At 45.3% G+C, this 72,089-nt stretch overlaps 1 protein-coding gene across 1 annotated transcript; it reads left to right on the top strand.

Moving 5' to 3' along the window:
* The first annotated feature begins 62,087 nt into the window (after positions 1-62,087).
* Positions 62,088-64,484, top strand: LOC123121777 (cyclin-D4-1). Its single transcript, XM_044541823.1, has 6 exons — positions 62,088-62,581; positions 62,691-62,777; positions 62,884-62,982; positions 63,094-63,295; positions 63,407-63,519; positions 63,757-64,484. The coding sequence occupies exons 1-6, from the start codon at positions 62,267-62,269 to the stop codon at positions 64,027-64,029; spliced, it is 1,089 nt and encodes a 362-aa protein (XP_044397758.1). The 5' UTR covers positions 62,088-62,266; the 3' UTR covers positions 64,030-64,484.
* The last annotated feature ends 7,605 nt before the right edge of the window (positions 64,485-72,089 follow it).

Here is a 72,089-nt window from a genome sequence, read left to right as displayed (position 1 = left end):
TTTCAGATTGGTTTATTTTTTTCGGTTTTATTACTTAGTGAACGTTCACCGACCCGTTCGTTTTAATGAACGTGTTCGTCGGATTGTCGCTGTTAACGAACGTTCGTTCGTTTAACTGTTCGTCAGTTTTCTTTTTCGTCGGATTTTCCGCGATTATTTTAGATCGTGAATTCCGATCAGAACTTCGTTTTCGTTTAACTTTTCGCTCGTTTATCGGAATCAGGCGACTCAAGCGCCTGGAGTTTCGTCTCGAAATTCTCTTTCCGTTTAACCCACTCAAACAAGTTTTTGCTACTGTAAAATTTGACCTAGATCCAGATTAGTAAACGAAGCTTGTTTCTTTCGCCGTTTGATTTTCGTTGCTTCGTTCGATTTGATTCTTTTTGCAAACCGGAGTTCTTAAGTTGAACTTTCTAGTTGGATCTTTTATTGTAGTTTTACTTGTGCATTAGATGAGTACTTATTGTTTGCTTGTTTGTTTGCGATAGAGTACCCGGAGTGCGCCGCTTGCTACTTCGAATCTCTAGGTTACGCGGATCATCAGCAAGGCAAGTAACACTTTGATCATACTCTTCCATACCCAGTTTTTATTGCATTAGATCAATCCTCAAACATTGCATGATTAGGATCTAATTAAATTGTGGGTATTGGGAAGTATTTGAGGTAGTACCTATTACCTGTTTTATTATCAAACCCTTGGGAGTTACTTCTACGTTTGCTTATATTGCTATGCTATGCTTGTAGACGTGGATTGGGTTTGAGAGATATTCATGACAGATGTGAGATTGTTAACTAATGGTTTACTTAAGGTGGCAACTAAAACTCACATCTGGGTGGATTGAGGCACCTGGAGAACCCAGTGCTGCCTGTATTTTTGGATATCCCGGAGTACCCGTGTGATCATCCTATGGACCGCCACCCAGGCTCAAAGGGATCATGAGATTATTCATGCTAGAAACTTCCGTGTGCAGCCACAAGCTATTATGGGCTCTAGCATAGTTGATTAAGTTGTGTGAGCTCTTGAAGAGGTAGACTAGCAGATGTAGGGGATGTAGGTGGTACGGTCTACCCAGAGTAGAGAGTTTACGCTTCTGAAAGACTGTGTCTCGGTCATCCGTTTCTCAAACATCATGCAGTGCGAGAATCAAGCGGAGGCGATCGAGTCTTGTGGGGAAAAGTGCACAAACCTCTGCAGAGTGTACAAACTAATCATGGTTAGCCGTGTCCCCGGTTATGGACAACTTGAGTATCTAGTACCTGGATTATCATGTGAATCTCATCACCATGTTACTTTAATTAATTTTGTTGGGTTAATGATGATACTTAATTGGGATTGAGTTGGAGGTACCTTCTCAATGTTTAACAACCACCATGATAGTTAAATAAAATTTATTCCTTTGCAGTAGGGAAAAATTGGCTTTTCGCAAAACTGTAACCATAGAGCTTTCCACCAGCCATATATGCATGTAGTATAGCATTATTATGTTCATTATTCTCTATGTGTTACATTGCCAGCATATTCCATGTGCTGACCCGTTTTCGGGCTGCAACGTTTCATGTTGCAGACTTTTCAGACGACGAGTAAGGTGCCTTAGGTCGTGGTCTTATACTCAGTGATGCCGTTGGAGTTGATGGACTCACTTATCTTCGAAGCCTTCCGCTGTTATCGTATTTAGATGGCCTTAAGCCATATTTATCATACTTATTCTCTTTTGAGATATTCGTTGTAATAAGTGTGTGATTGCTACTCTGTTATAAATCCTCCATTTGTACTGTGCGTGTCAGCATTACTGATCCAGGGATGACACTGGTGCACAGCAGCACAGACTGTTTGAGGTCTGGTCGCTACAAAGGTGGTATCAGAGCACACGCTGACTGTAGGACACGACCACTAAGCTTAAACCCTAGAACACTTATCTCTTCTCATTTCTGACCCCTCTCCACTTTCTACTCTTTTAGGAATGGCGGATGCAAGGAGCAAGTTCATGCAGCCAGATGAAGATACGCCTTTTGGACTTCACTTGAAGGAAGTTACTAAGTACTTGAACATAGGAATACCAAGCATCACCGGAACCTACAACGCCACATTACCTGAAGAGGAGAGCTGGAAGATTCAAGTTCAAGTTCCAGGAAGGACGTTTGCGCCAGTCACTGAGCCTATAAAATTGGCTTTTGAAGCACCAACCTGGAGTTTAGGGAAGAGCATGGCAGCCCACATCGCTATGGGACGCATTGGAGAAGTCTACCACAGGGAGCTTAAGGATACTATTTATCAGATTTGTGGACGCCGAGACGAGCAATGGGAGATGATCAGCACCAAGAAGGATGGATCAATTGCAGCTTTCATCCAGGAGCAAAACCAACACATTCGTCGCCAGGAGAACCAGATGTGCTCAGACAAGATAGATCTGAAGAAGGCATTGACGAAGATCAAGGAGCTGGAGGAAGAACTCAAGGCTACACGCGAGGATTATTTGGAGGAAATCGTCGCACTAGTAGGGAAGAATGACGACCTGGAGAAGAAGATTGGAGTATTCATGGGAAATCCAGTGCCAAAAGCAGAAGATGATGAATGCGCTTGCCCGGATAACTACATCATCATCGACGACACCGACTCGGACCCCAGTGAAGATGACTTTGTTGATGAAGCTGGAGCAGATATCATGGAGTCTTCGACTGATCAGAATTTCTAGTAGACCACCATATCAGTAGTAGTTTTCCCCCATTATATAGTATAGTTCAAGCACTTTTGTAACGCTAGTTAGATCGATTGTATGCCTTGTTTGAATTGATTGAGTGATATTGATTGTGTTTGTCTCATGAGCATATGGGTAGTGTTTTCCCTCTAGACCTCATTCTATTCTAAACTCTCATCTTTTCTAACCTATCAGATGCCTCCGAGACGCGACACCGGATTTGTTTTCCCACCGGAGATCACCCAGTTGATTCAGCAACAGAATGCCCTGATGCAAGTGTTAGTACAGAACCAAGGCAACAACAACAACAACCCACCACCACCACCTGTTGATCACTTAGCCCGTTTCTTGAGGCTAAATCCGCCGGTGTTTTCCAGCAGCACCGAGCCGATTGTTGCAGATGATTGGCTCCGCAAAGTTGGAAGGGAGTTGGCCACTGCAGGATGCACAGATGCGGAAAGAGTGCGTTTTGCCGCACATCAGCTTGATGGACCCGCAGCATCATGGTGGGAGAATTACACAGCCACACACCCTATTGACACTGTCACATGGGACCAGTTTCAGCAAGCTTTCCGTACAGCCCATGTTTCAGCAGGAGCTATGGCTATGAAGAAGCGTGAGTTTCGTAACCTACGCCAAGGAGGACGCACCGTAGGCCAGTATGTGGAGGATTTCAGTAAGTTAGCACGTTATGCACCAGATGACGTTGCTACAGATGCAGCCAAGCAGGAGAAGTTTCTCGAAGGATTGAATGATGAGCTGAGCATGCAGCTAATGGTAGCAACCTTCAACAACTACCAGGAGTTGGTAGATAGAGCACTCATGATTGAAGGGAAGCAGCAGCAGATTGAAAACCGTAAGAGGAAGTATGGACAAGGGAAGTATAATTCTGGAGCTCAGCAGAAGCCACGTTTTACCCCGAAACCGGGAGGACAGTTTCAGCATACCCATGGAGGAGGTAGTTCGCACAACCATAATGGCTCCAAGAATGGTAATGGGAATGGAGGAAGCAACGGACAGAACCGTAATAACCCATCTACCCCAGCCAAGAGGGATCTAAGTCACATTACTTGTTTCAAGTGCCAGAAGACTGGACATTATGCAACTGATTGTCCTGAAGCCCAGAATGGAAATGGCAATGGAAGCTCTGGGAAGAAGCCGAACCCTTTCAACAAAGGACATGTGAACCACGTGAGCGTGGAAGAGGTTGAAGCACAGCCTGATGCAGTAATAGGTAAGTTTATGGTTAAGTCATTTACTGCACTCGTTCTTTTTGATACTGGTGCATCGCATTCATACATATCAAGGGGATTTGTGGATAAGTATAAACTGCCAACCCAAGCCCTTAGGTCACCCATGTTAGTAACCTCGCCAGGAGCAGAGTATATGGCTAGTTTATGGTGTGAACGGTTACCATTAAGGATTGGTAACTACCTGTTTCCCTCAGACCTAATAATATTGGAATCGCAAGGATTGGATGTGATATTAGGCATGGATTGGTTATCAAAGTATGAAGGGAACATTGAGTGCGCCAGTAAGTCGATTTTGCTTACCACCCCAGAAGGAAGAAGGATTAAGTATGTATCCCGGCATATGCCGAAGAGGATTCAAGTGAATTCCTTATCAGGAGTTGTACAGGAGGAAGTACCAGTGGTGAAGGATTACCCGGATGTATTTCCAGAAGAGTTGCCAGGCATGCCACCGGATAGAGACATTGAGTTCTTGATTGAACTTTTGCCAGGCACAGGGCCAATATCTAAGAGACCGTACAGGATGCCCGCAAAAGATTTGGAGGAGATTAAGAAGCAGATTAAGGAGTTACTGGATAAAGGCTATATTCGCCCAAGTTCGTCACCTTGGGGATCACCAGTACTTCTAGTGGAGAAGAAAGATGGATCGTTGAGGATGGTTGTTGATTACCGTGGATTGAATGAAGTGACCATCAAAAACAAGTACCCACTGCCGATGATCAATGATTTGTTTGACCGCTTACAAGGAGCTAAGGTATTTTCCAAGATCGATCTACGATCAGGATACCATCAGTTAAAGATTCGAGAGCAGGATATACCTAAGACGGCTTTTACCACCAGATATGGGCTATATGAGTATACCGTTATGTCATTTGGTCTGACTAACGCACCTGCCTATTTCATGAACCTGATGAACAAAGTGTTTATGGAGTTTTTGGATAAGTTCGTCGTGGTGTTCATTGACGATATTTTAGTCTACTCCAAGAATGAAGAAGAGCATAAGGAGCATTTGCGTTTGGTACTTGAGAAGCTCAGAGAACATCAGTTATACGCCAAGTTCAGCAAATGTGAATTTTGGCTGAAGGAAGTTGGATTCCTCGGACATGTTATATCCGGAGAAGGAATAGCAGTAGACCCCGCCAAAGTTGACACAGTAACAAGTTGGGAATCACCCACGTCAGTTGGAGAGATCCGGAGTTTCCTTGGACTTGCAGGATACTACCGGAGGTTCATCGAGAATTTCTCGAAGATTGCAAAGCCCATGACTGAGCTATTGAAGAAGGACACCAAATTCAATTGGACTGAGGAATGTGAAGCTAGTTTCCAAGAATTGAAGAAACGATTGGTTACATCACCAGTGTTGATTCTGCCAGATCAACGCAAGGATTATGAAGTTTATTGCGACGCTTCTCGTCGAGGACTTGGAGCAGTGCTTATGCAGGAAGGAAGAGTTGTGTCATATGCTTCACGACAACTTAAACCCCATGAGAAGAATTATGCCACGCATGATTTGGAATTAGCAGCCGTAGTGCATGCGTTGAAGACATGGAGACATTTTCTCATCGGAAACCATTGTGAGGTGTACACGGATCACAAGAGTTTGAAGTACATTTTCACGCAGAAGGAGTTAAATCTCAGGCAGAGGAGATGGTTGGAGCTTATTAAGGACTATGATATGAGATTGCATTATCACCCAGGGAAGGCTAACGTAGTAGCAGATGCGTTGAGCCGCAAGAGCCATGTCAACACCCTCATGACAGGAGAGTTACCCCAGGAGTTAGCCGAGGATCTTCGCGAGCTATGTTTGGAGATAGTTCCAAGAGGCTATTTAGCAACATTGGAGATTCAGTCTACCTTGATGGAAAAGATCAGAGAAGCTCAGAAGACAGACAAGGAGATTGACGAGATAAAGGAAAAGTTGAGCAAAGGAAAAGCCAAGGGATTTCGTGAGGATGAGTACGATACCTTATGGTTTGAGGACCGCGTTTATGTGCCCAATGATCCGGAGATCAGGAAGTTGATCTTGCAAGAGGCCCATGATTCACCGTATTCGATTCACCCAGGAAATACCAAGATGTATTTGGATTTGAAGGATACTTTCTGGTGGACCGGAATGAAGAAGGATATTGCGGAGTATGTAGCAGTTTGTGATGTATGTCAGAGAGTGAAGGCAGAACATCAGAAGCCAGCGGGATTGCTACAACCATTGCCGATACCCGAATGGAAGTGGGATAAACTAGGCATGGATTTTATCACGGGATTGCCCAGGACTCGTTCAGGCTATGACTCAATATGGGTTGTAGTCGACCGTTTGACGAAAGTAGCTCATTTCATCCCAGTGAAGACCACTTACACCAGTGCTAAGTTGGCAAAGATATACATGACCAGAATCGTATGTTTGCATGGAGTTCCGAGGACCATTGTATCAGATAGAGGAACCCAGTTTACCTCGAAGTTTTGGAATCAGTTACATGAAACTTTGGGAACCAGGCTAGAATTCAGTACAGCCTTTCACCCACAGACAGATGGACAGACCGAGAGAGTCAATCAGATTTTGGAAGACATGTTGAGAGCTTGTGCACTAGATTATGGATCTAGTTGGGACGACAATTTGCCATATGCAGAGTTTTCTTACAACAACAGTTATCAAACCAGTTTGAAGATGGCCCCTTTCGAAGCTTTGTACGGAAGGAGGTGTAGAACACCATTGTTATGGGACGAAGTTGGAGACCGTCAGTTGTTTGGACCAGATTTGATTAAGGAGTCTGAACAGAAAGTGAGGTTGATTCGCGATAGGCTCAAGGTAGCCCAGTCCAGGCAGAAGAGTTATGCGGATTCTAAACGTAAGGAGACAGTTCACGAAGTCGGAGACAGAGTTTATCTTCGAGTATCACCACTTCGAGGAGTGAAGCGCTTTGGAGTTAAGGGAAAGTTAGCGCCCCGTTTTATCGGACCATACAGAGTTTTGGAACGTATGGGAGAAGTTGCCTACAAGCTGGAATTGCCTGAAGGATTGTCAGGAGTTCATGATGTATTTCACGTTTCCCAGTTGAAGAAGTGCCACGCAGAGATGGCTGAGATACCACTGAGAGATACAGTGCCACTGGAAGCGATTCAGCTGGAAAGTGATTTGACCTATGAGGAGAAACCAGTTAAGATTCTTGAGTATGCCAGCCGAGTCACCCGCAGTAAGGTTATCAAGTTTTGCAAAGTCCAGTGGAGTCACCATACGGAAGACGAAGCCACCTGGGAGCGAGAGGAAGATCTACGGAAGAACCACTCTCACCTATTTTCTAGCCAACCCGAATCTCGAGGGCGAGATTCATCTTAAGGGGGTAGGTTTGTAACATCCCAAATTTTCAATTTGGAATGTTATACATTAGATCATCATTGCATAGCATATTTTATTGCATTTTGGCAAATCCTCGATAAATCCTAAGCAACTCAAGGACCCTCGGAGAGAGTTGGGGATTTTCCCGGTTTTTCATATTTGATTATTATCAAATAATAAAACGAGGATTTTGGTTTTAATTATTTTTCTCTCTGAAAAATATTTCATATTAAAATAAATGAGAGGAGAAAATATGACTTCTCCAAAATAATTGAAATATTGGAGGAAAAATATTAAAATCAAATATTGATTTTATTCGGATTTTATTTGCAATTTTAATTGCATTAAAAAATTGCACGTTTTCAAAACTGCATTTTTGGGTCAAGAAAATGTTCACCTTGTTCTAAATATTTTAATTAGACGGGAAAAATTTGTTTTATCATTTTTGGATTTTTCTTTATTTTTCTGCGATTTTTTCTAGATTCGGTGAATATTAAAAAAAACCGCGCCCGACTGGGCCGAGGCCCAGCCGAGCCAGGCCGGCCCACCTCCCGTCGTCTCCCTCGCGCGCACGACGCCGCCGCCGCCGAGTCCCCGCTCGGACACGCCGCCCCCGCCGCCGCCTTGCCCCTCCTCCACGCCACCCCCTCCCCCTCCTTAAATACCCCACCCGCCTCCTCTCCTCACCCCGCCGCCGCCCAACCCACACCCGCCGCCGCCCGCAGCAGCGCCCGCGCCGCCGCCCCGCCGAGCCCTCGCCCGAGCCCCACCGGAGCTGCCGCCGAGGTAGCCGAAGCCGCCGCCGCCCGAGTCCGGTTTTTAAAAAAAAACCGATTCGGTTTATTTATTTTTCTTCTAAACCCTAGCTTTCTTTTTTTCAGATCGGTTTATTTTTTCGGTTTTATTACTTAGTGAACGTTCACCGACCCGTTCGTTTTAATGAACGTGTTCGTCGGATTGTCGCTGTTAACGAACGTTCGTTCGTTTAACTGTTCGTCAGTTTTCTTTTTCGTCGGATTTTCCGCGATTATTTCAGATCGTGAATTCCGATCAGAACTTCGTTTTCGTTTAACTTTTCGCTCGTTTATCGGAATCAGGCGATTCAAGCGCCTGGAGTTTCGTCTCGAAATTCTCTTTCCGTTTAACCCACTCAAACAAGTTTTTGCTACTGTAAAATTTGACCTAGATCCAGAATAGTAAACGAAGCTTGTTTCTTTCGCCGTTTGATTTTCGTTGCTTCGTTCGATTTGATTCTTTTTGCAAACCGGAGTTCTTAAGTTGAACTTTCTGGTTGGATCTTTTATTTGAGTTTTACTTGTGCATTAGATGAGTACTTATTGTTTGCTTGTTTGTTTGCGATAGAGTACCCGGAGTGCGCCGCTTGCTACTTCGAATCTCTAGGTTACGCGGATCATCAGCAAGGCAAGTAACACTTTGATCATACTCTTCCATACCCAGTTTTTATTGCATTAGATCAATCCTCAAACATTGCATGATTAGGATCTAATTAAATTGTGGGTATTGGGAAGTAGTTGAGGTAGTACCTATTACCTGTTTTATTATCAAACCCTTGGGAGTTACTTCTACGTTTGCTTATATTGCTATGCTATGCTTGTAGACGTGGATTGGGTTTGAGAGATATTCATGACAGATGTGAGATTGTTAACTAATGGTTTACTTAAGGTGGCAACTAAAACTCACATCTGGGTGGATTGAGGCACCTGGAGAACCCAGTGCTGCCTGTATTTTTGGATATCCCGGAGTACCCGTGTGATCATCCTATGGACCGCCACCCAGGCTCAAAGGGATCATGAGATTATTCATGCTAGAAACTTCCGTGTGCAGCCACAAGCTATTATGGGCTCTAGCATAGTTGATTAAGTTGTGTGAGCTCTTGAAGAGGTAGACTAGCAGATGTAGGGGATGTAGGTGGTACGGTCTACCCAGAGTAGAGAGTTTACGCTTCTGAAAGACTGTGTCTCGGTCATCCGTTTCTCAAACATCATGCAGTGCGAGAATCAAGCGGAGGCGATCGAGTCTTGTGGGGAAAAGTGCACAAACCTCTGCAGAGTGTACAAACTAATCATGGTTAGCCGTGTCCCCGGTTATGGACAACTTGAGTATCTAGTACCTGGATTATCATGTGAATCTCATCACCATGTTACTTTAATTAATTTTGTTGGGTTAATGATGATACTTAATTGGGATTGAGTTGGAGGTACCTTCTCAATGTTTAACAACCACCATGATAGTTAAATAAAATTTATTCCTTTGCAGTAGGGAAAAATTGGCTTTTCGCAAAACTGTAACCATAGAGCTTTCCACCAGCCTTATATGCATGTAGTATAGCATTATTATGTTCATTACTCTCTATGTGTTACATTGCCGGCATATTCCATGTGCTGACCCGTTTTCGGGCTGCAACGTTTCATGTTGCAGACTTTTCAGACGACGAGTAAGGTGCCTTAGGTCGTGGTCTTATACTCAGTGATGCCGTTGGAGTTGATGGACTCACTTATCTTCGAAGCCTTCCGCTGTTATCGTTTTTAGATGGCCTTAAGCCATATTTATCATACTTATTCTCTTTTGTGATATTCGTTGTAATAAGTGTGTGATTGCTACTCTGTTATAAATCCTCCATTTGTACTGTGTGTGTCAGCATTACTGATCCAAGGATGACACTGGTGCACAGCAGCACAGACTGTTTGAGGTCTGGTCGCTACATCGGCGGGGACCTGATTTCCCTCTGATCGGGTTTAAGCCCAATCTGATCGTAGTCTGTTGCAACTCCCAGGGCGGCGATGCGATCTAGTAGCTCGTTTAAGGACGAGACATCTGCTGGATCCATCTTTTCGGGGTGTTCAAGGCCAATGCGAAGACGATGTTTAGCAATTTCAAGGGCTGCCTTTGGCTTAACGGCCGCGCGGGCGCCCATGGTGAAACCGCCGAGCTGGAGGACCTGTCCCGGAGCTAGGGCCCTTCTAGAGGTAATGTTGTCGTTAAAGACAAGGCGAGCCACCGATCCCGCCGTCGACGACACAGTGGAACTCTTAATGAAAGCACCAATGTCGGTGTCAAAACCGGCCGATCTCTGGTAGGGGGCCCCGAACTATGCGTCTGAAGATCGAAGGTAACAGGAGACAAGGGGACACGATATTTACTCAGGTTTGGGCCCTCTTAATGGAGGTAATACCCTACTTCCTGCTTGATTGACTTTGATGAGTATATGAGTTACAAGAGTTGATCTACCTCAAGATCGTAATGGCTAAACCCTAGCTGTCTAGCCTGTGTAAATTCGGATAGCCTCTACGGACTAAACCCTCCGGTTTATATAGACGCTGGACGGGCCTAGGGTTGTACAGGATCGGTTTACAGAGAAAGAAAACTACACATCCGGACGTCAAGCTTGCCATCCATGCAAAGGAGAGTCTCACCCGGACAGGGGGGAAGGCCTTCTATCTTGTATCTTCATGGCCCATCAGTCCGGCACATGCTACACAGTCTAGACACCCGAGGACCCCATAATCCAGGACTCCCTTAGTGGTGTCCCAACATCAACAACTAGGTCGACGCAGCTACATTGGGACATCAAACCTCTCTCGTCATCCTGACACAGGCAAAGTGTTCTTATAGGATTCAATGGTGCGTCGATGATGCTCACGGAGCCATCTAGCGCGGGGGCACAAGTTGACAAAAGTTTGTGAACAACAACATTGAGGATCAAGGAGCAACATGCATTCTCTTTAGACGAAAATTAATCATTATCAATCTCCTTGACTGGTCCAAGCAGCGTTGACGAACATGCCTCGTGCCTTATTAACGATGTTCGGTCAAAGCTAGGTGATAATCTAACGATTGGCCTTTTCGTTGAATCTGTAACATGGAGGTATGAGCGGCAATCCTTTCCCGCAAACGTTGTTTTAGGTACCTTATGATTCATTCGGTCTTGTGTCGATTTACCGAAGGGTAATCAACACCCCTGCAATAAGCTGTTAGCAGATGATGGAGATGTTGGTTGTGGCGAGACCAATGAATTGCCTCATATTTTTGTGAAGCCGATGTGTCTAGACTCAAAACTTGTTCTAATCTTTCTAAACGTGTGCATCGATGACGTGTAGAGGCCGGGAGGCTTGCCCTTCTCTGAGTTAGACGGTGCACAGCTTGATAGTACGAGACAACATATTTTTAAAAATATTTATGTTTTCATAAATGAACGAGATATATTCTTTTAAAAATTGTTATACAATGTAAAGAAATGTTCATGTAATTGAAAAAAAAATATCCCGTACCAATAAAAAAAAATTGTTACGTTTTAAAAAATTATCATAAAACATGGTTAACCATATATTTGATTTTTTTTCAGAACAAGTATTTGAATAAAAAGATTAATCATGCATCTAAAAATGTTAAACATATATTAAAAAAATTCTAGACCTATAAAAAAAATTACAATATGTATGAAAAAATAGGGATTGCAATATACATTTTAAAAAGTTTAATAATGTATTTGAAAAATCTTAAGCATGTATGAAAAATATTCTGTAAGTATATGAAAAGTAGATATACGTTGAAAGAAAAAGGAAAGTAAAGAACCCGAAGAAAATAAGTGAAAACCAAAGAAAAAAACATAGAAAACCAAAGAAAACAAATAGAAAAAAAAAGAAGAAACAGAAAAAAGCAGAAAAAAAACCGTGCTTCAAACAGTGGGCAATCCTCCAAAAAAAGAACAGGAAAAAAACTCTTACTCTGCTACAGCATTGGGCAGGCCCGATAGCCACTCCTCGTAGACGATTCCTAATAGAAATCGGTACAAACCACGCATAAATCTTGACCTCAACCCGCGAATACGCGGGTTAACCCCCCTCCTCCCGGGGCCCGTCGATGCCCTGCATATAGCGGTAGCGGTTGGTGGGAGGACATTTCAGCCCGCGCTTTTCCCCACCTATCACGTCCGTCTCCCCCTCGCCCCCCCGTCGGGCCGCCGTCCACGATTCCGGCGAAAATAGCCGGCAGGATCACGCCAAAAGGCCGCCACACGCACGAGGTTGCCCTCCCCTCCCCCCGGTCCTGTGTCGATGGGCCGGAAAGTTGCAGATCCCCGGCCCTTTGTCGCGGGCAGCCGGATTTGGCTTTTCCGCCCGCCGGTGGCTGCGCCAAGCGATGGAATGGTCGGGGAGCACCTCACGCAGCCCCGGCAAAGTCCCATTGCCGCATGCAGGTACAGGTTCATCCTGTTGCCGCCGCCGACGGTTTGTCGGCATGGGTTCAGCCGGGCTCGGCGCTCGCGCTGCGGCTCTGCGGCTCGCCGATGCCGCTCATACAGTGCGACGACTGCACACGGACAGTGCTGCGGCTAACTTCGGACACGCCGAAGCACCCCGGATGGGTGTTCTTCAAATGCGAAAACGACAGGGTAGGTGTTGTTTTCATTCGGCTTTGGCACCGCATTCTTTGGTTCAATTGCGATAGCTCATTTCGAACATCATCATGTGTGTAGGAAGATGGATACTCATTTTGGTTTTGGGAAGGCGAATACATTGATTTATTGATAGAAAGAAACTTGATAGACGTCCATGCACTCCTTAGTAGAATCGAAGGTAATGAAGCGGCTGCATGTGCAACTAGAGGGGAAGCAACGTCTACTTCTTTAGAACCGAAGAAGAAGAATGAAGAATGCAATATCAAGAATCCGCAGATCAACAATGAATGCATGGAAAAGATATTGGTCCAACTAGTGAGAGCAGTTATGGAAGTTGGAAATCTTCTAAAATGCATAATTGTGGTTGTTGTTTTCTTTGGTCTTGCTATTCTAGCAAAGATTTGGTGATGTCCCATGTATCCAATGTTGTTGAAAAAGTAAAGAAATATATTATCTTGTGTCAAATTGAGGTGCAATTTTTGGATTTGCAGGCCGGCGGGAGCGGCGCCAGACCAGACCCCGCAAAACCGACTCGTAAAAAAACATATTCGAATATCCTTTTATATGGGTCCGGTTTGCGGGGTCTGCCTCTGCGGCCGTCCGCGCCGGTCCGCAAAGCCGTTTTTCCGCGAACTGCAAACGCGTTTTGCTGGTCGGCGTTATGCGGGGTCTGCTAGAGATACTCTAAGCTTCCTCCGGTCTATGTACGCTAGCTTTGTTCCGTACACGTAGGCTAGCCTCCGTTTTTTTCTTTATTTTCTTCTTTCCGTTCGACGACGCATCATTTTCCTTCCCTGGAACGTAATTTTCTCATATAAAAACCGCATATTCGTGTATAATTTAGACCCTTAAGAGATACATGAAAACCTTACATTTTTTTTATGTTCATGTAACTTGAAAACTGTTTACATGATTTAAAAATGTTCACCGCAACACAATGTAAGTTTTTTGTCAGTGTAATTTAAAACAATGCTCATGCGTTTGAAAAAAATGTATATGATTTTTTAAAGAAAATTATGCAGCACAAAAATGTCCACGTAATTCAAAGAAAAGTGCACGTGACACTTACAAAAAATATGTTTGTGCTATTTTGAAATAAAATGTCTATACAATGTAAGAAAATGTTCGCATAGATAAAAATGTTTCTTATCATTCAGACAGATGATCAATGTGTATTTGAAAAAAATTGTTAAACACATAACGGAAAAAATGTTCAAAACATATATTTGAAAAAATGTTCTACGTGTATAAAACAATATTCCAAGATATATACTAGAATTTTATAACGTGTATTTCGAAAGAGTATTTCAAAAACATGTATTTAAAGCTAGCGCACCTTGCCATGGCAGGGAGCTCGGAACGGGGCAGGGAGGGAGGCGCACGAGCAGAGCACGGCGCCGGCGTGCGATGCAGACGGAGCCATCGGAGATTTTTCTTTTTCCAAGCTTGTATTTGTGCTCGAGCAAGACTGTGGGTGGCGAGGTTTCCCGAGGAGCTCATCGCCCCACTTCATTGCATGTCTGTGTACTGGCTGTCGCGTAGAGACGAGCGGAGGGTGGCGGGCTGGCGGCCGTACGTCGGCCATTTGGGGTTGGGCTGGTTTAGAGGAGCGACACGCTAAAGAACAACCTTTGGGGCGAGGTTTGTTCTTTACCGCGGAAAGCCCATCATTTTTCTTCACACTTTTCTCCAGAAGAAAGCCCCTCACAGATTAAAAGAAAGTTCATCGATTTTGATAAAAAAAAGTTCACAAATTTGAAAAGATTTCACCGAATTTTGAAAAAAGTTAAACATATTTGAAAACAGTCCATAAATTTCGATAATAAAAATTCACTAATTTTATAAAAGTTCATCAATTTTGAAAAAGGTTCACAGATTTTCAAAAAAAGTTCATCAATTTTGGATAAAAAGTTCATGTATTGGGAAAAGGTCCACTGGATTTTGAACAAAACAGTTCATGGATTTTTTTAAAATCACGCATTTAAGTTAAAAGGAAGAAGAAAATATAAAAAGTAATAATTGGAAAAAAAGAAAAAGAAAAGGAGATGCAATAAATGAAGAAACAGTATGTCGCAGAACACATCGCGGTGATAGTGTAGTTGGCTACCGCAGCTAACCTACAAGGAGGAGGACACGAGTTCGAGTGTCATCCTCGCCCTGTTGAAATCTACTTCAGGTCACGACAGTACGTTCGATACAAACGAATTCATGAGGGTTAAGCAGCCATGGTCGCCATTTTCAGCTTCTCCTGCCAAATGGCATCTCTATTGTACTCATTACTATCAATCAATAAAGCGGGCATGTTTACATAAAAAGGGAGGGTTAAGCAGCCATACATGGCGCCGAAATCTAAAGTTGTAGAGGCACTAGCAAGATCACGAGCCTCCCAGTTCACCCCTCCTCTCATGCTCAAAAATGATAGATTCAAAATCTTCAAACTTCTTCTTTATGTCTTGAATAACAGTTGAGCTGGTTCCCACATATGGGCTCTTCAGGCGATTTACAGTTTGCTTCATGATCGGTCGCTACATGTATCCTTCTCATGTAAAGATCATATGCCAGTGCAAGACCTTCGTTGAAAGCCATAGCTTCCAAAATCCCCGGCTCAACTTGGCCCTGAACGATCACTGCCGAAGCTCCCAAGAACTGAACCTGATCGTCTCGACAGATCATCGCAAAGGAACCCTTATCCCCATTTCCTGAAGTTTGTTGTTCTTCACTCCAAGCTTTAGTGTGATATTTTTTCTTTGTTTCCTTATTTTTGGCGGAGTTTTAAAACTATCTCTTTGCCTTCAGAAAGTGATTCATCACCATGTTCACAATGTATCCAAAGCATAACCTAGTAGGGTGATATCTGAGACTTTTTTTTACGAATGGCACTTTTATTAACTCAAAATTTAGCATCAAGAGGATACACAACACAATGAGCAACACTCGGCCTCTGCATTGGTTAAGATGCACACAACCAATGCCAACAGTCTGACAAAAAGTAAAAAATGACATATCAGCAACGAAAGAGTCATATGACGGATGCTATGCCTATGTCGAAGGGGGTGGACTGATATAGAGATTATGTTGCCACCCATATTGGGTGATATCTATTACATAAGCCAATGGTTCAAACTATAACCAAAATGAGACATCTACCATTAATATAGGATTTTTGTTTTCTACCAGAAACACCATTACCTCTAGCTATAACCACTCTGGTATTGGACTAGACTACGAAAGGGGCGCCCCGCATTATTTCTCATATCCATTCATTGTCACCAATCTTCTCCTTCTGGCTTCTACCGCCCTTGGCTGTGATTTTCATCATACACAGTTGGTGACCATAATAGAAATTTTACTGGTAGTCCTCAAAGGAGAGAGGGGTGTAAGATACATGGATGGACCTCTTATGCCAAGGACATCGTGCTTAGATCATGTGTGCCCCTATCGTATTTCGAGCATTAATGTCTCGATGTTGGGATTTGGCTAGGCACGAGCAACTATTGCGAAGTTTATGGCCATGTGAGCCACAAGGAGACGAATGGATCGAATAACATCTTAGATGCGACCAAGTTCGAGTCGACACATGGCGTGGTGTCCCAACATCAACAAATAGGTCTAAGCAACTACTTTGGGACATCAAACCTCTCTTTGTGATCCTGACACAAGCAAGGTGTTCTTATAGGATTCAATGGTGCGTCGATCATGCTTAGGGAGCCATCTACACGCGCATGCACAAGTTATCAAAAGTTCGTGAACAACAACATTGAGGAGCAACAGACGTTCTCTCTAGGCGAAAATCATTTATCAATCTCCTTGACTGGCCAAAGCAGCATTGACATACCGTACGCCTATTAAAGATGTTGGGTCGAAGCTAGCTGATAATCCAATGATTGACCTTTTCGTTGAACCTATAAACATGGAGGTATGAGCGGCAATCCTTGACGTTGTTTTAGGTACCATACGCTTCATTCGGTCTTTGTGTCGATACCGAAGGATAATCAACACCCCTGGAATAAGTTACTAGTAGATGATGTAGATGTTGATTGTGGCGAGACCAATGGATGGCCCCATATTTTTTGTGAAGCCGATGTGTCTAGACTCAGAACTTGTTTTAATCTTTCTAAATGTGTGCATCGACGATGTGTAGAGGCCGGGAGGCTTGCCCTTCTCCGAGTTAGACGACGCACAACTTGATGGTACGAGACAACACATTTTTAGATATTTGTATCATTAAAAAATTTACGTGACATTACAAAAATATTCACGTGTTTCAAGAACATGATATATTTTTAAGAATGTCAAAAAATGCAAACAAATGTTCATGCAATTCAAAAAAATGCTCCGTACCATCCAAAAGGAATTTTTGTGACGTTTGAAAAGAATTGTGTCATAAGAAAATTTACTCAAAAAAATGTTCAAAAAAGTATTTTAATAAAACGATAATCATGTATTTAAACATGTGTAACATATATACAAAGATGTTTTAGATCTATACAAAAAAATATAACGTATGAAAAAGAGTAGGCATCACAACATACATTTGTAAAACTATTAATCATGTATTTAAAACATGTTAAATGTGTATACAAAATATTCCTGACGTATACGTAAAATGTAAAATGTATATGAAATAATAGATATATTTTGAAAGAAAAAGAAAAGTAAAAAACCCAAAGAAAAACAGCGAAAACCAAAGAAAGAAAAGAGAAGAAAAAGAAAAAAAACAGCAGAGACATATCGTGCAACAAACAGTGAAAAGAAAAACCTAAAAACATGAAAAAAAAACTCTTACTCTGCTACAATATTGAGCCGGCCCAGTAGCACTCGTTGTAGGCGATTCGTAATTGAAATCGGTACCAGCGACACATAGCTCTGGCGGAGAGGGTTCGTCCCAATAATACTACGGGGCTGTTTGGATGGTAGCCCTGACCTGCCATGTCAATTATTTGGCGTTGATTGATGGGGTTGGCCTGCGTTTGGTTCACAATCAATATTCTGGATCCCAGCCAATATTTTGGTCGCCCGTTTCAACTCCTGCAGCCGTGCATGGGCGAGACGCTGGCGGCGAATTTCTTGAGAGGTCCTATTGGACGCTCGCGAGCGGCAAACAGCAGAGCATTCGCTGAAGAGCACGCAAAACGGGCCGGCCCATTTGTACGCGCTGAATGTGAAAAACTCACAAAAAATAAGCAGGATCCTGGACTCGAACTCCCTCCCGCACGCTACAAACTAAGGTTCGTAAACAGTCGACCTAGCAACCTCAACTTAGCCACAATGCAGCGCAAATTATTATAATAGCTACAGAGGCGTACGTGTATTTAAAAAGTTCCACTTGGGAAAATGTGAACAAATTTCCTTCAAAAAAGCCAATAATTTTTGACATGTGAAAAAAAAAATCAAAACTCGAACAACTTCTAAAACACGAATTTTGAAAAAAAAGTGAACAAAAATTGAAAACATGAACAATTTTTTTATATAGGCTGAACAATTTTTAAATATACATTGAACTTTTTGTAATATACGCTGAACGATTTGTAAAAACGCATTGAACATTTCTGTGATATACGCTGAACAAGTTTTCCAAATACACGATGAAAATTTCATAGTATGCATTGAACAAATTCTTGATATACGATGAACAAGTTTAAAATACAAGGTGAACAATTTCTTAATATACGATGAACATTTTTTAATAATATTAGGTGAATACTTTTTTTATACGATGAACATCTTTTAATACGTGGTGGACCTTTTATATACTAAAAAATATAAAACAGAGAAAAGAAACAGTAAGAAAAGAAAAGAAAAGAAAGGAATAAGCAGAGAAAAAGAAAAGGAAGAAAAATCGAAAATAGAATAAAACCTAGTAAAAACAAAACAGAAAACTGGTCTAGGGAACCTTCTAGAAAGTTCCCAAAACCGGTCAGGAACCTTCACGAAGGTTCCCAAGATCCCATAACGAAGAAACAGGAATGACCGCAACTAAGAAACAGGTGCGAAGCTGAATCGTGGGCCGGCCCAAGTGGAAGCGACAAGTCCCGCTCTTCAGCGAAGCTACGAAGATTTGACGCTAACGAGCGGCATATAGGAATCACCGAATTTCTTCACCAAAAAATTGGCACAGCCAATTTTGTTAGGGCTGCCGTGGGCAGCATCCACACAGCCCGTACACCTATGAACGTTTTCTTTCCCTAAGAAAAAACTATCAACGTTTTCCAAAGCTTTACATAACTTTCTAAAACTTCTCTAAAAAGAATCATCTAAAACTCAACCCCCCCTCCCCTCTAATTTTCAGTGAGGGTGAGCCCCTTCAACCCCCTACTTTCAATCATAATCATCCACATCAACACCCGGTAAAATATCTACATATTTTTTTGACTTTTCGTATTGTCTAGCATTGCTCAGATTCGCACTATATTTGTCTGAAATGCCCGGGCAGGTCGTCCGGTCATTGACCGGTCATAAAAAGCCGACCCAAACGGAGCTCTTAAACGGGCCTCAAACGTCCGGACTGACTGGCACCCCTCATATCCATCCCAAATATAAGGCGGACATGAGGCGGCCCGAGCGCGCCCGCCATGTCAGCCCGACCCACCGCTGGCCCACCCCGACCTCACAAAATCCCCCGTCCGGAAGAAACCCTATCTCACTCCACTCCGCTCCCCGACGCTCCCATTTTCCCAATCCGTCAAATCCCTAGCATCGCCGAGCATGTCCAGCACCGGCAGCCACTCCGACGGCAACTCCGGAGAGGAGGAGGAGCTGACGCTCCGTATCGCGCTCGAGTGCTCACGGATCGATACAGGCGGCAGCTCCGGGTCTGGTGCGACGCCACCTGTCGCCCGTCGTCACAGCGCCGACGCCGGTGCCGGCCCTTTCCCGCCCCACGCGGGGACTTGCGAGGCCTGCCCGATCTGCTCATCCCGCCCGACGGCCTCCTCCACCTCCGGTCGCTGCTCCGCGGGGCAGCGGTGGGTTCTAATGCCCGCTCCGCCGGCGCCACAGATGCGTACTCCGGAGTCAGAGGCATGGGCCGCCCACCGCGAGAGGCGGAGGGCAAGGGAGATGGGGGCGGGTCCGACGGATCTGCGCAGTCCGCCCGCCGCCGTCGCGTGATGCCGGTGCCCAACGAGGTGGACCGTCTCCTCGAGTGGGTGTGTCGTCGGTCACTTACTGAGGCGGAGACGAAGGCCCGACGGCTTCGGAGGATCAACGCCAAGAAGCTCCGGCTCGGCATTGAGCAATCCGAGCGGGAGGCGGCGGAGGCGGCGAGGGTGGCCAAGCTCAAGCGCAAGCAAGACCGTAGTCCGATGCTTGCAAGGCTACATCGTCATCTCCGATTCCGCCTCCTCCTCCGATGGGTCCGAGGGCTCTGACGTGGACCCTCCTCCTGCCGCGGACTCCTACAGCTGCGCCGGTGATCGGAAGGGCAAAGGGCCAGTGAGGAAGTGGTGAAGCTCGCCCTCTCATGTTTACAATCTAGTTCTAGTATGTAGTTACAATGTGCCGGATCGTTGAACTGTGTGACTTGCTCGTTTGGTGATGTTTATGTGAATTGTGCCCGTTTGGTGATGTTTATGGCGAGTACCAGTTTATATGCCTGTTTCCTGTCGAATTTGATCGTTTCGTGATTTACATACTAGTTGCATGAATTTGTATGGATATATGGTTTAAAATATGAGATACGCAGATGTGGAGACACGGATTTAGGAAGTGACCGTGGACGTGCCGGACGCGTCAACGAACGTATAGAAAGCCGGATTTGCCAAATCCGGCTGTAGATGCTCTAATCGTTCGCTCCATGGAACCCGCCGAGGGGAACGGGCAGTTCGCTGGAAGATCATCTATATAGATATGTTGTTACCCAGATATTACGGTCGAATAGAAATACCAAAAGTCCACCGTAGTCCGTAAAGTCAAAATGAGGAATGCAATCAAAGGTGTCACGCGTGGCCTGATCGGTGTCCCTGCGTGTCTCCCAGCCGGCGCCCTCGTGTCTTTATTCGGGCAGCGTGTGTGTGCGCATCACCAGTACTACCAGCTAGAGATGTACGCCACCGGCGTCCGGCCACGCACCCGTCTCGTCGGTCGTCGCGCGTACCACGTACGTACGTGCTCCTCGCCAGAATCCTGCGCGACCGCTAGCCCAGCTCCAGCCGCTGCATGACAAAAACCAAAAAGGGCGTGTCACAGCCGTGCACAGCTCTAGCTGTTCATCTGCTCCACGAGGAAAATGGAAAACGTGCCTCGTCCTCAATGATTCATCGGGACTTTGGACTTGGGACTAGCCAGCACTGTCGTCGACCACACGCATAACCACTCGGCCGGCATCCACGCGACTAGGTCACTGGTAGACTCCAGGAACCAAGAACGATGGCTAGCTAGTACTATATGAGAAGAACGAGCTCGTAAGCTTCACGTATGCCCGTGCATGGATACATGCATGGAGGCCGGGGGCGGTGTCCCGGCGCGGATTGCGGCGGCGCAGAGGCTGTGGCGGATGTTCTGGACGCTCATTCATGGCCGGTCGACCGGCAGCGCCTCGTCGGCACGGAGACCGATCGGTGCCGCTGCATGGGACGGGCCTCCTCGCAGATTTCTGGGTCTTTGGTTTGGGTAGCTAGATGGAGCTGGTCTTCGGTCTATCGGCACCACCTAGGTTAGACGAAATATAGTAATACCTCTTTTCGTGTAGCAGACACATATACAATTGCATGCATCTTGATCCCTACACACACATATTCCCCGTGTCTAATGCTTCGTGCAGCCGATCGATGCACGTCGACGTGGGTGGAGTCTGTGAACCACCGATTGCAATGCAAAGAAATAAAAGATGACGACCCGCGATGACCGGACGGGGCAGATCTGAAATTGGCTTAGTTAATTACTACTAGTAGCTATGCTATATCTCCCGCTGCTTAAGTTCAAATGTGGCCAAAGCCCGTAGAAATCTATTGGCTCCAATGACAAACTTGCAGCGGCACCCGCTCTGTAGGCAGTGGCACAGGGACTGGCTAGGTGGCATGCCGCCTGGTCTTCAGACGTCGGCTTTCTGCACCCCCTAGCAGCTGTGCATCTCTCAAGGAAGGCGTTGTTCTTTCGCTTTTTGACATGTTTGTGTTTTTGGTTCATTAGACTTAATTTTTATTTGTCCTCACGCTTAAATAACTTGTTGTTAGAACTTAGTAGCTGGTTTATCTATAAAACAGAGCGATAAACTATTTTGAGTGTAAGATTTTCTATATTTGCTTACCTTGGTGTGTGGTGCAATATATACATGTTGATTAGTGCTGCTTTTTATCTTCCGGGCTAGAATGTTGATTAGTAGCTTTGCTCAAGTCAGGGATCATACGAGGACGTGTGAATGTGTTGGGCTCCTCGATCGGAGACTCTAGACCCTGGGGTAGTAGCTAGTCTTCGATTGATGGATCGTCAAATATCACAATATGCCAGTCCATATGGCACACAGATACTTAGTTGCGTGCATCTTGATTCCTGTATACACATATTCCCCGTGTCTAATGCTGAATGCAGCTGATCGAGGCACACCGTCGATCACCGTGTGTGGGGTTAGTAAACCGACCGCCAACGTGCAATTTGTTGCAGGATACATAAAAAGATGACGACCTAGATGACAGCGAGAGAGATCTAGGACTCCCGCTTCTACAAATTTGAATCCTCCATTCATGCATCTTGATCCCTGCACACACATATTCCCCGTGTCTAATGCTTCATGCAGCTGATCAGTGCACGACGACATGGGTGGAGTTAGTAAACCACTGACTGTTTTGCAAAGAAATAAAAGATGACGCCCCGCGATGACCAGAACGAGCAGATCTAGACTATATCTCCCGCTGCTTAAGTTTAAAAATATGGCCGAAGTCCATCGAAATCTATTGGCTCCATGGCATGCTTGTAGTGCCAGCAATGGCACCCGCTCTAGAGGTAGTGGGACAAGGACTAGCTAGGGGGCATGTCGGCTGGTCTTCAGATGTCAGCTTTTTGCACCCCCTAGCAACTCACACCTCTCCCCATCCTGTATAACTTTGTTGTTTTGCTTTTCGGCATGTTTGTGTTTTCGGCTCATTAGACCTAAATTTTACTTGTCCTTGTGCTTAAATAACTTGCCGCGTGGATTTGGTTGTTGCTTTATCAATAAAGGAGGGTGAATGGCTATCCGAGTAAGATTTTTCATATTTGTTTATGTTGAGTGTGGTGCAATATATAGATGTTGAATAGTACTACTCCCTCCGTGTCAAAAAACGTCTTATATTATAGAACAGAGCGAGTAGTTTTTATTTTCCGAGCTAAAATGTTGATTAGTATCACGGATCATACAACGATGTGCGAGTGCGTTGAGCTTCTAGATCGGATGCTCGGGACCCTTTGAGGTAGTATCTAGTCTCTGATCGATGGATCGATTGTCAAATATCACAATATGCCTGTTCGTATGGCGCACAGATACTTAGTTGCGTGCATCTTGATTCCTGTACACACATATTCCCCTGCATGCAGTTGATCGAGGAACGTCGTTGATCACCGATCCACCGTGTGTGGGGTTAGTAAACCCAACCGCACGCGTATAATTTGTTGCAGGATATACATAAAAGATGACGACCAGACGACCGGGCGAGAGAGATCTAAGACTCCCGCTGGTACAAATTTGAATGCTCCATGCATGGGTACGCAGATGACCGTCAGAAACGACACACTTGCCTGAGAGATCCATTCATATGTGGTGTGAACGTACAGTCGTAGTAGTGCAGATGCAATATGTTAACGGTGATACCAACTCGTCTTGATCAAATCGATCCAGTATGGATAATCCAGTCCTAGCGCGCGGCGGTGCGAGCCGGTTAGTTTTGGCTTGGTTTTCGCCCAGTTCCAGCGTGCGGTGGTGCGGACCTGCCAGCTCCGGCTCTACCTCGGCTTTTCCGGTGCGCTGCGGTGCGGATTCTCGCCCAGTTCTGCGCACGGAGGCAGTGGATAGGCAGATCTGGTTTGGCTCGCCCAGGGCCTGCGTGCGGCGGTGCGGACCGGTCAGGCTGGCGTGTGCTCGCCGAGTTCCTGCGTGCGGCGGTGACCATTTCGTGTTCTGGCAGCGTGTGTTTGGGCTTGTTCGGCCCGATTGCACTGGGAAGGCCTCGGATCCTGGGATGGTTGGTGGAAGACTCGGCTCCGGATGAAAATCCTGCATCGATCTGGTCGGTGCCGACGGTAGTGGCGTCTACGGATGTTGTCTTCCTCCTTGGAGGTACCGTCGTGGAGCTCGCTGCTCTTGTACCCCATGGCTTGAGGTCTCCGGGTGAAAACCCAAGATCAGGCGGTGCCAGATCGGGTGACGGTGGTGTCCTCGACACTACTACCTTCTTGGAGGCGTCACCTTGGAGACCCGACCATGGATTCCGATGGTGTTCACAGTTGTTGACGGAGCTTGGGATTGTGGTGGTGCCGACTGATCCTTTCTCTTTCTTTTCTTTTTCCACTAGCCCTTTTGCTATGCTATCCTCCTCGGAGGTGTTCTTGTAATGCCTCTTTCTGATCAATGAATTTGGTAGCTCTCCTATCAACATTCTAAAAAAAAAACTCATCTTGATCAAATCACGGATGATCTGATGACAAAAACGCCCAAGTGAGGTGAAGCCATCTGCGCGCACTCTACTTCAACATGCACGTGTGAGGTCAGGGGCATCCAGTGGATCAGATGGCTCGGCACGATGGCTACCTACTCACTTGCTCTATCCCATTCCTCGTTCCACCAAATTTGTGTAATCTTCTTTGTTCATCTGTAATCGAGAGATTTGTACTCAAATTCCTGTCGAGGGTAATCTAGATCGAGAGAACCACATCCCGCTCCTCACAGATTAGTACCAGTTTTTATCTTCTGGGCTAAACTATTGATTAGTAGCTTTGCTCGAGTCACGGATCATACGATAGTGTGTGAGTGTGTTGCTCGTCGATCGGCGACTATGGGGTAGTAGCTAGTCTACGATCTACGTATCGACCGTCAAATACAATATCACAATATGGCAGTCCATATGAAATCCAGACAGTACTTAGTTGTGTGCATCTTAATTCTTGTATGCCCATATTCCCGTGTCTAATGCTGCATGCGTATCACATAAAATGTGACGACCCGCTTGCTTGCAATTTCTTGCAGGATACCACATAAAATGTGACGACCCGGATGACCGGGCCAGAGAGATCTAGGACTGACTGGCGTATAACTTGTGGTGACGCTACATAGATCTCCCGCCGCTCCAAATTTGAATGCTATGGGTACGTAGACGACCGTCAGACACTTGCTTGAGAGATCCATGTACCGACGTAGTACGTACAGTCCCTAGTGCAAATGCAGTATGTTAACGATGATAACTCATCTTGATCAAGTCACGGATGATCGGATGACGAGAGCCCCCAAGCGGAAGAACCAAAAGCAAAAGCTCAATCCCGTCGTCTCCAGGCTTGGACGGTAGTACCTCTCCCCCGCTTAAGGCTTAACCTCACCTCCATGTTGTCAAGGAAAGGCACTAGGAACGTACCGACGATTCCATTATTCGGACCAACAATACATTTACCTCGGTTCATGTGTAGTAGCTGACACTCACTGCCTCACTGCCTCGGGTCTGGGGAAGCTATGCAGACCGGTCAAATAAGAAAAGCCAATGGCGCTGCAGAGCTCCGTGGGTTAGCCTGCCATTTGTCTTGTTTTTACTGCCTTGTAATCTTCTCTTCTGACTTCCGATCGATCCCTGCAGCTATACGGAGCGAGTACTGCTAGTAGGATTACCATATGTTCGTTTACAAACATCTTTGCGGGAACCGATGCTGCGGAACATGCCCTTCTGCTTGTCTTGGTTTTACTAGGGATTGGTGACTAATACATACAGCTTGATTACGAGTATAATACGATATGAGGCGTCCAGCCATTGCCAGCATGTTGCAACCTTAAGCTGATACAGTTCTAAAAGCAACTCCAACGCGCCGACCTACACGGACGGTGTTTTTGTCCGCTTTTTATTTTTTGAGTCGGCTCGGCGGACACTCATGTCCATTTTCGCGTTTGGGTCGACGCTTGCGCCCAAGCTGGCCCAACCCTTTTTTGAGGTCGCGTGAAAAAAAATTATCGCAAACATTTTGAAAAATAAAAATGTTAACTAAACATTAATGCAGGCCGGCGAGAGCTCACGAGTCCACTTTCACATTAACAAAAACATTAAATAAAACTAAAACTACGAGGAGGCGTGCTGCCCTAGGCGTCCTCGTCGTTGTCGTCGGGGCCGGTGAGGTCGATGAGCGTCGGCACCGGGCCAGCCCAAGGGAACGCCGTCGATCAAGCTCTAGCGACGTCGTCCGCCGAGGGCTGTACCGCCGCCGGCCGGGCTGGCCTTGCGCGGGCAAGGCGCACCTCCCCTTCGCCTCGCGCTGCTCCTCCTCTGCGTCCCGCTCCAGCATCTCGAGGTACTCAACCTCGTGGCGCTCCTCGTCCAGCCTTTGCTGCCGCCACTGCTCGAGGTAGGCCTGCACCTGCGCCGGCATCGCCCCCAACCAAACCGGCGACACTCTGACCCACTCGCGCACTCGCCCGGTCCATGAGTAGTGCTCGAGGTAGGCCTGCTCCGGCTCAGGCTTGACGGGGGGATGGCGGCACGACTCAGTCGCCGGCCGCGGAGAGCGCCATGGCCTTCGCCATGCGCGCCTGGTACGCCTCCTCCTCCTTGCGCCGCTCCTCCTCCTCGCTTTCACGGAGGACTGCCACCAGCGCCGCCTGGTAGGGTGCCTCCACCTCCTGGTCCTCGTCGCGCACGATGAGGGCCGGCGGCGGGGAGCCATGCCGCACGTCACGGACGCCGCGCCTCCTGGCCTCCTCGTGCTCGAAGGTGAACCACTACTCCCAAGCAAGAGAGTCAAACGTGTAGGCAGGGTCGCAGCACTGCTCCAGCGTCAGCAGCTGCCGCCGGCGCCGCACCTCCTCAGAGTGTGCTCATGCCGATCACTGCGCCGCCAGAACTGGGATCCTCTCCAGATCCAAGTGCCAGTCGTGTGGCAGTGTCACGACGGGCTAGGGGGGACGTGGTGCTCCCAGTGCCACTTCACCTGGTGCACTGGGACGCTGATGGGCTGCCTCGGCCAGCGGGAAGACGACGGCGGAGGCGGGGGGAGCGAGCGGGAAGGGCCGGTGGGGGCCTTGCCCTTGCCGGAGAAGTAACCCATTGTGGCGGCTAGGGTTCTCGCCGACGGGGGAGCAGAGGGCGGCGAGATGGGGACAGGGGGCTTCCGGAAGCAGATGAGGACGACCCCCACCGCACGCTCGGACTAAAAAAGGCAGACTGCCGCCGCTGACACTTGGTGTTGGGAAACGTAGCATGCAATTTCAAAAAAATTCCCACGATCACGCAAGATCTATCTAGGAGATGCATAGCAACGAGAGGAGAGAGTGTGTCCACGTACCCTTGTACACCAAAAGCGGAAGCGTTAGCTTAACGCGGTTGATGTAGTCGAACGTCTTCGCGATCCAACCGATCAAGCACCGAACGTACGACACCTCCGCGTTCTGCACACGTTCAGCTCGATGGCGTCCCTCGAACTCTTGATCCAGCAAAGTGTCGAGGGAGAGTTTCGGCAGCACGATGGCGTGGTGACGGTGATGGTGATGTGATCCGTGCAGGGCTGCGCCTAAGCACTACGACAATATGACCAGAGGAGTAAACTATGGAGGGGGGCACCGCACACGGCTAAGAGAACAATTGATGTGCTTTGAGGTGCCCCTGCCCCCATATATAAAGGAGGAGAGGGAGGAGGCCGGCCACAGGGGGCGCGCCATGAGGGGGGAAACCGACTTGGACTCCTAGTCCTAGTCGACCCACCTTCCTTCTTACGGAGGGGGAAAGGGGGAAGGAGAGGAGAGGAAGAAAGAAAGAAAGGAGGGCCGCGCCCCCTCCCCTTGTCCTATTCGGACTCCCCTTGGGGGCAGGCGCGCGCCACTCCCTTGTGGGCTGCCCTCTCTCTCCCCTATGGACCATGAGGCCCATTACTTTCCTCGGGGGGTTCCAGTAACCCCTCGGTACTCCGATAAATATTTGAAACGCTCCGAAACCATTCCGTTGTCTGAATACTATCATCCAATATATCAATCTTTACCTATCGACTATTTCGAGACTCCTCGTCATGTCTGTGATCTCATCCGGGACTCGGAACAATCATCGGTCACCAAAACACATAACTCATAATACAAATCGTCATCGAACGTTAAGCGTGCGGACCCTACGGGTTCGAGAACTATGTAGACATGACCGAGGCACATCTCCAATCAATAACCAACAGCGGAACCTGGATGCTCATATTGGTTCCTACATATTATATGAAGATCTTTATTGGTCAAACCACAATGACAACATACGTCATTCCCTTTGTCATCGGTATGTTACTTGCCCAAGATTCGATCGTCGGTATCCTCATGCCTAGTTCAATCTCTTTACCGGCAAGTCTCTTTACTCGTTCCGTAATGCATCATACCGCAACTAACTCATTAGTCCATTGCTTGCAAGGCTTATCGTGATGTGCATTACCGAGAGGGCCCAGAGATACCTCTCCGATACTCGGAGTGACAAATCCTAATCTTGATCTATGCCAACCCAACAAACACCTTCGGAGACACATGTAGAGAATCTTTATGATCACCCAATTATGTTTTGACATTTAATAGCACACAAGGTGTTCCTACGGTATTCGGGAGTTGCATAATCTCATAGTCAAAGGAATATGTATAAGTCATGAAGAAAGCAATATCAATAAAACTTAACGATCATTATGCTAAGCTAACGGATGGGTCTTGTCCATCACATCATTCTCCTAATGATGTGATCCCGTTCATCAAATGACAACACATGTCTATGGTCAGGAAACTTAACCATCTTTGATTAACGAGCTAGTCAAGTAGAGGCGTATTAGGGACACTTTGTTTTGTCTATGTATTCAAACATGTATCAAGTTTCTGGTTAATACAATTCTAGCATGAATAATAAACATTTATCATGATATAAGGAAATATAAATAACAACTTTATTATTGCCTCTAGGGCATATTTCCTTCAGTCTTCCACTTGCACTAGAGTCAATAATATAGATTACATTGTAATGATTCCAACACCCATGGAGTCTTGGTGCTGATCATGTTTTGCTCGTGGAAGAGGCTTAGTCAATGGGTCTCCAACATTCAGATCCGTATGTATTTTACAAATCTCTATGTCTCCCTCCTTGACTTGATCGCGGATGGAGTTGAAGCGTCTCTTGGAGTGTTTGGTTCTCTTGTGAAATCTAGATTCCTTCGCTAAGGCAATTGCTGCAGTATTGTGATACGTCTCCAACGTATCTATAATTTTTTATTGTTCCATGCTATTATATTATCTGTTTTGGATGTTTAATGGACTTTATTGTGCACTTTTATATTATTTTTGGGACTAACCTATTAACCGAAGGCCCAGTGCAAATTGCTGTTTTTTTTGCCTATTTCAGTGTTTCGCAGAAAAGAAATATCAAACGGAATGAAACCTTCGCGAGGATCGTTTTTGGAATAAACGCAATCCAGGAGACTTGGAGAGGACGTCAAGGAATCAATGAGGCAGCCACGAGGTAGGGAGGCGCGCCCAAGGGGGTAGGCGCGCCCCCCACCCTTGTGGGCCCCTCTTGGCTCCACCGACCTACTTCTTTCGCCTATATATACTCATATACCCTGAAAACATCCGAGAGCACCACGAAGCCCTATTTCCACCGCCGCAACCTTCTGTACCCGTGAGATCCCATCTTGGGGCCTTTTCCGGCGCTCCGCCGGAGGGGGAATGGATCACTGAGGGCTTCTACATCAACACCATAACCTCTCCGATGATGTGTGAGTAGTTTACCACAGACCTTCGGGTCCATAGTTATTAGCTAGATGGCTTCTTCTCTCTCTCTAGATCTCAATACAAAGTTCTCCTCGATTCTCTTGGAGATCTATTCGATGTAATTCTTTTTGCGGTGTGTTTGTCGAGATCCGATGAATTGTGGGTTTATGATCAAGATTATCTATGAACAATATTTGATTCTTCTCTGAATTCTTATATGCATGATTTAATATCTTTGCAAGTCTCTTCGAATTATCAGTTTGGTTTGCCCTACTAGATTGATCTTTCTTGCAATGGGAGAAGTGCTTAGCTTTGGGTTCAATCTTGCGGTGTCCTTTCCCAGTGGCAGCCGTGGCAGCAAGGCACGTATTGTATTGTTGCCATCGAGGATAAAAAGATGGGGTTTATATCATATTTCTTGAGTTTATCCCTCTACATCATGTCATCTTGCCTAATGCATTACTCTGTTCTTATGAACTTAATACTCTAGATGCATGCTGGATAGCGGTCGATGTGTGGAGTAATAGTAGTAGATGCAGAATCGTTTCGGTCTACTTGTCACGGACGTGATGCCTATATACATGATCATGCCTAGATATTCTCATAACTATGCGCTTTTCTATCAATTGCTCGACAGTAATTTATTCACCCACCGTAGATTATGCTATCTTGGGAGAAGCCACTAGTGAAACCTATGGCCCCCGGGTCTATCTTCCATCATTTTAATCTTCCGTCAACTAGCTATTTCTGTCTCCATTTATTTTTGCAATCTTCACTTTGTAATCTATACAACAAAAATACCAAAAATATTTATCTTATTATCTCTATCAGATCTCACTATTGCAAGTGGTCGTGAAGGGATTGACAACCCCTTTATCGCGTTGGTTGCAAGGTTCTTGATTGTTTGTGCAGGTACGAGGGACTTGCGTGTAGTCTCCTACTGGATTGATACCTTGATTCTCAAAAACTGAGGGAAATACTTACGCTACTTTGCTGCATCACCCTTTCCTCTTCAAGGGAAAACCAACGCATGCTCAAGAGGTAGCAAGAAGGATTTCTGGCGCCGTTGCCGGGGAGATCTACTCACAAGTCAAGACATACCAAGTACCCATCACAAACTCTTCTCCCTCGCATTACATTATTTGCCACTTGCCTCTCGTTTTCCTCTCCCCCACTTCACCTTTGCCGTTTTATTCGCCCTCTTTTTCCGTTCGTCTCTTTTCGCTTGCTTCTTGTGTGCTTGTGTGTTGGATTGTTTGTCACGATGGCTCAAGACAATACTAAATTGTGTGACTTTTTCAATACCAACAACAATGATTTTATTAGCACTCCGATTGCTCCTATTACCGATGCTGAATCTTGTGAAATTAATGCTGCTTTGTTGAATCTTGTCATGAAAGATCAATTGTCTGGCCTTCCTAGTGAAGATGCCGCTACCCATCTAAACAACTTTGTTGATTTGTGTCATATGCAAAAGAAGAAAGATGTGGATAATGATATTGTTAAATTGAAGCTATTTCCATTTTCGCTTAGAGATCGTGCTAAAACTTGGTTCTCTTCCTTGCCTAACAATAGTATTGATTCATGGGATAAGTGCAAAGATGCTTTTATCTCTAAGTATTTTCCTCCCGCTAAGATCATCTCTCTTAGAAACGATATTATGAATTTTAAGCAACTTGATCATGAGCATGTTGCACAATCTTTGGAGAGGATGAAATTAATGATACGTAATTACCCTACACATGGTTTGAATTTATGGATGATTATACAAAAAAAATATGCTGGATTGAATTTTGCTTCTAGAAATCTTTTAGATTCGGCCGCGGGAGGCACTTTTATGGAAATCACTTTAGGAGAAGCTACTAAACTCCTAGATAATATTATGGTTAATTATTCTCAATGGCACACCAAAAGATCTACTAGTAAAAAGGTTCATGCGATGGAAGAGATTAATGTTTTGAGTGGAAAGATGGATGAACTTATAAAATTGTTTGCTAATAAGAGTGTTTCTTCTGATCCTAATGATATGCCTTTGTCTACTTTGATTGAGAATAATAATGAATCTATGGATGTGAATTTTGTTGGTAGGAACAATTTTGGTAACAACGCATATAGAGGAAACTTTAATTCTAGTCCGTTCCCTAGTAATTCCTCTAACAATTATGGTAATTCCTACAACAACTCTTATGGAAATTTTAATAAGATTCCCTCTGATTTTGAGACTAGTGTCAAAGAATTTATGATTTTGCAAAAGAATTTCAATGCCTTGCTTGAATAAAAATTGCCTAAGATTGATGAGCTGGCTAGGAACATGGATATAATTTCCACCTAAGCATGATATCAATGAGTCTCTCAAATCTATGAGAATTTCCATTGATGAGTGCAAAGAAAGAACCGCTAGGATGCGTGCTAAAAAAGATTGCTTTGTGAAAGCGCGTTCTTCTAGTTTTCATGATAATAATGATGAAGATCTAAAAGTGATTGATGTGTCTCCTATTAAATCTTTGTTTTCCAATATAAATCTTGATAAAGATGGGACTGGAGATGAGTCAACTTTAGTTAAAAGGCATCCCAATGATTCAGAGTTTTTAGATCTTGATGCAAAAATTGGTAAAAGTGGGATTGAAGAGGTCAAAACTTTACATAGCAATGAACCCACTATTTTGGATTTCAAGGAATTTAATTATGATAATTGTTCTTTAATAGATTGTATTTCCTTGTTGCAATCCGTGTAAAATTCTCCTAATGCTTATAGTCAAAATAAATATTTTACCAAACATATCGTTGATGCTCTAATGCAATCCTATGAAGAAAAGCTTGAATTGGAAGTTTCTATACCTAGAAAACTTTATGATGAGTGGGAACCTACTATTAAAATTAAGATTAAAGATCATGAATGATATGCTTTATGTGATTTGGGTGCTAGTGTTTCCACGATTCCAAAAACTTTGTGTGGTGTGTTAGGTTTCCGTGAATTTGATGATTGTTCTTTAAATTTGCATCTTGTGGATTCCACCATTAAGAAACCTATGGGAAGGATTAATGATGTTCTTATTGTTGCAAATAGGAATTATGTGCCCGTAGATTTCATTGTTCTTGATATAGATTGCAATCCTACATGTCCTATTATTCTTGGTAGACCTTTCCTTAGAACGATTGGTGCAATTATTGATATGAAAAAAGGAAATATTAGATTCCAATTTCCATTAAGGAAAGGCATGGAACACTTTCCTAGTAAAAAAATTAAATTACCTTATGAATCTATTATGAGAGCCACTTATGGATTGCATACCAAAGATGATAATACCTAGATCTATTCTTGATTTTATGCCTAGCTAGCGGCGTTAAACGATAGCGCTTGTTGGGATGCAACCTAATTTTATTTTTGTTTCTTGCTTTTTGTTTCTGTTTAGTAATAAATAATTCATCTAGCCTCTGTTCATATGTGTTTTTATGTTTTAATTAGTGTTTGTGCCAAGTAGGACCAATAGGATCTTCTTGGGTGATAATTGTTTGATCTTGCTGAAAAAGGCATAAACTTTTCGCTCACGAAAATAATTGTTAAAATTCACCGGAACGTGATAAATTGCTAATTCGTTTTGCAGTAGATCAATATAAAAATTATCCAGGTTGTCCTAGTTTTTCAGAATTTTTGGAGTTCCATAAGTATTCTAACAAATCTGATTGCTACAGACTGTTCTGTTTTTGACAGATTCTGTTTTTCGTGTGTTGTTTGCTTATTTTGATGAATCTATGGCTAGTATCAGGGGGTATGAACCATAGATAGGTTGTAATACAGTAGGTTTAACACCAATATAAATAAAGAATGAGTTCATTACAGCACCTTGAGGTGGTGATTTGTTTTCTTATACTAACGGAGCTCATGAAATTTTCTGTTGAGTTTTGTGTTGTGAAGTTTTCAAGTTTTGGGTAAAGATTTGATGGATTTTGGAATAAGGAGTGGCAAGAGCCTAAGCTTGGGGATGCCCAAGGCACCCCAAGGTAAAATTCAAGGACAACCAAAAGCCTAAGCTTGGGGATGCCCCGGAAGGCATCCCCTCTTTCATCTTCGTCCATCGTTTACCACAATCATCCTTGCTGTACACACCTTTTGGAGAGACACACATGAATCGGAATTTATTAGAATACTCTATGTGCTTCACTTATATCTTTTGAGCTAAATAATTTTTTCTCTAGTGCTTCACTTATATCTTTTAGAGCACGGTGGTGGTTTTATTTTATAGAAATTATTGATCTCTCATGCTTCACTTATATTATTTTGAGAGTCCTTTAGAACAGCATGGTAATTTGCTTTGGCTATAAAATTAGTCCTAGTATGATAGGCATCCAAGATGGGTATAATAAAAACTTTCATAAAAAGTGCATTGAATACTATGAGAAGTTTGATACTTGATGATTGTTTTGAGATATGAAGATGGTAATATTAGAGTCGTGCTAGTTGAGTAGTTGTGAATTTGAGAAATACTTGTGTTGAAGTTGGAAAGTCCCGTAGCATGCACGTATGGTAAACATTGTGTGACAAATTTGAAACATGAGGTGTTATTTGATTGTCATCCTTATGAGTGGCGGTCGGGGACGGGCGATGGTCTTTTCCTACCAATCTACCCCCCTAGGAGCATGCGCGTAGTGCTTGGTTTTTGACGACTTGTAGATTTTTGCAATAAGTATGTGAGTTCTTTATGACTAATGTTGAGTCCATGGATTATACGCACTCTCGCCTTTCCATCATTGCTAGCCTCTTTGGTACCGTGCATTGCCCTTTCTCACCTTGAGAGTTGGTGCAAACTTCGCCGGTGCATCCAAACCCCGTGATACGATACGCTCTATCACACATAAACCTCCTTATATCTTCCTCAAAACAGCCACCATACCTACCTACTATGGCATTTCCATAGCCATTCCGAGATATATTGCCATGCAACTTTCCACCATTTCATTTATTATGACACGCTTCATCATTGTCATATTGCCTTGCATGATAATGTAGTTGACATCGTATTTGTGGCAAAGCCACCATGCATAATTTTTTCATACATGTCACTCTTGATTCATTGCCCATCCTGGTACATCGCCGGAGGCACTCATATAGAGTCATATTTTGTTCTAGTATAGAGTTGTAATCATTGAGTTGTAAATAAATAGAAGTGTGATGATCATCATTAATAGAGCATTGTCCCAAAATTAAAAATTAAAAAAAGAGAAAGGCCAATAAAAAAAAGAGGCCCAAAAAAAGAAATAAAAGGGACAATGCTACTATCCTTTTTTTCCACACTTGTGCTTCAAAGTAGCACCATGATCTTTATGATAGAGAATCTCTTATTTTGTCACTTTCATATACTAGCGGGAATTTTTCATTATAGAACTTGGCTTGTATATTCCAACAATGGGCTTCCTCAAATGCCCTAGGTCTTCGTGAGCAAGCAAGTTGGATGCACACCCACTTAGTTTATTTTGTTGAGCTTTCATACATTTTATAGCTCTAGTGCATCTGTTCCATGGCAATCCCTACTCCTTTCATTGACATCAATTGATGGGCATCTCCCTAGCCCGTTGATTAGCCGCGTCAATGTGAGACTTTCTCCTTTTTTGTCTTCTCCACACAACCCCCATCATTATACTATATTCCATCCGTAGTGCTATGTCCATGGCTCACGCTCATGTATTGCGTGAAAGTTGAAAAAAGTTTGAGATTACTGAAGTATGAAACAATTGCTTGGCTTGTCATCGGGGTTGTGCATGATGAGAGCATTCTTGTGTGATGAAAATGAAGCATAGCCAAACTATATGGTTTTTTAGGGATAAGCTTTCTTTGGCCATGTTATTTTGAGAAGACATAATTGCTTAGTTAGTATGCTTGAGGTATTATTATTTTTATGTCAATATTAAACTTTTGTCTTGAATCTTTCGGATCCGAACATTCATGCCACAATAAATAGAATTACTTAGAAAATTATGTTAGGTAGCATTCCACATCAAAAATTCTGTTTTTATCATTTACCTACTCGAGGACGAGTAGGAATTAAGTTTGGGGATGGTTGATACGTCTCCAACGTATCTATAATTTTTTATTGTTCCATGCTATTATATTATCTGTTTTGGATGTTTAATGGGCTTTATTATGCACTTTTATATTATTTTTGGGACTAACCTATTAACCGAAGGCAGTGCAAATTGCTGTTTTTTTTGCCTATTTTAGTGTTTCGCAGAAAAGGAATATCAAACGGAATCCAAACGGAATGAAAGCTTCGCGAGGATCGTTTTTGGAACAAACGCAATCCAGGAGACTTGGAGTGGACGTCAAGGAAGCAACGAGGCAGCCACGAGGTAGGGAGGCGCGCCCAGGGGGGTAGGCGCGCCCCCACCCTCGTGGGCCCCTCGTGGCTCCAACGACCTACTTCTTTCGCCTATATATACTCATATACCCTGAAAACATCCGAGAGCACCACGAAACCCTATTTCCACCGCCGCAATCTTCTGTACCCGTGAGATCCCATCTTGGGGCCTTTTCCGGCGCTCCGCCGGAGGGGGAATCGGTCATGGAGGGCTTCTACATCAACACCATAGCCTCTCCGATGATGTGTGAGTAGTTTACCACAGACCTTCGGGTCCATAGTTATTAGCTAGATGGCTTCTTCTCTATGTTTGGATCACAATACAAAGTTCTCCTCGATTCTCTTGGAGATCTATTCGATGTAATTCTTTTTGCGGTGTGTTTGTCGAGATCCGATGAATTGTGGGTTTATGATCAAGATTATCTATGAACAATATTTGATTCTTCTCTGAATTCTTATATGCATGATTTAATATCTTTGCAAGTCTCTTCGAATTATCAGTTTGGTTTGGCCTACTAGATTGATCTTTCTTGCAATGGGAGAAGTGCTTAGCTTTGGGTTCAATCTTGCGGTGTCCTTTCCCAGTGACAACAGGGGCAGCAAGGCACGTATTGTATTGGTGCCATCAAGGATAAAAAGATGGGGCTTATATCATATTTCTTGAGTTTATCCCTCTACAACATGTCATCTTGGCTAATGCATTACTCTGTTCTTATGAACTTAATACTCTAGATGCAAGCTGGATAGCGGTTGATGTGTGGAGTAATAGTAGTAGATGCAGAATCGTTTCGGTCTACTTGTCACGGACGTGATGCCTATATACATGATCATGCCTAGATATTCTCATAACTATGCGCTTTTCTATCAAATGCTCGACAGTAATTTGTTTACACAAGGTAGATTATGCTATCTTGAGAGAAGCCACTAGTGAAACCTATGGCCCCCGGGTCTATCTTCCATCAACTAGCTATTTCTGTCTCCATTTATTTTTGCAATCTTTACTTTTCAATCTATACAACAAAAATACCAAAAATATTTATATTATTATCTCTATCAGATCTTACTTTTGCAAGTGGCCGTGAAGGGATTAACAACCCCTTTATCGCGTTGGTTGCAAGGTTCTTGATTGTTTGTGCAGGTACGAGGGACTTGCGTGTAGTCTCCTACTAGATTGATACCTTGGTTCTCAAAAACTGAGGGAAGTACTTATGTTACTTTGCGGCATCACCCTTTCCTCTTCAAGGGAAAAACAACGTATGCTCAAGAGGTAGCATATTGTCACAAAAGATTTTAATTGGATCCGATGCACTAGGTATTACACCTAGATCAGATATGAACTTCTTCATCCAGACTCCTTCATTTGCTGCTTCCGAAGCAGTTATGTACTCTGCTTCACACGTAGATCCCGCCACCACGCTTTGCTTGGAACCGCACCAACTGACAGCTCCACCATTCAATATAAATATGTATCCGGTTTGCGACTTAGAGTCATCCGGATCAGTGTCAAAGCTTGCATCGACGTAACCATTTACGACAAGCTCTTTGTCACCTCCATAAACGAGAAACATATCCTTAGTCCTTTTCAGGTATTTCAAGATATTCTTGATCGCTGTCCAGTGATCCACTCCTGGATTACTTTGGTACCTCCCTGCTAAACTTATAGCAAGACACACATCAGTTCTGGTACACAGCATTGCATACATGATAGAACATATGGCTGAGGCATAGGGAATGACTTTCATTTTCTCTCTATCTTCTGCAGTGCTCGGGCATTGAGTCTGACTCAACTTCACACCTTGTAACACAAGCAAGAACCCTTTCTTTGACTGATCCATTTTGAACTTATTCAAAACTTTATCAAGGTATGTGCTTTGTGAAAGTCCAATTAAGCGTCTTGATCTATCTCTATAAATCTTGATGCCCAATATATAAGCAGCTTCACCGAGGTCTTTCATTGAAAAATTCTTATTCAAGTATCCTTTTATGCTATCCAGAAATTCTATATCATTTTCAATCAACAATATTTCATCCACATATAATATTAGAAATGTTACAGAGCTCCCACTCACTTTCTTGTAAATACAGGCTTCTCCAAAAGTCTGTATAAAACCATATGCTTTGATCACACTATCAAAGCATATATTCCAACTCCGAGAGGCTTGCACCAGTCCATAAATGGACCGCTAGAGCTTGCACACTTTGTTAGCACTTTAGGATCGACAAAACCTTTTGGTTGCATCATATACAACTCTTCTTTAAGAAATCCAATAAGGAATGCAGTTTTGACATCCATTTTGCCAAATTTCATAACCATAAAATGCGTCAGTTGCTAACATGATTCGGACAGACTTAAGCATCGCTATGGGTGAGAAGGTCTCATCGTAGTCAACTCCTTGAACTTGTCGAAAACCTTTCGCAACAAGTCGAGCTTTGTAGACAGTAACATTACCGTCAGCGTCAGTCTTCTTCTTGAAGATCCATTTATTTTCTATGGCTTGCCGATCATCGGGCAACTCAACCAAAGTCCATACTTTGTTCTCATACATGGATCCCATCTCAGATTTCATGGCCTCAAGCCATTTCGCGGAATCTGGGCTCATCATCGCTTCCTCATAGTTCGTAGGTTCGTCATGGTCTAGTCACGTGACTTCCAGAACAGGATTAGCGTACCACTCTGGAGCGGACTGTACTCTGGTTGACCTACGAGGTTCGGTAGTAACTTGATCTGAAGTTTCATGATCATCATCATTAACTTCCTCACTGATTGGTGTAGGCACCACTAGAACTGATTTCTGTGATGAACTACTTTCCAATTCGAGAGAAGGTACAACTACCTCATCAAGCTCTACTTTCCTCCCACTCACTTATTTCGAGAGAAATTCCTTCTCTAGAAAGGATCCATTCTTAGCAACAAATATCTTGCCTTCGGATCTGTGATAGAAGGTGTACCCAACAATTTCTTTTGGGTATCCTATGAAGACGCACTTCTCCGATGTGGGTTCGAGCTTATCAGGCTGAAGCTTTTTCACATAAGCATCGCAACCCCAAACTTTAAGAAACGATAGCTTAGTTTTCTTGCCAAACCACAGTTCATATGGTGTCGTCTCAACAGATTTAGATGGTGCCCTATTTAACATGAATGCAACCGTCTCTAATGTATAACCCCAAAATGATAGTGGTAAATCGGTAAGAGACATCATAGATCGCACCATATCTAGTAAGTACGGTTACGATGTTCGGACACACCATTACGCTGTGGTGTTCCAGGTGGCGTGAGTTGCGAAACTATTCCACATTGTTTCAAATGAAGACCAAACTCGTAACTCAAATATTCGCCTCCGCGATCAGATCGTAGAAACTTTATTTTCTTGTTACGATGATTTTCCACTTCAATATGAAATTCTTTGAACTTTTCAACAAACTTATGTTTCATTAAGTAGATGTACCCATATCTGCTCAAATCATCTATGAAGGTTAGAAAATAACGATACCCGCCGCGAGCCTCAACACTCATTGGACCGCATACATCAGTATGTATTATTTCTAATAAGTCAGTGGCTCGCTCCATTGTTCCGGAGAACGGAGTCTTAATCATCTTGCCCATGAGGCATGGTTCACAAGCATCAGGTGATTCATAATCAAGTATTTCAAAAGCCCATCTGCATGGAGTTTCTTCATGCGCTTTATGCCAATATGATCTAAACGGCAGTGCCACAAATAATTTGCACTATCATTATTAACTTTGCATCTTTTGGCATCAATATAATGAATATGTGTATCACTACGATCGAGATTCAACGAAAATAGACCACTCATCAAGGGTGCATGACCATAAAAGATATTACTCATATAAATAGAACAACCATTATTCTCTGATTTAAATGAATAACCGTCTCGCATCAAACAAGATCCAAATATAATGTTCATGCTCAACGCTGGCACCAAATAACAATTATTCAGGTCTAAAACTAATCCCGAAGGTAGATGTAGAGGTAGCGTGCCGACGGTGATCACATCGACCTTGGAACCATTTCCAACGCGCATCGTCACCTCGTCCTTAGCCAATCTTCGTTTAATCCGTAGCCCCTGTTTCGAGTTGCAAATATGAGCAACAGAACCAGTATCAAATACCCAGGCACTACTACGAGCATTAGTAAGGTACACATCAATAACATGTATATCAAATATACCTTTCACTTTGCCATCCTTATTATCCGCCAAATACTTGGGGCAGTTCTGCTTCCAGTGACCAGTCCCTTTTGCAGTAGAAGCACTCAGTTTCAGGCTTAGGTCCAGACTTGGGCTTCTTCCTAGGAGCAGCAACTTGCTTGCTATTCTTCTTGAAGTTCCCCTTCTTCCCTTTGCCCCTTTTCTTGAAACTAGTGGTCTTGTTAACCATCAACACTTGATGCTCCTTCTTGATTTCTACCTCCGCAGCCTTAAGCATTGCGAAGAGCTCGGGAATCGTCTTGTTCATCCCTTGCATATTATAGTTCATCACGAAGCCTTTATAGCTTGGTGGCAGTGATTGAAGAACTCTGTCAATGACACTATCATCCGGAAGATTAACTCCCATCTGAGTCAAGTGGTTATGGTACCCAGACATTCTGAGTATGTGTTCATTGACAGAACTGTTCTCCTCCATCTTGCAGCTATAGAACTTGTTGGAGACTTCATATCTCTCAACTCGGGCATTTGCTTGAAATATTAACTTCAACTCCTGGAATATCTCATATGCTCCATGACGTTCAAAATGTCATTGAAGTCCCGATTCTAAGCCGTAAAGCATGGCACACTGAACTATCGAGTAGTCATCAGATTTAGCTTGCCAGACGTTCATAACGTCCGAAGTTGCTCCTGCGGCAGGCCTTGCACCTAGCGGTGCTTCAAGGATGTAATTCTTTTGTGCAGCAATGAGGATAATCCTCAAGTCACGGACCCAGTCCATGTAGTTGCTACCATCATCTTTCAACTTAGCTTTCTCTAGGAACGCATTAAAACTCTAGGGAATGGTAGGATGGGCCATTGATCTACAACATAGATATGCAAAAACTATCAGGACTAAGTTCATGAAAAATTAAAGTTAATCATATTACTTCAGAACTCCCACTTAGATAGACATCCCTCTAGTCATCTAAATGATCACGTAATCCATATCAACAAAACCATGTCCAATCATCACGTGAGATGGAGTAGTTTTCAATGGTGAACATCTCTGTGTTGATCATATCAACTATATGATTCACGTTCAACCTTTTGGTCTCAGCGTTCCAAGGCCATGTCTGTACATGCTAGGATCGTCAAGTTTAACCCGAGTATTCTGCACGTGCAAAACTGTCTTGCACCCGTTGTATGTGAACGTAGAGCTTATCACACCCCGATCATCACGTGGTGTCTTGGCACGAGAACTATCGCAACGGTGCATACTCAGGGAGAACACTTATACCTAGAAATTTAGTGAGGGATCATCTTATAATGCTACTGCCGTACTTAGCAAAATAAGATGCATAAAAGATAAACATCACATGCAATCAAAATATCTGACATGATATGGCCATTATCATCTTGTGCCTTTGATATGCATCTCCACAGCACCGTCATGATCTCCATTGTCACCGGCTTGACACCTTGATCTCCATCGTTGCGTCATTGTCGTCTCGCCAACTATTGCTTCTACAACTATCACTAACGCATAGTAATAAAGTAAAGCAATTACATGGCGATTGCATTTCATACAATAAAGCGACAACCATAAGGCTCCTGCCAGTTGCCGATAACTTTTACAAAACATGATCATCTCATACAATAACGTATATCACATCATATCTTGACCATATCACATCACAACATGCCCTGCAAAAACAAGTTAGACATCCTCTACTTTGTTGTTGCAAGTTTTACGTGGCTGCTACGGGCTCCTAGTAAGAACAGTTCTTACCTACGCATCAAAAACCACAATGATTTTCGTCAAGTGTGCTGTTTTAACATTCAACAAGTACCGGCCGTAGTCAAATTCGATTCAACTAAAGTTGGAGAAATAGATACCCGCCAGCCACCTTTATGTAAAACAAGTTGCATGTCTGTTGGTGGAACCGGTCTCATGAACGTGGTCATGTAAGGTTGGTCCGGGCCGCTTCATCCAACAATACCGCCGAATCAAAATAAGACGTTGGTGGTAAGCAGTATGACTATGATCGCCCACAACTCTTTGTGTTCTACTCGTGCATATCATCTACGCATAGACCTCGCTCGGATGCCACTGTAACATCCCAAATTTTCAATTTGGTATGTTATACATAGATCATCATTGCATATCATGTTTTATTGCATTTTGACAAATCCTCGATAAATCCTAAGCAACTCAAGGACCCTCGGAGAGAGTTGGGGATTTTCTTAAATTTTCATATTTGATTTTCATCAAATAATAAGACGAGGATTTTGGTTTTAATTATTTTTTCTCCGGAAAAATATTTCATTTTAAAAATAAACGAGAGGAGAAAATATGACTTCTCCAAAACAAGTGAAATACTGGAGAAAAAGTGTTAAAAATCATTTATTGGATTTATTTGGATTTTATTTGCAATTTTTATTGCATTAAAAATATTGCATGTTTTCAAAATATTTATTTTGATTTAAAAAACGTTCACCCTATTCTAGATTTTCTAACTAGACGGGGAAAATTTATTTTATATTTTTCTGATTTTTTATTTATTTTTCTACGAATTATTTTCCGCCGAACTTATTTAAAAAAAATGCGCGACGCCCGCTAGGCCGAAGCCCAGCCGAGCGCCGCCCCGCCCGCGCCTCTCTCCTTCTCCCGCACGGCGCCCGCCGCCGCCGGAGTCCGCCATGGCCACGAGCTGCCTCCCGCTCGGCCACCGCCTTCCCCAAGCCACCCCGGACCCCCCCTCCTTAAATACACCCCCTTTCTCTTTCCTCTCAAGTCGCCGCCGCCGCCGCACTTGCCGCCGCCGCCCGCACTTGCCGCCGGAGCCGCCGCCCTTCGCCGCCCCTCGCGCCCCCCCGAGCCCCGCACCCTGCCGCCCGAGCCCGCGCCCGCCGGAGCCCTCGCCGGAGCCGCCCGACGAGGTACTGCCGCTGCCCGTTCGTCGTTGCCGGTTTTCGTTTTAAAAAAAACCCTTCGTTTAAAAAAAAGAAAAACCCTAGATTGGTTTTTTTTCGGTTTTATTATTTTGCGAGCGTTCACCGAACCGTTCGTTTTAACGAACGCGTTCGTCGGTTTTTCTCTGTTAACGAACGTCCGTTCTTTAACCGTTCGTCCGTTTTTCTTTTTCGTCGGATTTTTCAGCGATTATCTCAGATTCGATTTCTGATCGAATTTTCGATTCTGTTTAACTTCTCGCTCGTTTATCGGAATCAGGCGATTCAAGCGCCTAGAGTTTCGTCTCGAAATTATCTGTCCGTTTAACCTACTCAAACAAGTTTTTGCTACAGTAAAATTTGACCTAGATCCAGATTAGTAAACGAAGTTTCTTTCTTTCACCGTTTGACTTTCGTTGTTTTTTTCGAGTTGATTCTTTTTGCAAACCGGAGTTCTTAAGTTGAACTTTCTGGTTGGATCTTTCATTCGAGTTTTACCTGTGCATTAGATGAGTACTGATTGTATGCTTGTTTGTTTGCGATAGAGTACCCGGAGTGTGCCGCTTGTTACCTCGAATTGCTAGGTTTTGCGGATCATCAGCAAGGCAAGTAACACTTTGATCATATACCTTCCATACCCAGTTTTTATTGCATTAGATCTGTTTTCCTCAAACACTTGCATGATTAGGATCTAATTAAATTGTGGGTATTGGGAAGTAGATGTGGTAGAACCTATTGCCCTGTTTATTATCAAACCCTTGGGAGTTACTTCTACGTTTGCTATTATTATTGCCATGCTATGCTCGTAGACGTGGATTGGGTTTGAGTGAAATTCATGACAGATGTGAGATTGTTAATTAATGGTTTACTTAAGGTGGCAACTAAAACTCACATCTGGGTGGATTGAGGTACCTGGGTATTCCAGGATTGCCTGTTTTTCTTTTGGACCGCCACCCAGGTTCAGAGGGATAATGAGATTATTCATGCTAGAAACTTCCGTGTGCAGCCGCAAGCTATTATGGGCTCTAGCATAGTTGACTAAGTTGTGTGAACTCTTACAGTGGTAGACTAGCAGATGTAGGGGAAAGTAGGTGTAACTGTCTACCCATACGTAAGGTGCAAACACTTCTGAAAGACTGTGTCTTGGTCATCCGTTACTCAAACACCATGTAGTGCGAGTAATCCAACGGAGGAGATCAAGTCTTGTGGGGAAAAGTGCACAAACCTCTGCAGAGTGTATAAACTAATCATGGTTAGCCGTGTCCCCGGTTATGGACAACTTGAGTATCTAGTACTTGGATTATCATGTGAATCTCATCACTATGTTACTACTAATTAATTTTGTTGGGTTATTGATGACATTTAATTGGGATTGAGATGCTGTCAACCATCTCAATGTTTCACAACCACCATGATAGTTAAATAAAATTTATTCCTTTGAAGTAGGATAAAATTGGCTTTTCGCAAAACTGTAACCATAGAGCTTTCCACCAGCCATATATGCATGTAGTATAGCATTGTTATTGTTCATTATTCTCTATGTGTTACATTGCCAGCATATTCTATGTGCTGACCCGTTTTCGGGCTGCAACGTTTCATGTTGCAGACTTTTCAGACGACGAGTAAGGTGCCTTAGGTCGTGGTCTTATACTCAGTGATGCCGCTGGAGTTGATGGACTCACTTATCTTCCAAGTCTTCCGCTGTTATCGTTTTAGATGGCCTTAAGCCATGTTTATCATACTTAATCTCTTTGGAGATATTCGATGTAATAAGTGTGTGATTGCTACTCTGTTATAAATCCTCCATTTGTACTGTGCGTGTCAGCATTACTGATCCAGGGATGACACTGGTGCACAGCAGCACAGACCATTTGAGGTCTGGTCGCTACAAAGTTGGTATCAGAGCACACGCTGACTGTAGGACACGACCACTAAGCTTAAGCCCTAGAAAGCTTCTCTCTTCTCATTTCTGACCCCTCTCCACTTTCTACTCTTTTAGGAATGGCGGATGCAAGGAGCAAGTTCATGCAACCAGATGAAGACACGCCGTTTGGTCGACATTTGAAGGAAGTCACCAAGTACTTGAACATAGGAATACCAAGCATCACCGGAACCTACAACGCCACACTACCTGAAGAGGAGAGCTGGAAGATTCAAGTTCTTATTCCAGGAAGGACGTTTGTGCCAATTACTGAACCCATAAGATTGGTTTTCGAAGCACCAACTTGGAGTTTAGGGAAGAGCATGGCCGCACACATCGCCATGGGACGCATTGGAGAAGTCTATCACCAGGAGCTTAAGGATACAATTTACCAAATTTGTGGACGCCGAGACGCGCAATGGGAGATGATCAGAACCAAGAAGGATGGATCAATTGCAGCTTTCATCCAGGAGCAGAACCAACATATTCGTCGCCAGGAGAACCAGATGTGCGGACAAGGAAGAACTGAAGAAGGCATTAACGAAGATCAAGGAGCTCCAAGAAGAACTCAAGGCTACACGCGAAGATTATTTGGAGGAAATCAACGCACTAGTAGGGAAGAATGACGACCTGGAGAAGAAGATTGGAGTATTCGTGGGAAATCCAGTGCCAAAAGCAGAAATCGACGAATGCACTTGTCCGGATAACTACATCATCATCGACGACACCGACTCAGAACCAAGTGAAGACGACTGGGTTGATGAAGCTGGAGCAGACATCATGGAGTCTTCAACGGATCAGAATTTCTAGTAGACCACCATATCAGTAGTAGTTTTCCCCCATTTAATAGTATAGTTCAAGCACTTTGTAACGCTAGTTAGATCGATTGTTTGCCTTGTTTGAATTGATTGAGTGATATTGATTGATTTGTCTCATGAGCATGTGGGTAGTGTTTTCTCTCTAGACCTCATTCTATTCTTAACTCTCATCTTTTCTAAACCTATCAGATGCCTCCGAGACGCGACACCGGATTTGTTTTCCCGCCAGAGATCACCCAGTTGATTCAGCAACAGAATGCCCTGATGCAAGTGTTAGTGCAGAACCAAGGCAACAACAACAACAACAACAACACCCACCGCCACCACCACCTGTTGATCACTTAGCCCGTTTCCTGAGGCTAAACCCGCCGGTGTTTTCCAGTAGCACCGAGCCGATTGTTGCAGATGATTGGCTCCGCAAAGTTGGAAGGGAGTTGACCACTGCAGGATGCACAGATGCGGAAAGAGTGCGTTTTGCCGCACATCAGCTTGATGGACCCGCAGCATCATGGTGGGAGAATTATACAGCCACGCACCCTATTGACACTGTCACATGGGACCAGTTTCAGCAAGCTTTCCGTACAGCTCATGTTTCAGCAGGAGCTATGGCTATGAAGAAGCGTGAGTTTCGCAACCTACGCCAAGGAGGACGCACCGTAGGCCAGTATGTGGAGGAATTCAGTAAGTTAGCACGTTATGCACCAGATGACGTTGCTACAGATGCTGCCAAGCAGGAGAAATTTTTGGAAGGACTGAATGATGAGCTGAGTATGCAGTTGATGGTAGCAACTTTCAACAACTACCAGGAGCTGGTAGATAGAGCTCTCATGATTGAAGGGAAGCAACAGCAGATTGAAAACCGTAAGAGGAAGTATGGACAAGGGAAGTATAACTCAGGAGCTCAGCAGAAGCCTCGATTTACCCCGAAGCCGGGAGGACAGTTTCAGCATACCCATGGAGGAGGTAGTTCGCACAACCATAATGGCTCCAAGAATGGTAATGGGAATGGAGGAAGCAATGGACAGAACCGCACCAACCCATCTACCCCAGCCAAGAGGGACCTGAGCCAAGTCACTTGCTTTAAGTGCCAGAAGAATGGACATTATGCCAATGAATGTCCTGAAGCCCAAAATGGAAATGGCAATGGAAGCTCTGGGAAGAAGCCAAACCCGTTCAACAAAGGACATGTGAACCACGTGAGCGTGGAGGAGGTTGAAGCACAACCTGATGCAGTAATAGGTAAGTTTTTGGTTAAGTCATTTACTGCAACTGTTCTTTTCGATACTGGTGCATCGCATTCATACATATCAAGGGGATTCGTGAATAAGTTTAAGATGTCCACCAAAGTTCTCAGAAACCCTATGTTAGTAACCTCGCCAGGAGCAGAGTATATGGCCACCCAAGGATGTTTTCAGATACCATTGGCCATTGGTAGGCATGTTTTCCCCTCAGACCTCATTGTTTTGGAATCGCAAGGTTTGGATGTGATTTTGGGAATGGATTGGCTATCGTTGTATGGAGGAAACATCGATTGTGCCAGCAAGACGATTTTGCTTACCACCCCAGAAGGAAAAAGGATCAAGTATGTATCCCGGCATATGCCGAAGAGGACTCAAGTAAATTCCTTATCAGGAGTTGTACAGGAGGAAGTACCAGTGGTGAAAGATTATCCGGATGTATTTCCAGAAGAGTTGCCAGGCATGCCACCGGATAGAGACATTGAGTTCTTGATTGAACTTTTGCCAGGCACAGGGCCAATATCTAAGAGACCGTACAGGATGCCCGCAAAGGATTTGGAGGAAATTAAGAAGCAGATCAAGGAGTTACTGGATAAAGGCTATATTCGCCCAAGTTCGTCACCTTGGGGATCACCAGTACTTCTAGTGGAGAAGAAAGATGGATCACTGAGGATGGTTGTTGATTACCGAGGATTGAATGAAGTGACCATCAAAAACAAGTACCCACTGCCGATGATCAATGATTTGTTTGACCGCCTACAAGGAGCTAAAGTATTTTCCAAGATCGATCTACGATCAGGATACCATCAGTTAAAGATTCGAGAGCAGGATATACCCAAGACGGCATTTACCACCAGATATGGATTGTATGAGTATACCGTTATGTCATTTGGACTGACTAACGCACCTGCCTATTTCATGAACCTGATGAACAAAGTGTTTATGGAGTTTTTGGATAAGTTCGTCGTAGTGTTCATTGATGATATTTTAATCTTTTCCAAGGACGAAGAAGAGCATGAGGAGCATTTACGATTGGTACTTGAGAAGCTCAGAGAACACCAGTTATATGCCAAGTTCAGCAAATGTGAGTTTTGGCTGAAGGAAGTTGGATTCCTTGGACATGTTATTTCTGGAGAAGGAATAGCAGTAGACCCTGCCAAGGTTGACACAGTGACAATTTGGGAATCACCCACGACAGTTGGAGAAATCTGGAGTTTTCTTGGACCTGCAGGATACTACCGGAGATTCATCGAGAATTTCTCAAGGATTGCTAAGCCCATGACTGAGCTGTTGAAGAAGGACACCAAATTCAATTGGACTGAGGAATGTGAAGCTAGTTTCCAAGAGTTGAAGAAATGATTGGTTACATCACCAGTGTTGATTCTGCCAGATCAACGCAAGGATTATGAAGTTTATTGCGACGCTTCTCGTCGAGGACTTGGAGCAGTGCTTATGCAGGAAGGAAGAGTTGTGTCATATGCTTCACGACAACTTAAACCCCATGAGAAGAATTATGCTACGCATGATTTGGAATTAGCAGCCGTGGTGCATGCATTGAAGACATGGAGACATTTTCTCATCGGAAACCATTGTGAGGTGTACACGGATCACAAGAGTTTGAAGTACATTTTCACGCAGAAGGAGTTAAATCTCAGACAGCGGAGATGGTTGGAGCTCATTAAGGATTATGATATGAGATTGCATTATCACCCTGGAAAGGCTAACGTAGTAGCAGACGCGTTGAGCCGCAAGAGTCATGTCAACACCCTCATGACAGGAGAGTTACCTCAGGAGTTAGCCGAGGACCTTCGCGAGCTATGTTTGGAGATAGTCCCAAGAGGCTATTTAGCGACATTGGAGATTCAGTCTACCTTGATGGAAAGGATCAGAGAAGCTCAGAAGACAGACAAGGAGATTGAAGAGATAAAGGAGAAGATGAGCAAAGGAAAAGCCAAGGGATTTCGTGAGGATGAGCACGATACCTTATGGTTTGAGGACCGCGTATATGTGCCAAATGATCCGGAGATCAGGAAGTTGATTTTGCAAGAAGCCCATGATTCACCATACTCGATTCACCCAGGGAATACCAAGATGTATTTGGATTTGAAGAATACTTTCTGGTGGACCGGAATGAAGAAGGATATTGCGGAGTATGTAGCAGTTTGTGATGTATGTCAGAGAGTGAAGGCAGAGCATCAGAAGCCAGCAGGATTGCTACAGCCATTGCCGATACCCGAATGGAAGTGGGATAAAATAGGCATGGATTTTATCACCGGATTACCCAGGACTCATTCAGTCTATGACTCAATATGGGTTGTAGTCGACCGATTGACGAAAGTGCCTCATTTCATTCCAGTAAAGACCACTTACACCAGTGCTAAGTTGGCAAAGATATACATGACCAGGATCGTATGTTTGCATGGAGTTCCGAGGACCATTGTATCAGACAGAGGAACCCAATTTACCTCGAAGTTTTGGAAGCAGTTACATGAAACGTTGGGAACCAGGCTGGAATTTAGTACCGCATTTCACCCGCAGACAGATGGACAGACCGAGAGAGTCAACCAGATTTTGGAGGACATGTTGAGAGCATGTGCACTAGATTATGGATCTAGTTGGGACGACAATTTGCCATATGCGGAGTTTTCTTATAACAACAGTTATCAAACCAGTTTGAAGATGGCCCCTTTCGAAGCCTTGTACGGAAGAAGGTGTAGAACACCGTTGTTATGGGACGAAGTTGGAGACCGTCAGTTGTTTGGACCAGATTTGATTAAGGAGTCTGAACAGAAAGTGAGGTTGATTCGCGATAGGCTCAAAGTAGCCCAGTCCAGACAGAAGAGTTATGCTGATTCTAAACGAAAGGAGACAGTTCACGAAGTCGGAGACCGAGTGTATCTTCGAGTATCACCACTTCGTGGAGTGAAGCGCTTTGGAGTTAAGGGAAAGTTAGCGCCCCGTTTTATCGGACCATACAGAGTGTTGGAACGTATGGGAGAAGTTGCTTACAAGCTGGAATTGCCCGAAGGATTGTCTGGAGTACATGATGTATTTCACGTTTCGCAGTTGAAGAAGTGCCACGCAGAGATGGCTGAGATACCACTGAGAGATACTGTGCCACTGGAAGCGATTCAGTTGGAAAGTGATTTGACCTATGAGGAGAAACCAGTTAAGATTCTCGAGTATGCCAGCCGAGTTACCCGCAGCAAGGTTATCAAGTTTTGCAAAGTCCAGTGGAGTCACCACACGGAGGATGAAGCCACCTGGGAGCGAGAGGAAGATCTACGGAAAGACCACTCCCACCTGTTTTCTAGCCAACCCGAATCTCGAGGGCGAGATTCATCTTAAGGGGGGTAGGTTTGTAACATCCCAAATTTTCAATTTGGTATGTTATACATAGATCATCATTGCATATCATGTTTTATTGCATTTTGACAAATCCTCGATAAATCCTAAGCAACTCAAGGACCCTCGAAGAGAGTTGGGGATTTTCTTAAATTTTCATATTTGATTTTCATCAAATAATAAGACGAGGATTTTGGTTTTAATTATTTTCTCTCCGGAAAAATATTTCATTTTAAAAATAAACGAGTGGAGAAAATATGACTTCTCCAAAACAAGTGAAATACTGGAGAAAAAGTGTTAAAAATCATTTATTGGATTTATTTGGATTTTATTTGCAATTTTTATTGCATTAAAAATATTGATTGCATGTTTTCAAAATATTTATTTTGATTTAAAAAATGTTCACCCTATTCTAGATTTTCTAACTAGACGGGGAAAATTTATTTTATATTTTTCTGATTTTTTATTTATTTTTCTACGAATTATTTTCCGCGGAACTTATTTTAAAAAAATGCGCGACGCCCACTGGGCCGAAGCCCAGCCGAGCGCCGGCCCGCCCGCGCCTCTCTCCTTCTCCCGGACGGCGCCCGCCGCCGCCGGAGTCCGCCATGGCCACGAGCCGCCTCCCGCTCGGCCACCCCCTTCCCCTAGCCACCCCGGACCCCCCCTCCTTAAATACCCCCCCTCTCTCTTTCCTCTCAAGTCGCCGCCGCCGCCGCACTTGCCGCAGCCGCCCGCACTTGCCGCCGGAGCCGCCGCCCTTCGCCGCCCCTCGCGCCCCCGAGCCCCGCACCCTGCCGCCCGAGCCCGCGCCCGCCGGAGCCGCCCGACGAGGTACTGCCGCTGCCCGTTCGTCGTTGCCGGTTTTCGTTTTAAAAAAACCCTTCGTTTTAAAAAAAATCCTAGATTGGTTTTTTTTCGGTTTTATTATTTTGCGAGCGTTCAGCGAACCGTTCGTTTTAACGAACGCGTTCGTCGGTTTTTCTCTGTTAACGAACGTCCGTTCTTTAACCGTTCGTCCGTTTTTCTTTTTCGTCGGATTTTTCTGCGATTATCTCAGATTCGATTTCTGATCGAATTTTCGATTCTGTTTAAGTTCTCGCTCGTTTATCGGAATCAGGCGATTCAAGCGCCTAGAGTTTCGTCTCGAAATTCTCTTTCCGTTTAACCTACTCAAACAAGTTTTTGCTACAGTAAAATTTGACCTAGATCCAGATTAGTAAACAAAGTTTCTTTCTTTCACCGTTTGACTTTCGTTGTTTTTTTCGAGTTGATTCTTTTTGCAAACCGGAGTTCTTAAGTTGAACTTTCTGGTTGGATCTTTCATTCGAGTTTTACCTGTGCATTAGATGAGTACTGATTGTATGCTTGTTTGTTTGCGATAGAGTACCCGGAGTGTGCCGCTTGTTACCTCGAATCGCTAGGTTTTGCGGATCATCAGCAAGGCAAGTAACACTTTGATCATATACCTTCATACCCAGTTTTTATTGCATTAGATCTGTTTTCCTCAAACACTTGCATGATTAGGATCTAATTAAATTGTGGGTATTGGGAAGTAGTTGTGGTAGAACCTATTACCTGTTTTCTATTCAAACCCTTGGGAGTTACTTCTACGTTGCTATTATTATTGCCATGCTATGCTCGTAGACGTGGATTGGGTTTGAGTGAAATTCATGACAGATGTGAGATTGTTAATTAATGGTTTACTTAAGGTGGCAACTTAAACTCACATCTGGGTGGATTGAGGTACCTGGGTATTCCAGGATTGCCTGTTTTCTTTTGGACCGCCACCCAGGTTCAAAGGGATCATGAGATTATTCATGCTAGAAACTTCCGTGTGCAGCCGCAAGCTATTATGGGCTCTAGCATAGTTGACTAAGTTGTGTGAACTCTTACAGTGGTAGACTAGCAGATGTAGGGGAAAGTAGGTGTAACTGTCTACCCATACGTAAGGTGCAAACACTTCTGAAAGACTGTGTCTTGGTCATCCGTTACTCAAACACCATGTAGTGCGAGTAATCCAACGGAGGAGATCAAGTCTTGTGGGGAAAAGTGCACAAACCTCTGCAGAGTGTACAAACTAATCATGGTTAGCCGTGTCCCCGGTTATGGACAACTTGAGTATCTAGTACTTGGATTATCATGTGAATCTCATCACTATGTTACTACTAATTAATTTTGTTGGGTTATTGATGACATTTTAATTGGGATTGAGATGCTGTCAACCATCTCAATGTTTCACAACCACCATGATAGTTAAATAAAATTTATTCCTTTTGAAGTAGGATAAAATTGGCTTTTCGCAAAAATGTAACCATAGAGCTCTCCACCAGCCATATATGCATGTAGTATAGCATTGTTATTGTTCATTATTCTCTATGTGTTACATTGCCAGCATATTCTATGTGCTGACCCGTTTTCGGGCTGCAACGTTTCATGTTGCAGACTTTTCAGACGACGAGTAAGGTGCCTTAGGTCGTGGTCTTATACTCAGTGATGCCGCTGGAGTTGATGGACTCACTTATCTTCCAAGTCTTCCGCTGTTATCGTTTTAGATGGCCTTAAGCCATGTTTAGCATACTTAATCTCTTTGGAGATATCGATGTAATAAGTGTGTGATTGCTACTCTGTTATAAATCCTCCATTTGTACTGTGCGTGTCAGCATTACTGATCCAGGGATGACACTGGTGCACAGCAGCACAGACCATTTGAGGTCTGGTCGCTACAGCCACTGTTGGGCAACACAGCATGCAATTTCCAAAAAATTCCTAGGATCGCGCAAGATCTATATAGGAGATGCATAGCAACGAGAGGGGAGAGTGTGTCCACGTACCCTCGTAGACCGAAAGCGGAAGCGTTAGCTTAACGTTGTTGATGTAGTCGAACGTCTTTGCGATCCAACCAATCAAGCACCGAACGTACGGCACCTCCGAGTTCTGCACACGTTCAGCTCGATGACGTCCCTCGAACTCTTGATCCAGCAAAGTGTCAAGGGAGAGTTTCGTCAGCACGATGGCGTGGTGACAGTGATGGTGATGTGATCCGCGCAGGGCTTCGCCTAAGCACTACGACAATATGACGTGGAGGGGGGCACCGCACACGGCTAAGAGAAAAATTGATGTGCTTTGGGGTGCCCCCTGCCCCCGTATATAAAGGAGGCGAGGGAGGAGGCCGGCCACAGGGGCGCACCATGAGGGGGGAAAACCGACTTGGACTTCTAGTCCTAGTCGGTCCCCCTTCCTTCTTATGGAGGGGGAAAGGGGGAAGGAAAGGGGGGCCGCGCCCCCTCCCCTTGTCCTATTCGGACTCCCGCTGGGGGGGGCGCCACCCCCTTGTGGGCTGCCCCCTCTCTCCCCTATGGCCCATGAGGCCCATTACTTTCCCCGGGGGGTTCCGGTAACCCCTTGGTACTCCGATAAATATCCGAAACGCTCTGAAACCATTCCGGTGTCCAAATACTATCGTCCAATATATCAATCTTTACGTCTCGACTATTTTGAGACTCCTCATCATGTCCGTGATCTCATCCGGGACTCCGAACAATCTTCGGTCACCAAAACACATAACTCATAATACAAATCGTCGTCCAACGTTAAGCGTGCGGACCCTACGGGTTCGAGAACTATGTAGACATGACCGAGACACATCTCCGATCAATAACCAACAACGGAACCTGGATGCTCATATTGGTTCCTACATATTCTAGGAAGATCTTTATCGGTCAAACCGCAATGACAACATACGTCATTCCCTTTGTCATCGGTATGTTACTTGCCCGAGATTCGATCGTCGGTATCCTCATACCTAGTTCAATCTCGTTACCGGCAAGTCTCTTTACTTGTTCCGTAATGCGTCATCCCGCAACTAACTCATTAGTCACATTGCTTGCAAGGCTTATCGTGATGTGCATTACCGAGAGGGCCGAGAGATACCTCTCCGATACTCGGAGTGACAAATCCTAATCTTGATCTATGCCAACCCAACAAACACCTTCGGAGACACCTGTAGAGCATCTTTATAATCACCCAGTTACGTTGTGACATTTGATAGCACACAAGGTGTTCCTCCGATATTCGGGAGTTGCGTAATCTCATAGTCAAAGGAATATGTATAAGTCATGAAGAAAGCAATAGCAATAAAACTTAACGATCATTATTCTAAGCTAATAGATGGGTCTTGTCCATCACATCATTCTCCTAATGATGTGATCCCGTTCATCAAATGACAACACATGTCTATGGTCAGAAAACCTAACCATCTTTGATTAACGAGCTAGTCTAGTAGAGGCATACTAGGGACACTTTGTTTTGTCTATGTATTCACACATGTATCAAGTTTCCGGTTAATACAATTCTAGCATCAATAATAAACATTTATCATGATCTAAGGAAATATAAATAACAACTTTATTATTGCCTCTAGGGCATAGTTCCTTCACTTGGGCCCGCGGTGGGCAGTCGTCATTAATAAAGACAACCGCGGTAGTTGGGCGGCCGCCAGCTGGAGATGCGGCGGACACCGAGAGGCCACGCGGCGAGTCCACTTCGCGTCCGAGCCGACGCATTTCAGCCGCAAATTTGGGCCGCGCGGACGCGTTTTGGGAATGGGTCAGCGCGTTCGGCCAACACATTTTCCGCGACAACCCAAACGGATGGCGACGGACGAAATGGGTACCTCCGTTGGAGTTTCTCTAAGTTACAGTATGATGCAAAACACATCTATTCCCAGTACCTCAAGGACAAGATTGCGGGCAAGCTCCCACCTTGGTCGGCCATGCACGTGGTGGACACATCATTTTGGTCAAAGTGGTTCTCACGGCCATAGCAATCTATCATCTAACACCCCCGGATATCCCGGTTGAGGTGCGGAAGAAAATCAATAGCCTGAGACGTGCCTATCTTTGGGCAGGCTGTGACAAGGTGTGTGTGGAGGAAAATCTAAAGTTAACTGGAACTTTGTTTGCAAACCTAAGATTTTGGGCGGCCTAGGTGTGCTGAACCTCCAAAATTTTGCCACCGCCCTTCAGCTCCGTTTGCTTTGGTTCGAGTGGGCTGACCCCCCTAAAACTTGGGCTGGAATGGAGACACCTTTTAGCAGCTGACAGAAATCTCTTTGCGGCGTTCATGACTGTGACCATTGGAGATGGTAAAAAGGCAAAATTCTGGGAATCGTCATGGCTTAATGGCCTCAGACCAAAAGATATCGCGCCCAAGATCTTTGAGATATCTAAGAGGAAGGCGTGTTTGGTCAGCAAAGCGCTTGATAACAACTTCTGGATCAGCCAGATCGACGCCACTCAGGGCCTCTCTTTGGCCCATATCCGGGAGTTCACCAATCTTTGGGGGATGCTTAAGGACGTTACTCAGCCTCGATAGGGATGCCACTATACATTGGAAATTAACTTCTACCAATGAATATTCGGCGGCCACCGCTTACATGGAGCAGTTTGCGGGACAAGTTCTCAGTCCGACCTCTACCACGATATGGAAGACTTGGGCTCCGCCGAAATGCAAATGTTTTGCTTGGTTGATCATTCAAATCGTGTGTGGACAACCAATTGGTTGCAATGGCGGGAAGGGCCGAATTGTGGCCTATGCCCCCTTTGCAAGCAGGTTCAGGAGTTAGCTGCTCACATTCTCTTCCGGTACAGATTTAGTGCCCGAGTTTTGGAATGATATCATTGCTTGGCTTGGCATCCATGGCCAATCTACGGCGGCTTGGCGTCACGAGATCTCCGTCCATGATTGGTGGCTCAAAATGATCAACTCTCGAGGCCATATCAAGAAGGCGATTGCCTCCGTTATAATGCTCGTCTTGTGGGAAATTTGGAAGGAGCGAAATGCGAGAATCTTCCGCAACACGGCCACTCCGACCACTATCATAGCCGTGAAGATCAAAGAGGAGGGCCGCCTTTGGGCGCTGGTTGGAGCTAGCCATCTGAGTACTCTTATGTCGCGAGAGTAGTCTCTCCTTTGTTTTTTCCGTTCTACAACCTATGTCTAAACCTTCTTCTTAATTTTTGAAAAGGAGGAAGACCCCCGGCCTCTGCATCTCGGCGATGCATGCAGCCACTTTATTAGTTATTCACAAAGACCTTACAAAGTAATACCCCGGTAAGTCTGAAGCCACCGTCTTGGCAACATCTGTCGCTACTCCTATCCAGTTGATGAAGGGATGCTGATAGTCCGAGCCTAATACCAAACAGACCTCGCAGCAAAGCCTAACATCTAAGACCGAAGGTCCCAGCCAAGCCACACTGCCAGCTATGAGGCACACAACGGTCCAGCGCACTCTGAGAGGCCGCCGCCGCCAACTGCCACCGATCCATCTTCAGAATTGTACTGACACATCAACCTTGCCCGGCCTAGCTATCGTCAACGCCACCACGATGCCAGACAACGCCACCATCCTACGCTCATCCATCTTCACACGCCCAGTGACGACACCCCGCTACTCCATGCCGCTGAGACCCGCCGTTGTCGACGTGCCAGATGCCACGCCGCTCCTCCTTCGCGAACACCACCTGCTGCCACTGGTCCCATCCCCTCCGCCCGCAGTTCCTCTGCACTCCCAACCGAGCTCCAAGGCCCCTGACGACACCTCCAGGAAGGTCACGACGCGAACATCGCCGCTCCCGCCAAATCCGAAAGAGGATTGAAGGATTTCACCCGGGCAGGGGATCGGGGTAGGTAGGTTGGGACCTCAGCTGCACCTCCATGAAAGAAAGCGGCGCCGTTGGGCGTCGCTGCCGCCGGGCCGGCCAGACTGGCCAGGGTTTCCCCTGGACCCCAAATACACCACCAAGGCTCAGCACCACCTGAGCCGGCAGACGCAAGCCACCGGCACGTTGAGAGAGGCAGCATGACAGAGGGGAGCCTCCAGATCTGACGCAATAGAGCACCACGCCGTGACCGGACTCCACCAGCGACCCGTCGCCCGCGTGGCCGAGCACACCGGCCAGCGTCTCCTGCGGACGTCGCCAGCCGCCGGACAACGCCGCCTCGCCTGCAGGGCCGCCGCCCCAGGAACCGCAGGCCTTCGATCGATTCTCTGGTCCGCGAGATCGATCTGAGCGCTGAGATCCCCGCCGCCTCCTTCTCCGGCGCCCGCGCGGGCTTTCCCGGGGGCCGTCTCCGGTGGCGGCGAGGGAGGAAGGGGAGGCGGCACGGTGGATCCTTATTCGCCCCCGAGTCGGCCGATGGACGACGCGAGGGCCGGTCGTCAAGCCTTTTGCCTTGTTTAAAAAAAAAACAGTATGATGCAACCAATGATCACCAGCGCGCTGCAAAAATGCACTTATAATTGTCTAAATGACTAAATCTCACTGTTTACGAGCATCCCATACCGCAATACGTACCACATCCGTGATTCTTTAGTGATTATAATAGATACCGTATTTCCATGGCCGAGTACGGCGACCGATCATAATGGAGACACGGGGTAGCTAGCGACTCTAGCTACGCGTTGTGGCTGCAGAAAACTTGATCGAGGCACCGGCTTTTTGCAGCTGCAGCACGTCTCGCGGGACTGAATGGCTGACAGAAACAGCGAGGGAGCCAAAATTTCGTGTTTTGAAACTTTTTTGATATCTATTCGAGATCTGATCCTAGTTTGATTTTTTTTAGATTTGACTCTTTTGCTACCGCCAGGGTCCATGGCGATAGGGTGTAGCAACCTACCGTCAGGTAGGGTGTAACAGCCTACCGCCAGGGACCTTAGCGGTAGGAAACATCCCTACCGCCAAACAGACTGGCGGTAGCATGTACACCCCTACCGTTAAGGTGCTCGGCGATAGGCACGAGCACGCACTGTGTTTAATACTTAGCAGGATTTCGCGATAGGGCATGCATTCCTACCGTCAGGGATCTTGGCGGTAGGCAGTTATACCCTACCGTCATGGACCCTGGCGGTAGCAAAAATGTCAGATCTTTAAAAAGTTTCAAATTAAAATCAGATCTCAAATAGGTATCAGAAAAGAGTCAAAACACGAAATTTAGCCGCGAGGGAGCGAGTGTGTGTCCAGCTTTCAGGGTACGACTCACAAGGCAGTGAACTGTCGACCAGTCACCACTCACTATCGGTCGGCGCCATGGCGCCATGTGTTTTGGTTTCGGGCTCCTGCCTTGCGTGCGTGTCCACACACAGTCACAGTCACGCTCACACCTCTACGTTCTCCCGCCAGTTATTATACACGGCCTGCGGTGCGCTGCGCCGCACCTAACTTGCCGCTGCTGCCTGCCGCGGGCGGGGCGGTGGTCACCACCAACCCAACCCAGGCCGGGGCGGGCGTTAAATAACACGCAGCGAAAGGCGTTCCTCGAATGGTCAGGCGGCCATTTCGAGAGCTCGGATCTCGACGGAGCAGTCATCGATCGTCCTGCCGGTCTCTTGGACCATGCCCCATGCATGCACGCCATGCATGCAGGCAACCGGGCAAAGCGAGTGTGAGCGGGGGATTTGGCCTTGGCCGCAGTGGTCGATCGATCGTATCGTATGGCCACTTTGTGAGTGAGAACACGCACATCAACGTCAATGCTGTAGGAGTACGTACTACCCAAGTGCGTGAGACTGTGCCGCAGATAAAAGTGACTGCCACAGTGATGGCGCCGTATGCCTGCGCACAGTCGTATGCGTATGTACAGTTGTACATATACGACGTACGCATGGGCGATACCGTTGCCGATCCAACGGGGTACTTTTACGAGTCACACTCACGGGAGACCGACTCTATAGGATCCGTTCCGGCAGGAGGAAAGAAACCGTTATAGGAGGGCGCGCCCGTGCGGAGCCCGAGCAATAGCATACTCAAAGATCGCTCTTGGCTGGCTGAGTAGCTAGCTCTTCGAAATGGGCTAAAGCTTAAAGCTGACGCGTGCGTGCAGAGCACGGCCGCGCGCGTGGCCGGGCGGTTCCCCGAGCGGGAATCCGAGGGCTTGCTCGCGACGTGCCGGAGGGCCGGCCGGCGGCCGACGAGAAGGCGAGCGAGCAGCGGCAACCAAGGAGTGCTTCGTGCAACAATAAGGAGGGCGTCACCACAGTGCTGCGATTTCATGGCTGCAGTGGCGGTGCAGGGAGGGGTCTGATCACAGGTGAACAGTGGAGCAAACCGGGGCCGGCAAGCCTGCTTCTTCTCTGTGCGGTCAAAGGTGTCGTTGGGTCCTGGCTAGCACTAGAGCTGCCTGAGGCTCTGCATTGCAATTCAATGTCAATCGCATAATTTGTGTGCAAAATGTTGCATAGAGTGGCACGACGAACGACGAGTGAATTACTTATTTCGCCGTTTGTTGCAAACCGAGTTCAACTGAGTCGGCTTTGGAAAGCGGAGTCCGATCACATTACATTTACTAGAAAGAAATTAAATGATAAATGCCACACGTGTGACGCCAAGTAACACCGCCATGACGTTTTTATAACTAATTCTTTTTGTTTGGTTTGGATGGATCTCAGCCAGTTAAGGAAAAACTATGCGCTCTGCCCTCCAGCGTAGCGTGTAATTGTACTTGCACAGAAAAAAAATAGAAACATGGAAGGAAACAACACCGTAAAATGTAGTACACCAAGAATCCAATGGTTTAAGGGTTGATGATTGAGAATAGTTATTTCAGAATCCATTGAGAAATGGCAACTCGCTAAGCAATTTAGCCCGTCATTTTATGGCAAAGGCTTATGTTTCAGATGATGTGGCTCTATCTCGTCATTACATTTTCCGTGGCAATGACAAGTGGATTCAATCAATAAAATTTGTGTAAGCCACCACCGACTAACTCGTCTATTGCCAAAAGTGCAACACATCCTAGGACATGGAAGCGCTATGCGATAATCACTATGGTTTCTAAGCCACCTAGAATTTTATTTGGGGTGACTCTTCAGTAAACATATACTACTACTTGTTTAACAATTAGTAAGCATTATAGTAAATATGTGAGATGCAGCTGAAACAAGTGAATCTCGTTGAAAACTTGCAGTTGAAACACATGATGCAATTGAAACATTTTATGCAATTGTAAATGCAACATAATCAAACGCATTGTTTACTAGATTATTACGTGGTAGTTGTGCAACAGTTGGCATTTCCCTTAATTTAATGTGAAAATTAATTAGCAAACCAAAATAGAGAAGTGGACAACATTATCCTTTGGTCGGGTCTGGAAACTCGTCATGTGTATCATCTACATACAGGCAACCCTCGAGGTCGTTGGATCTGATTTTGTGCCCAAGCGAATACCGAAGAGGGCCATGGTCAATCATGGTAGAACAACCTCTTGATCACTTTGGACGGATTTCAACACCATTTTGAATTTTGGTAATGTGAGTGCCCAGAATTTTGGAACGTTGAAATTCCAGGTAATGTTCAAACTAACCCCAAATAAAATTTAAATTAGATCATCTTTTGTTAAAACTCGGCTAATTGTAATGAGATCAGAATTCAAAATGATTTTTAATTTTTCAAATATTTTGGAAAGTCCGAAATATTTATGTTGTGAAAATTGTAAACTTTGGTGCTCGGGGGAGTTCAAACAAATATTTAACGCCGCAAGATTGAGAAAAGGAGTTTCCATGGGCGAACACTCACTCACAACATAGGAGATAGGCCTTGCCGAGCTCTAAAAAAACTCGACATGGCGTAAATGCTAGGATGCCACGACTCCTATCGGTGACGTGCCTATTGACTGCTTGATTAATGGTAAGCTAATTACTATGTGCTTTGCAATGAGCCACGCTTTTAGAAGGGGAACCCCGAGAAAACCGGAGAAACGTATATACAAATTTAGATCCAGATGTGACCAAAATTATGTACGCGCGTCTACATCATTGAGATATCTCCATATTTGGAGTTCTCGTAGTTGCAACCTATCTAGGTTTTTATTTTGCGAATATGCAACTTATCTAAGTTAATTATATCAATGTAACTATGTTAAGATATATTGCGTGTTAATAAATGTAAGGTTATTTCTACAAAAAGAGATAAATGTTATCCCGCAAACACCCAGGCTTGTCATGCCATGCCAACTTTGTAGGATTTGCCAGGATCGGAGCGAAAGTTGCCATTTGGTACAAAAAAAAGGCAGGAAAATTGCCACGGTGTACAGAGAAATTGCCATCCATTCGATCGTAATCCGAGGGCTTTGAGGGCATTTGCCTGGAGCCCTAAAAATCTGACTTTCCAAGGCTACTGGGGTCAAAAAATGAACTAACAAAATTAAGTAATCTCAGCTGTGTATATTTTGCTGAAAATCCCCTCCACAGAAGAACCATCATGATCATATGCTGGTTGTCATCCGTTAACGCCTTGCTCAACTCGACAAAGCCAAGGTGTCATTGTCGCTCTCGTCACATGTGTCCGTTTCTTTACATCTTCTGCAATCATCATATCTCGTCTCACTCATTTCACACCCGCGGTAACACAGCATCTCTTTTTACGCGTACGTGCCAGACCGCAACAGTAAACCTAATAATAATATAACAATAATAGGAAAGAAACACGATATAGAAGAACAGGGAGAAACAATGCAGGAATTCCTCACACAAAAGGAAAACAATCATAAAAAAGGGCCAGAAAAGCATTCCGGCGCCTCAAAGTACAAACTCGGAAAGAAAAGGTGGGAGGGACGAGCGAAAGCGGCATGGAAAATTTGGCTGCTCGAGTCAGCGCCCCCGCTTCCCGCTTCCGTTGCCCGTCTTTGCCTCTTGCCCGAAACACCCCTCCCTCCCTTGTCCGCACGCCGCTACGTACAAAAGACCCCGTCCCCCCCTCCTCTCATCCGCCCCTCCCCTCTTCCTCCTCCGCTTGCACACCTCACCCGCTCCAGGCCTCGGGCACGAGGTCCGTCGAGGAGGAGGAGGAGCGAGCAAGCCGCCCCCGGGCCATCCGTGCCGTGTATCGTTGTACTATCATTTACCGGGAAGGAAGAGATCGATGGCCCCGAGCTTCGATATGGCCGCCTCCATCCTGCTCTGCGCCGAGGACAGCAGCAGCGTCTTCGGCTTCGGCGACGGCGAGGAGGTGGAGGAGGCGAAGGGAGCGAGGGCGGGCGGGTCGCCGTACTGCGGCGAGCTGGCCGTGGAGTTCCCGCTGCCGTCCGAGGAATGCGTGGCCCGCTGGGTGGCGACGGAGGCGGAGCACCTGCCGAGGGAGGACTACGCGGAGCGGCTCCGCGCCGGGGGCGTGGATCTCCGCGTCGGGGGCGTGGATCTCCGCGTGCGGGTGGACGCCGTCGACTGGATATGGAAGGTGCGTCCTCTTTCCTTAATTCACGCGAGCTGTCTCTCCGTCTCGCCTCTGATTCGTTCCCGTTCGTGTCGATCCAGCGATTGATTAACCATCGGTGTCCATCCAACAGGTTCACACGTACTACGGCTTCGGCCCTGTGACTGCGTGCTTGGCCCTCAACTACATGGACCGCTTCCTCTCGCTCTACCAGATACCGGTAAGGAGATACTACGTCCACCCTATGAAAAACTTGGCCGTCCGGCCATTAATGCACGCCACGCCATTGCAGCGCTGATTCATGTGAACCTCCCTCGTGTTTACAGGAGGGCAAGGCTTGGATGACGCAGCTGCTATCGGTGGCGTGCCTGTCTCTTGCTGCCAAGATGGACGAAACTTCCGTGCCTCACTCCATCGACCTGCAGGTGAGGATCTAATCTGATTAAAGCATCTATATGACGATGAAGCAGTCGGTGCCCATTTGCTCTGGGATGTTGTAATGACCTCTGTACTGTTCGATGGTGTCTATCGACCAGGCCGGGGACGCGCGGTACGTGTTCGAGGCGAAGACGATCCAGAGGATGGAGCTGCTGGTCCTGAGCACGCTCAAATGGCGGATGCAGGCCGTCACCCCCTTCTCCTACCTCGACTACTTCCTCCACCAGCTGAGCGGCGGCAATGCGCCGTCGAGGCAGGCCGTCCGGGAGGCCACGGAGCTCATCCTCTGCATATCCAGAGGTGCGCACGCACGCACGCAACATCTTTTTCGTTGGCAGATCGATATCCAGAGATGCATCGACCATTTTTGTGTGAAAAAACTCACGTTGTGGACTGGTTCACGCATGGCAGGGACGAGCTGCCTGGAGTTCCGGCCCTCGGAGATCGCCGCGACAGTGGCCGCCGCCGTGGCCGGGGAAGAACACACCGCCCACAAGCCGGCCTGCTGCACCCACGTAGATAAGGTGAGACGCGCACGCAACGCTTATTATTGTCCGGGCACCACGTCTCATTTACTGCGTCGCAGCGTGGTTCTTGGCCTTTTGGACCTGCAGCACGCCAGGCATGCAGAAAAAAAAAGTCATTGCAGTCGCCCCTTGTCCCTGTAGCCGCGCGTACTTCTCCAGACACCATGCAGGGAACGCGTGAGCCGCATTTACACTCTGTTACGTGGTGACTTAATGGCTTGTTGCTTTCTGCAGGAGCGGGTGCTGAGTTGCCATGAAGCGATGATCCGGACCACCGGCGCCACCGTGCCGCCACCTAAAACCGCAGGCTTGATGGGCAGCGCCTACTCTCCCGCCATGTCTGCGCCTCGGAGCCCCACCGGGGTGCTCGACCTGGACGCCGGCTACCTCAGCTGCCCAAGCAACGGCACCAGCACGACGACGACCACCATGGCATCGTCGCCGCCCGCGAGCTCTGGCTTCGACGGCTCCCCGGTCAGCAGCAAGAGGAGGAAGATCAGCAGATGATGATGAGGACTATGATATGCTCCACAACCCCACCGGTCTACCCCCCAAAAAAATCTTGGTAGATTTGATTAAAGGTCTCTTCTGTGCGCGCCCATCATCATCACTAGCTCGGTGGGCAAGTCAAATGGTTCCGATCGACTGCGATGGCTGTGGGAGCTTTTGATGCCGCTGAAAGGCAGCTGAAAGGACCAATGGCAGCGCGCTGTGGACATGGCAAGAGAGCAAGGATTTCCATGGATGGATGAATAAAGACGGGCCAGACAATGGTGGTCGTTCCCAAAAGAGCAAAGGTTTTGCGCGAAGAGATGCGATGAGATGGGACGCCCAAAAATAAAAAGACAGCGGCCCAATTCCAGAGCTATTGGCAGGCACCGACTGTACTAGCTCGATTTTGTTTGTTCAAAACAAGTATTTGATTAAAAACATTAATCATATTTTAAAAATGTTAACTTATATTTTAAAAAGTTTTAGATATATACAAAAAATGTACAATATGTATGAAAAAAGTAGGCATCAAAGCACATATTTGAAAAAAAATTAATCATGTATTTAAAAATGGTTAAAGATGTATACAAAATGTTCCTGATGTATATGAGAAATATAAAGTGTGTACCAAAAATAGATATATGTTGAAACAAAAAGAAAAGTAAAAACACAAAAAAAATTAGTGAAACCCAAAGAAAAAAGAAAGAGAAAAAAGACAAAGAAAAAACCAGCAATGAAAAACCGCACGACAGACATTGGAAAAGCAGAAAAGAAAAACTAATACTCTGCTACAGTATTGGGTCGGCCTGATGGCCACTTGTAGACGATTCCTAATATAGAGATCGGTACGACCATACGGGGGACACGCTAGAGGGGTTGCCCTAGGGTTTCTTCTTTTTTTTAGGATCCCCTGGGTTCCTTGTTCGGCCAGTGTGTGTGTACGAGTAGTCGAGTACGCATCCCGGGGTTCGTCACCCTTGCAGCGCTGCCACCGGCGTCCGGCCACTCACCCGTCTTGTCGGTCATCGCGCGTACTACGCACCTGGCGGACATGCTCCTCGGCGGCGGAATCCTGCGATGAAAAACATAAGACAAGCTCTTTTTGCAAAGTTTAATAAAAAATGAACCCGAGTGAAAATTATTTCATAAAATGACCCTTTTACATGACGTCCAAACTGAGACCTAGAGCTTCATGCTAGACAGCCTGACACCCTGGTCAAGGACGCCATAGGTTTCAGATCTGAATGCCGGACCGGCGTAAGACACATGACGCCCCAGGTCAAGGTGCCATGGTCAATGGCATGACAGCTCTAACCCGGGGCGCCATGCATGTTCAAGCAGGCTAACACGGGCAGCACACAAGCACACACACCTTAATTGATTTCTTCTCAATCAATAGCACATACACGTATTGCCGTACGCGCAGCTTGCCGTGGACCTCCTCACTTGTACGCCAAGCATCCAAAGGAATATATACACGTCACATAAAAGCTGAGTCCATATATAAACATGACCAAGAGTTGCATACAACAGTACTGCTACATACATACAGGCCACCATCACACTGCACATGGCAATCCAGTGATAGCAAAATACATGGATAGAAAGCCTCCTAGGTTGAAGATCAGGGACATCACTTACATACATATCACTTCAAAAAAGTGAATGCACCAAAAGGATAAGCAACTAAGTTTGGCCTGAAGCATATGGTACTTCTACGCACATATCCAAAATACCGTAAAGACGATTAGTCATCAATTGCCATGCAAGTAGACTAGTGAGATCCTCCTCGAGAGGCACCGTCAAGATTGAAGCCACAATTTTTATTGTTAACACCAATGTTCCCCTCATCATTGTCGCCTTCAATATTGCCATGGCCGATGTCATGGTTGATAGGGCCATCCTCTGACCTAACATTAGATGAATTGGTATTTACCTACAAAGTCATACACAACATTAATGAGAAGAAGCACATAAGAACACATGATTTGAAGATATTTCAGTAATCTCCAACCATTTTGGAAGATTGTGGGGATCGATGCAAGGTTCCAATTTTATAGGCAATCAACAAGCAAGAGGTTTTACTAGCAATAAACGATAGGTTTCATTGGCAATAGGCAATCAACAAGTAGTAAGTTACACTCGCAAACATAGAGCCAACAAGCAATAGGATATACCGACCTGTGTATGAGCATTAGATCGACCAAGAAGGAACCACTCCGGTAGCTCTTCTCCCATCTTCACAAAAAGCATCTGCCAAGAATAAAGTACACCATGGATTATGGTAAAACATATTTATTCAAACTTAAACAAGGAATCTAGTAAAGGATATTTACATTACCTTGAACATTTGGCCGTGCATTTCTGTTTTCCTTTTTAGACTCTCATTTGCACGACGTAATTATTCACTCTCTTGGATAGCATTCCTGTAAGAAATGGAAATAGATGATTTCGGATTTGTTGCCCTAGCAGCGGAAAGAACAACAACTTTCTTGACAACACCAGATGCAATTGCTACACGGCCATGAGGCATGCCACCTGATGTGTTGTACAAGACCCTTTCATCCAAATCCATGTCCTGCCAATTCTCAGGATATGCTTCGTTCATACAAGTAGAATAATCATCCTAGAACAACAACAATAAACTCATGTTGCACATAATTGACAAGCTAACACAAAAAAAGAGATAGGCGACGTAACATACAAGGTGTTTTTGTGCTTTCTGGCTGCTGATTGCACTACTATTACCATTTTCATCGAGGTTTTTCATACCATATTTCATCACATCGTATGTATTTATTATGGTGGCCTTCACAGGTCCAAACTTATGTTCATACAAGTGCAAGCAAATAGTTAAGTGAAAGCATGATACAACCACTAAAGATAAATTGTAGTGAATTGTATATTCAGTTCATGTCTTACCAAAAATTGCCTATACTCCGTGAATGGTCGTGAACCTCCGAGATTTTGAGCAACATCTTCAGATTGCAAGTGGGATTTTTGGCCTCTGCATCTTGCTTCCTTGAACTCTTTTAAGCACCAATAACTACAAATGTGAGGCCATACAGTAGGACTAAACCAAACAACTCTGCTAGCTAAGTATTATTCTAAGTAAGTTCCCTTGCACATGCCAGCTTGTCATCAAGCTCCTCTCCTTGGTCATCGTAATATATCTTGACTGCATCCATACGAGCTTGGTACAAGATGTCTTTCACTTTCCTCCTCACACAGCTTTCTAAAATACGATCAACCTCCACCCTATTTGACTCGACAACTTCAAAGCAACGCTAATAGGACAAACACAATATGAATTAGACATGTACTACTGTTACTTGATGCGAAGTTGAAGTACACTTTACTCACCCAAAATTCTTGCTTCACCCAGACAACATTGGAAATACCTTCATCATCATGCACAAGATAGTAGTCCTACCATTCTAGTGTTGGGTGGCTTCTAGTTACACCACTATCATCCATGTACTTTGGGATATTCCCGTTTGAGAATGACTCCCAACTGTGAACCATATTTGTATCCATTGGGAATGCCACCAAGATATTTAAATTTCCTATACGTAATGCAAGCAAGATGTCTTAACCTTTTTTTTCTAGAGATAAAATTAATATATGTTAACAGATTTCCAACTAGCTCTTTTACAGGCATATGGACTATATGGCAGCAATGCAATAAGTAGGTGTTACACTAAATTTATCGCTTCAGGAAACAATGGATAGAAGTAATTAATACGACTTCTGTTTCACCGTTAGGTTCAAGTTGGACCTTGCGGCCATTAGGAGGCATTCTTAGCGAGGTCCTTGCTATCTTTGCCCTTCCCCTCTTCTTTGGAATTGCTTTACGGGCATTGATTGTGTTTGGCCACCAGTTGAGTTATTGCTGCCAGCATTGGTCCTTTGGGGGGCATTGTCACATGGGTCACTGCCATCACAGCGGGTCCTTTGGGAGTTGCTGCCATTAGAGTTGGTGCAACTACCATTTGAGTTGCTAGTAGCCTTGTGACGTAATCTGGTGTGGCGAATTGTGCCGGTCATCTTGCATGATTACATTTAGACATTAGATCTAGTGGATCACTAATATATACAATTAATTGCTAGCAGTAAACATAATGAAACTTACACAAAATATTACAACAAACAACTCAGTTTTAGAAGCACGAAGTCAGAAATCATTTGGGTCATAAGATGGGGTTTCATGCTCGAGGTCATCGTCTACTTCATCATCTTCATCGTCATCCTCAATGTCGCTAACTTGTACACCTTCTTGCTACTTCTTTAACCGTTCCAGATCTGTCATATCAGTAATCTCAGTCTCATGTGATATCAATGATGTCGTAACTTCTAGGTCAATCCCCAAGTCTATCACAAAGGTGCCTCCCAAACCATCTTCTTGATAGGCAAACACGTAATCTCTTTGTCCTTCATCATTGCTTCCATTGGGAGGAATATAGCCATGTGGAGGAACATGATACGACAGATAATATACTTCACTAACTTGACTTCCTAGGACAAATGGATCAAAATTTGACAGCCGAGATGTGTGTTTAACCTCCACCAAGCCCAACTTCTCAGTCCGCTTAAGTCCATCAGGTGTAGGGTCAAACCAGTGACAATCAAATAAAACTAGCTCGAGTTGCATGCTTCCATCCCAAGTTATTTTGAAGATGTCTTTAATCACACGATAGTACTCGAGCACATTGTGCTTTCATCAAAAAGAAGACACACACACACACACCAGTATTGATTGTTGATAATCCTAATTTCTCACTTCCATACAACTCCGACCGGAACCTAAACCCGCTGACATCATAGATGCCATACCTTCTAACTTTACTATGAAATTCATAAGACATTTGGCGCAAAACATTGTGATTATTAGATGATTACATACACAACAAGGAATAGGTACTTTTGTCAGTGCTAAATGAGTTTTGAGGCTAACAATAGATGAGTTTCATATGTCCAGGAACATTACATGAGTTTTAAACCAATCAAAAAATCCGGACCGTGGCTTGATTTCCAACTATTTAATCTCAACTCATGAATTTGCTTTGGTGTGGGTTTGGTTCTGCTCTTCCATTGTTCTTTATCAAATTGTGTGGCAATAAAAATGTTGGTATTAGTTGTGTAACAATAAATTAAAAACTAAGAGTTAAAATTATCTAACTTGAATACATACTTGAAGAAATTATCCATCTCTGATATGTTGGTTAATATATATAGGAGAGAAACCTTGTACTCCTCTCTTGTAAGAGTACGATATCCCCAAGGGCTATCACATCGTTTAGAGCATCGAAATATATCAAGATCACATGCAGGGGCCAACGAAGGGGCGCCATCTGAAGGAAATATGCCCTAGAGGTAATAATAAAGTTATTATTTATTTCCTTATTTCATGATAAATGTTTATTATTCATGCTAGAATTGTATTAACTGGAAACTTGATACATGTGTGAATACATAGACAAACAGAGTGTCACTAGTATGCCTCTACTTGACTAGCTTGTAATCAAAGATGGTTAAGTTTCCTAGCCATAGACATGAGTTGTCATTTGATTAACGGGATCACATAATTAGAGAATGATGTGATTGACTTGACCCATTCCGTTAGCGTAGCACTTGATCGTTTAGTTTACTGCTATTGCTTTCTCCATGACTTATACATGTTCCTATGACTATGAGATTATGCAACTCCCGAATATTGGAGGAACACTTTGTGTGCTACCAAACGTCACAACGTAACTGGGTGATTATAAAGGTGCTCTATGATACGTCTCCAACGTATCTATAATTTTTGATGCTCCATGCTATTATATATTCTGCTTCGGATGTTTAATGGGCTTATTTATACACTTTTATATTATTTTTGGGACTAACCTATTAACCTAAGGACCAGTGCAAATTGCTGTTTTTTGCCTATTTCAGTGTTTCGCAGAAAAGGAATATCAAACGGAGTCCAAACGGAATGAAACCTTCGGGAGAGTTATTTTTGGAACAAACGTGATCCAGAGGACTTGGAGTGGATGTCAAGAAATCATCGTGGAGGCCATGAGGCAGGGGGCGCGCCCTCCACCCTCGTGGGCCCCTCGTGGCTCCACTGTGACGCCCGGGTAATTAAGCTACAATGATACTCTGCTAATGATGCCACGCCACCTCCGTTACTGTTGCTAATCTATCGTTAGATCAAAACCGGTCCAAAATTCAAATTAAAAATTTGGTAAATAATAAAAGTTTTCAAACATTAAAACAAAAATGTTCGGAGTGTGCCAAATAATGCCTAGGTATTTAAGGTGAAGGTACCACACTTTTACAAATGCATAAATAGTTTAAGTTGAATTAAAATAGAATAGGAAAATAAATAAGAGAAAAAGAAAAACAAGACTAACAAAAAAATAAAAAGAAAGAGAAAAGGCCTCCCTCCACTAGGCCACGGCCTAGCAGGCCACCAGGCCGCCTGACCGGCCCACCTGGCCCAACCAACCGGCCGGCCCAGTCCCTCTCCATAACCCCCCCGAAACCCTAGCCGTTCTCCCCCGTCGCCCCACTCGCTCCCCCACTCCCCTTCGATTGGATCTAGATCGGGAGGAGCCTGATCCCCTCGCGCCTCCACCCCCGACACCGATGCCGGCGCACGGAGCTTCCCCGCGGGACTGCCTCCTCCTCCTCACCGGCCTACCTCCTCTTCGCCGCATCGTCCCTGTCTACCCACCTCGAGCACCGTTGCCCCGTGCCCTACGCTCCCTCGGTGAGGCCCCCGGCCTCCTCTTCTCTCCCCGTCACCGTCGTCCGTCCCATTGCACCGTCCGGGTCATCGAACACCGTCACGGCCATCGCACAGCACCGCCTCCGCCCTCCTGCTCCGGTCCCCGTTCACCGCTCGCCCACGCACGCGCGCTGCCTGGCCACCGCGCCCCCTCGCTCCGGCCCGCTCTGCAGCGCCCAGCGCAACGACCCCCTGTTGCGCCTGCCGCGCCTACCTTCGCCTCGGCGGCCTCCACCGCGACGCCACCGGACCCCCCCTTTTGCCCCGCCACTGCCTCGCATCAACTCCCCGGCCGCCTTCCCGCCGGAGTGCTCAACCCCTCCTGTGAGCTCCCCTCCGGTCGCCGCCCCCTCGCGCTCGCTTCTCCCTCGCCGCGCATCGCTCGCGGGCGCGCGCGCACCGCGCCACTCTGGCCACTCCGCCCCCCTCCCGCACATGCCCCGCTCGCCCCCTGTTGGTCCCAGCCACCGACGCGACCAGCGCGTCGGGGCCGCGCCCGTCTGGCTCGGCCACGGCCACTCCCCCTCCTCGCGCGGCCGTGCCCGTCGCCGGCAAGCCGCCCTGGCCACTGGCCTCGCCCCGCCGCGCTCCCTGCGGACGAGCGCCCTCCCAGGCGCACGTCGCCCATCGCCCGTTAGCCCGCTGCGCCCGTTCGGGCCTTGCCCGTACTCGCCCGAACCCGCTAACGCCGGCGCCCGCTAAGGCCCCTAGGGCCTATGACAAACGGGGCCCAGCCCCAGAACGTTTTTATAAAATAAAAGAAAATAAAATAAAAATGAATTAATAAAATTAATAATTAATTAGTGAATTAATTAAGTTAATTAATCCTGTTTAAATTAATCTAATTAACTAGTTAGTTTAATTAAACAGTAATTAGATTAGCTAAATCCTGATAAACCTAAACAGAGTATGACATGCGGGACCCACACGTCAGATTGACCCAGTCAACACCCTGTTGACTGCTGACATCATGATGATGTCAGCATACACTATTCTGGATAATGTTTATTTAAATAATTAAATAAATCCTAAAATGTTTTAAAACTTTAGAAAATCATATAAAGTAAACCGTAGCTCAGATGAAAATACTTTCTACATGAAAGTTGCTCAGAACGACGAGACGAATCCGGATACGCAACCCGTTCGTCTGCCACACATCCCTAACCTATCGAACTGCAACTTTCCCCTCCAGTTCATCTGTCTGAAAACGCGAAACACCGGGGATACTTTCCCGGATGTTTCCCCCCTTCGCCGGTATCAACTCTTACCGCGTTAGGGCACACCTAACACCGCTGTTTGC

Source organism: Triticum aestivum, chromosome 5D (assembly GCF_018294505.1).
Source record: "Triticum aestivum cultivar Chinese Spring chromosome 5D, IWGSC CS RefSeq v2.1, whole genome shotgun sequence".
NCBI lineage: Eukaryota > Viridiplantae > Streptophyta > Magnoliopsida > Poales > Poaceae > Triticum > Triticum aestivum.
The sequence above is the reverse complement of the archived record's forward strand: the minus strand, read 5'-3'. Positions and strand labels throughout refer to the sequence as shown.

What these genes read in the sequence shown, in the direction of transcription:
- LOC123121777 (XM_044541823.1), top strand. Translation starts at nt 62,267, where the DNA reads ATGGCCCCGAGCTTCGATATGGCCGCCTCCATCCTGCTCTGCGCCGAG. An exon ending in CTCACTCCATCGACCTGCAG is followed by an intron (nt 62,983 to 63,093) that starts GTGAGGATCTAA and finishes TCTATCGACCAG; the next exon opens with GCCGGGGACGCGCGGTACGT. An exon ending in GCTGCACCCACGTAGATAAG is followed by an intron (nt 63,520 to 63,756) that starts GTGAGACGCGCA and finishes TGCTTTCTGCAG; the next exon opens with GAGCGGGTGCTGAGTTGCCA.